Below are 60,948 nucleotides of genomic sequence, written 5' to 3' on the forward strand. Positions count from 1 at the left end.
CCGAGCTCTGGAACTTGAGATAAGAATTTTTTATTATAGTTGTGGGTTAATGTGGCACCTAAAGGTGGTTGACTTGATGTGTTATATTGCCACAAGTTATGTTTGTTGACACAACATGATTTGGTATAAATATAGGAGAGATGAGAGGCAATTCTCCTCATCCAAAAGAGAATCTCTCATAGAAGACACACCTAAGGCAGTTGCAGTAAGAGAGGAGACAAATGCATGGGATTTTTTGGGATTGTTTTAGGTCTGTCCTTGTCTCTTCTAGGGACAAAATTGCAGCAGATGCAATTGCATGATTAAGGAGTAGTTTTGATCCAGGTGGCTCCAGAGAGACACACAGGACAAAGAGGGCTCAAAAATCAAAGTTCTCGGAATGATGTCGACCCAAGACTAGAGCGTAGATCTCATTGTCCTGATCGTGGAGGTGCAAACGACACTCCAATCCGAGTCTGTATGTTGAAGTTATCGCGAAAAGAGTTTTCCTTTGTTCCTTTGAAAATAAGGCATTTTCTCCTAAAAATGGCTCTAAAAGCCTTATAAGGAAAATCGCATCAGAAGAAGTGCAAAGGGCAGACTTAAGGCTGGGCTTTTAGAACCCCCGATCAGTGATCTCTGATTAATTGGAGCCGAGGGCAGGCAATCGATGATGTCGGAGACTTAAGTCATGCGATCGGCAATCGACAACGGTCATCGGCATTGGCAATCGGCGTCAGCGGATACCAAAGGCAGAACCCCCGGGCCATAGCAATAGCGATATGCGATGCAATCTCAGCCGTTGGATCAAAAACAGATCAATGGCCAGGATTAAATCGGCGATCAGGAGATCGATGATCCCGATACCAAGGTGCGATGTGGTAGCAACATGCGATGCAATCTGGACCATCCGATCAACGAACAGATCAACGGTCCAGATCTAATCGGCTTATCAACGATCGGCGGATTGGTGGATCGGCGATCAGTGATCGGAAATCCCCTGATATGCTGGGCCATTGACAAAGTGATATGCGATTTGCTATCAGTGCAGACCTGATAGGCAAATAAAGCCCGATTTGATGAAATTTGAAGCGGTTTTTCAGATTTTTCAATGTTTTCTGTGTATTTTTAGTTTGAACGAAAAATGCCATTTTAGTGGTTTTGTTGCGCCGGCCGAGCCTTTTGCTCAAACAGCTTCTATTTCTAAACAACAGACCTCTGATTTGTAGGTGGCTTTTCCCAAACGTGTTATAAAACACGATGGGCGACAGAGAGCCGAGGGGGAGAAGGTCAAGAACCTCTGCTGGGGAGTGCTAGAGAACTTGAATGCTAAATGTTGAATGCCGAATGCTGAATGCAAAGAGTGGAGGCAAGGCAGAGTGCCTGAGAGCCTCCATGCCAGAGGGAGACAGGGCCAGAGAGCCTGTGCCAGAGAGCCCGAGAACCTGTGTTGGGGAGTGCTAGAGAGCCTGAGTGTCAGAGACCTCAATGAGGAGGTTGCCCGATGGAGAGTTGCAGCACAAGAGGGCCAAATAGACAGAGATGGTTGGATAGTGCCACAGGTTTACTCAGAGAAGCTTGAGTGCCAGAAAGCTGGAAAACGAGAGTGCCAAGAGCTGTAGAGCCACCGAGCTTGATCGAGGCAATGCGAGAAGATAGCCAAAGAACTAGAAGGTCAGGCAGAGCTACAGAGCTGTAGTGACATAGCCAAAGCGCTATAAAGCCAGATAGTCAGAGAGCTATAGAGCCCGAGGAGTCCAGAACATTCTCCCTCTTCAAATCGATGTTGTGAGATCGATGGCTGAGCAAGCTTCAGCACATTGATAGCTTCTGTTTCTGATTGCGATAAGCCAGAAAATTAACGATGCAAGGGAAGCCAAATTCTAGAATGGTAACAGCCTTTCCTGCGCATTGACAATGTGAACAACTATTCACCGTGGATTGTTTTTCTAAAGATATGAACATCCACTTCTTCAGATGGCCCGTGGTGTGAGGTATATGATTTTTTTTATATACTTCTTATTACATTATGTTGCACGGATCCTTGATTGATATTGAGGCAGGATCTTATTTATTATATGTTGTCATGATTCCTTGCTTGATTTGATGCAGAATCTTTTATATGATGTACTTGTTGTCATAACTCATCATGTTATGCTTTGAGATCCCTTGTTATATGTTGTTGGGATACTCTTTTGGTCGTCATGCATGTTTTGTTTTTGAAATCCCTTTTATGCCATATTGGTGGGATGTTCATCATGCATGTTTTTTTTGTGTCATACTAATAGGAGTCTTTTGATTGAGAGTTCCAAGTTGTGGAATATCTCTTAGTGCCACTACTGCATGAGGGCATTTTTCCTTGTATGATCGCGAAATCATCTCTTGTGTACATCACCTTTATTGAGAGCGCTTAATGCAGCAGCCTACACCATCTTGACACCGGGGCCCGAAGACGTAGTCCCTCCTCGACGAACTCCATTATCAACGTCTTATGCTTTTATGTGTTGATGATTGTCTTGTTCCTCTTCTTTTCCGCATACAGATGTATTCATTAATGTTCTTTTAAAATGAAATTTTAACACATCACGAAAGTAAAAGGTCTTGGAAGGGTCCTTCGTCACACTCGGACCTGGATCAAGTGGTATCAGAGTGGTCTTTGCATTGATGTGAATTGCAGTGTGAACAATGACAGAGGAGGAAAGAGAGATGTATGAGACCATGCTTAACATTTCCAAGAAAGTGGAAATCATGTATGAAACTCTACAGAAAGAGACAGAGGAAAAGGAGCGATTGCAGCTTCAGTTGCAAGCCACAGAAGAGGCCATGGAAGAACTGAAGCAAAACAAACATAATCTTCAAACAGAAAATGATGAATTGAAGATGCACCTACATGAAGAGAAAGAGGAAAAACAAAGTTTGCTATGACAGTTGCAAGCAAAGGACGAGGCCTTGGAAAAGCTGCAGCGAGACCCATGTGAGGTAAAAAGTAGTTCTCCATCTTCATGTATGTTTCCTGATGATGATTTCATTGTGTTTGAAAATCATACCACAGGAATTGGCTCCAAACTGTTGAAGAGAATGGGGTATGAAGGAAAAGTCTTGGGCGTTAATGGCCAAGGCATTGTCAACCCCATCAAAGTAGAGGAATTACCCCGTCAGGCAGGACTTGGGTATGTCAGGAAAGAAGTTGGGGAATATGCTGAGACAGTTAGCAAACCACCAACAATGGATGATGAGCAACCCTCATCAGTTCTTTCCAAATCAAAAGAGAAGGTAAAAGATGTTGATTTCCTTTCGATTTCATCTTCTCATAGTATGATGTCTGTTGGAGATTTGGAGATCCCCATTATAGGGACAAACATGAGGCACCTTACAAGGATGAGGCATGAGGAGAAAGAAGAACTTGGTGCTAATAACCAAGGCATAACTCCACCTTTGGAGGTTGTGCACGAACATCCATTTGTAGGCTCGAGATACACTAAAGGAGAGTGCTCGAAGGTTTTAGATTCATCCAAGACATCGTCGAGAAAATAGAATGATGGGAAAACATCTCCATCGTCCCATGGCAATACCCATTGCAGGGAGAGAGCTGAGGCAAGCTCTCATCACCATACTGACATCAAAGACAGCAAAGGAAGGTATAGCCATTTTCAATCTTCGAATGTTCATTTTGATTATGATCATGTTGTTAATAACACACCAAGATCAAGGCATCATAAAATACATACCTTTTTTGGTTTACCTAACCATACCTTTTCAAGTGTTGGAAAAGAATGGTAGCACTCATGAGGCATGAAAGACCCTCTCAACAGCATGAAAAGAAACAGGTTAAGTAGATATGGAGGAAGAAAACCTACTGCAGTCATTGCGACAGAAATGGCCATCAAAGGGCCACTTGTTGGAGGCTCCATCTAGAGCAACGCCCTAAAGACAAAGCGTCGGTGCATGAAACAGGAAGAGCAGTCGTTCGACAAGCAAAACCACCTCAAGGAGGTGACCCATTCACATTAATAAGTGAAAAATGGTTTTTTTGACATGTTGTCATTTCATGGTGATTCTTTTGAAAATCATTTTTTGCATTTTAAAGTGTAAACATGATGATGTGTTCCCATCACTTGGTTAACAACAATGATGTTTGGTCATGTTTTGAGTCGTATTTTGAGTTGCATGTTAAAACTTTAAAAGCGATGTTATGTTTCCATCACTTGTCGAAACAATAGTGTTTGGCCTTATGTATGTAAATCATGTGTTGCAGTGATGATGTGTTTTCCATCACTTTTTGAAGCAACCATGATATGTTGGCCTTGTTGTCATAGCTAGAGTATTACGTCCATCTTGTTGTAAACTTGACCACCGAGTATGTGTTATAAACTCGTGGCAAGTTTGGGTATTTAGTTGGTCATGTCATTCAAAGCATGTAATTTGCAAAACAATGTACTACAGGATGCAGAGGTAGCAGGTGTCGATTCGTCGCTTAAGGCTCCGAAGAACAAAGGTTAAGGAGATAGAAGCGAGACCTTTTCAGGACACTCGTGATGCAAACAGGGTACAGAGAGAGTGCAGATTATTTTTCATGCTTTTGGAGGACCAAAAGATCCTCGGTGGGGAGGATTGATCTAGGTGGCTCCAGAGAGACACACGGGACAAAGAGGGCTCAAAAATCAAAGTGCTCAGAATGATGTTGACTCGGGACCAGAGCATAGATCTTGTTGTCCTAATCGTGGAGGTGCGAATGGCACTCCAATCCGAGTCCAGATGCTGAAGTTATTACGACAAGAGTTTGCCTTTGTTCCTTTGAAAATAAGGCATTTTCTCCTAAAAATGGCTCTAAAAGCCTTATAAGGAAAATCGCATCGGAAGAAGTGCAAAGGGTAGACTTAAGGTTGGGTTTTTAGAACCCCCGATCAGCGATCTCTAATTAATCGGAGTCAAAGGCAGGTAATCGGCGATGTCGGAGACTTAAGTCATGCGATCTGCGATCAAATCGATGATTGGCGTCGGCGATCAGTGTCGACGGATGCCAAAGGCAGAACCCCTAGGCCACAACGATAGCGATATGTGATGAAATCTCAGTCGTCGGATTAGAAACCAATCAACGACTAGGATTAAATCAGCGATCAGGAGATCGGAAATCCCGATACCAAAGGGCGATGCGATAGCAACATGCAATGTAATCTGGACCGTCTGATCAAGGAATAGATCAATGATCCAGATATAATCTGCTTATCAGTGATCGGCGAATCGGCGGATCGGCGATCGGCGATCCCTTGATATGCAGGGCCATTGACGGAGCGATATGCAATTTGCGATCAGCACGGACCCGATAGGCAAATAAAGCCCGATTTGATGAAATTTGAAATCTGGCTTTTTGGATTTTTCAATGTTTTCTATGTATCTTTAGTTTGAACAAAAAAAATTCCATTTTAGTGGTTTTGTTGCACCGATCGAGCCTTCTGTTCAAATGGCTTCTATTTCTAAACAACAGACCTCCGATTTGTAAGTGGCTTTGTCCCAAACATGTTATAAAACATGATGGGCAACAGAGAGCCGAGGGGGAGAAGGCCGAGAACCTGTGCTAGGGAGTGCTAGAGAGCCTGAATGCTGAATGCTGAATGCAGAGAGCCGAGGCGAGGCAGAGTGCCCGAGAGTCTGCGTGCCAGAGGGAGACAGGGCCAAAGAGCCTGTGCCAGAGAGCCTGAGAACCTATGCTGGGGAGTGCTAGAGAGCCTAAGTGTCAGAGACCTCAATGAGGAGGTTGCACTCGATGGAGAGTTGCCGCACAAGAGGGACAGATAGACAGAGATGGTTGGAAAATGCCACAAGTTTACTAAAAGAAGCCTGAGTGCCAGAGAGCTGGAAAACGATAGCGCCAAGAGCCGTAGAGGCATAGAGTTTGATCGAGGCAGCGTGAGAAGATAGCCAAAGAACCAGAAGGTCAGGCAGAGCCGCAGAGCTGCAGTGACATAGCCAAAGTGTTATAAAGCTAGATAGCCATAGAGCTACAGAGCCCGAGGAGTCCAGAACAATCTCCCTCTTCAAATCAATGCTGTGAGATCGATGGCCGAGCAAGCTTCAGCACATTGATAGCTTCTGTTTCTGATTGCGATAATCTAGAAAATTAACGATGCAAGGGAAGCCAAAGTCCAAAATGGTAACGGCCCTGCCTGTGCATCGACAATGTGAACAACTATTCACCGTGGATTGTTTTTCTAAAGATATGAACATCCACTTCTTCAGATGGCCCATGGTGTGAGGTATATGATTTGTTTATATACTTCTTCTTATTACATTATGTTGCACGGATCCTTGATTGATATTGAGGCAGGATCTTATTTATTATATGTTGTCATGATTCCTTGCTTGATTTGATGCGGAATCTTCTATATGATGTACTTTTTGTCATAACTCATCATGTTATGCTTTGATATCCCTTGTTGTATGTTGTTGGGATACTCTTGTTGTCGTCATGCATGTTTTTTTTTTGAAATCCCTTTTATGTCATATTGGCGGGATGTTCATCAAGCATGTTTTTTTGTGTCATACTGATAGGAGTCTTTTGATTGAGAGTTCCAAGTTGTGGAATATCTCTTAGAGCCACTCCTATGTGCAGCCATTTTTCCTTGTATGATCGTGACATCATCTCTTGTGTACATCACCTTTATTGACAACACTTAATGCAGTAGCCTACACCATCTTGACACCGGGGCTCGGAGATGTAGTCCCTCTTGGACGAACTCCGTTACCATCATCTTATGCTTTTATGTCTTGATGATTGTCTTGTTCCTCTTCTCTTCCGCATACAGATGTATTCATTAATGTTCTTTTAAAATGAAATTTTAACACATCACGAAATTAAAAGGTCTTGGAAGGGTCCTTCGTCACACCCGGACCTGGATCAATTTTTGATGGTGTTTTTGGCATGATTTGGTTGGATTCTCTCTTCTATATGGAGGCCGCAACCATGGGAGGCTAATTATGGAGGGTCATAGTTCTATATTTCCCTAGTCAAGGGCCAAAAGGTTGAGGAAAAATGTTGGGCCTATCTCCTTGAAATGGGGTATGCGTAGGGCTTGTTTGGGGCTAGAATTAGCCCAGATCAATAGGGAATTGTGGACATAACTTGGAAGAAGGAATTTGCAATTGTAGAGGAGGTTTGGGTGGAGAAAAGAAGTGTTGTTGCAATTTGTCAACAACCCTAACTAGAGCCCCAGATTGAAACAATGACACCAACCCGTAGAACATGTAGAGGTATGATGTGTTTATGTTGAGTTAGGTGCTAGTGGATGTCAAGTATAGGTTGGACAGTTGTGGACATCCTAAGGAGCATATTACATCAACAGCAACTTATGTTAAGAGAAGTAGCTGAAGGTTGCAGAAAAAGGTATGTTTTTCCTCTTGAGTTGATGTGATTTGTAGGTGGATGGGTGTCCTAAAAAAGGATAGTTTGAGGAGTCTGTTAGCAGCCAAGAGGAAGGGTGATCATAGTGTGAGGATTCCCTAACCAATTTGCAGATGCTACAGAAATGATTGGTCACTCATGGTCTATTGGACGACAGCGTGAGAGTGGACCAAGCGTGGATAGTGGATTGGGAATTTATGGTCTGTTGGAGGGTAGCGTGATAGTGCCCAAGTTGGACCCTAGTGTGCACCATATTCATGAACTTATGTGGTTGCTAGAGTGACAGTTGTTGAGTTCAAGGCTCTAATCAACAAAGGGCATTTTGAGTAGCCCTAGACTTGTGTGTGGAGAAGGACATCTACAGCAGAAGATGGGGAGTCCTCCTAACATGTTTTCATTGTTGGAAAAGGACTTGTAGCAGTGATAGGTGGAAGCCCTTCATGCCCTATGTTAGTATTCATTGGAGCACTGTAAGAAGACTATAGTGGGTTGAAGTACCTAAGTAGTTAAGGAGGAGCAGTGGAAAGATGAGAGTTGTTCACAAAGAGTTGTGAACAACTCAACGAGTGTCTCGATGTGTTCATGTGTTGATGGACGAACGGTCAATAAGAGAGTAGTCGAGGTTCATTAGCCAGATGGACTTGGATCATTGATAGCAGCAGTGTTGTAGATCAGGAGTCGAAGGACCGGGCAGGCATAGGGTATGACCAAGAGGAGTTGTGATTGCATGCTACATTAGCCAAATAGTCAAAGTATCTTTTTGAGGGTAGATTGGTTGTTGATGGATTGACACGAAGCCCCAGTTTTGTATTCTTGTACTAGTGGATATCATGTACTAGTGGATATTTGAGGGCCATTATCCCTGGTATGGGAGCCATAGACTATTGTATTATTCATTTTGATTAATATAATGAAGTTGGGTTGAAAATTGTAAAACATTTTCTATTTTTTGTGCACTAGTAGATTCACTGTTGTTTATATTCCATTGTGAAAACTAGAATTGTTGTGATACTTGGTTTGGTAGCATCAATGATTTAAGATTATACCCTAGCCACCAGTATCGTGGAAATTCAACATGGTATCAGAGCATGTTTGAGTTACTTTGAGGGACAATGAATCAGAGTGTGCACAGTGAAGCAACTCAGAGGGAGTTGTGGTTGTCTAGATCATGGAGCAAAGGGTTCATCTAAAGACATGGAGATGTGATCTTAACTAGCCTAGCAGTGAGATTAGTTGGGAGTTCTAGTGGATTGGTGGAGAGTCTGGGGAACATAGTTTGTTGTAGTACATATTGTTGATCATAGACTTCCTATGACTTCTCATAGATGGTTGAGATAGTGTGAGGATTGATTTGGCATGGGCGAGATTAGTATGATAGAGATTGCTTCATGTGATGGACTACAGATTGGTAGGCTAGAGTCTTCATTGAATCGTGATGTTGCAAATCTAAGCTTGGAGGGATTTGCACGTGTTATATTGGATCCAGGAGGATGAGTGCTTGCAGGACTGAGCCAGTGGATATCTTGTAGGCTCAGAGGGAGTCTAGCTTCAAAGGGAGCATCCCTATGGAGATTTGGGATCTTTAGGGCTTGAGGGTTGTGGAGCAGTTGGCACACAAGTATGGTTTGTGGGTGTGAAACCCAAGCATATGGGATTTGCACCCGAGCATATGGGTGTGATTCCATGAGGATTTTTCGACATGTGATGATTTGAGGTGATAGAGGACTTCAAGATTAACTAGGAGCATCGAAAATAACTCAAATCCAAGTTCTAAAACTTGCTATATGAATCTTTTGTTGTAGTTGTGGATTAATGTGGCACCTAAAGGAGGTCAACTTGATGTGTTAGATTGACACAAGTTATGTTTGTTGACACCACATGATTTGGTATAAATATAGGAGAGATGAGAGGCATTTCTCCTCATCTAAAAGAGCATCTCTGATAAAAGACACACCTGAGGCAGCCGTACAAGAGAGGAGACAAGTGCATGGGAGTTTTTGGGACTATTTTAGGTTTGTCCATGTCTCTTCTAGGGATCAAATTGCGGTAGAGGCAGCAGCACGCTTAAGGAGTAGTTTTGATGTAGTTTTTGGCATGATTTAGGTGGATTCTCTCTTCTATATGGAGGTCGCAACCCTGGGAGGCTAATTTTTGTGGGTCGCGTGCCTAGATTTACCTAATCAAGGGGTCAAAAGGCTGAGAGGCGAAATGTTGGGCCTATCTCCTTGAAACACGGTATGCGTAGGGCTTGTTTGGGACTAGAATTAGGCAACATCAGCAAGGAATTGTGGATAGAAGTTGGAAGAAGGAGGTCCCAGTTGTAGAAGAGGTTTGAGTGGAGAAAAGTAGTGTAGTTGTAGTTTTTCAACAGCCCTAACCAAAGCACTAGACTTGCAGTAGTGACACAAGCCCTTAGAACATGCAGAGGTATGATGTGTATATGTTGAGTTAGGTGCTAGTGGATGTCAAGTCCAGGTTGGAAAGTTATGGACATCCTAAGGAGAAGATTACATCAGTAACAACTTATGCCAAGAGAAGCAATAGAAGGTTGTAGAACAAGGTATGTTTGTCCTCTTCAGTTGATGTGATTTGCAAGTGGATGGGTGTCCTAGAAGAGGACAGTTTGAGGAGTCTATTAGTAGAAAAGAGGAAGGGTGATCCTAGTGTGAGGATGCCCTAACCAGAGTGTAGATGCTACAGCAAGGGTTGGCCACTCGTGGTCTATTGGAGGGCACCATGGGAGTGGACCAAGTGTGGACAGTGGATTGGGCATCTATGGTATGTTGGAGGGTAGGGCGATAGTGCTCAAGTTGGAGCCCAGTGTGCACCATCTTCATGGAATTAGGTGGTTGCTAGAGTGGAATTTGTTGAGCTCAAGGGTCTGATCAACCAGAAGCAGTTTAAGTAGCCCTAGACTTGTGTGTGGAAAACATCTACAACAGAAGATGGGAAATCATCCTAACCCATGTTCATTGTTGAAGAAGGACTTCTAGTAGCGATAGGTGGTATCCATATGTGCCCTATGTTAGTCTTCATTGGAGTAGCATAGGAAGACTATAGTGGGTTGAAGTCCCTAAGTAGCTAAGGATCAACAGTGGGCAAATGAGAGTTGTTCACAAATAGAGTTGTGACCAACTCAATAGGAGTCTCGATGTGTTGATGCATTGATGGAAAAATGGTCAACGAAAGAATAGCTAAGGTTCAAAGGCCAAATGGACTTCGATTGTTGATAGAGGTAATGTTGTAAATCGGAAGCCAAAGGATGAGATAGGTACAGGGTACTACCAAGAGGAGTTGTGATTGCATGCTACATTAGCCAGATGGCCAGAGTATCTTGTTGAGAGTAGATTGGTTATCGATGGATTGAGACCAAGCCCCAGTTTTGTATTCTTCTACTAGTGGATATTTGAGGGCCATTATCCCTAGTATGGGAGCCCTAGATTATTGTATTATTCAGTTTGATCAATATAATGAAGCTGGGTTGAAAATTGTAAAAGTTGTCTATATTTGTGCACTAGTAGATTTACTGTTGTGTATATTCCATTATGCAAAGTAGACTTGTTGTGATACTTGGCTTGGTAGCGTCAGTGATTTAAGATTCTATCCTAGAAACCAATATCATAGAAAATCAATAATGCATCCACTTAATATCATAGAAGATAGAAAAATAAGTATTTTCCATGATGAAGACATCAAATGAAATTGCAACTAGTAAAAACTATGTGTACAAAATAACAAAATAAAAGAATCAATGGCACTTGAATCAAAATATATAAAGCATCACAATGAAAAGATAGAATTACTAATTTATAAATTGGGTCTCACTACAGTAAGGAATAGCTTAGAATACTAGCATAAAATATCAAGAAAGGAGCAATAATCTTAACAAAAATTATGACCTCAATAAAACATTTGATAAAGTTTTATTTGACAAAGACAAGGAAATCAATTGTCTTAAGAGTCACATTCAAATTCTACCTAATGAAATAAAAAAAAATAATAATAATAATAATAAAAAAATTAAAATTAAAATTAAAAAAAAATTGAAGATAAAGGACATACGTGTTGTTGTGTAGACAATCCCTTCTATAGACAAAAATGATCTCTCTAGTCCTATAAGAGTATCTAGCAATAAACTACACAGACACATGCAGACTTTCGTAGTTTATATCAGAAAATACAAAGTAGGATAGATGACCTACCTCGCTCTGATGCTAAACACCCATTTATGGCATCCTCGATCTTCTCACTTCCAAGTTCAACTCTCTTTATGTCATTGTGAATGAGTACTTGCAATGAAGATCAAACAAAGACAATACAAGCATACATAGCATAATTCATTCTAACATAAACTATATGACACATCAAGGAATATCATACTAAATGAGTAATGCTTTACACACTTATGTAAAGTAAACATATGATGTATTTATTAATTGAAAATGAGGGAAGCATACAACCATATGAGCTTTGATGTTGGAAGCCTCCTTTGGATGAGTTTCCAAGTCCAAGCCAAGACCATCAAGCACTCCTTCTCCTTAGCAAGATGGGCAGCATTTAGGCATAGTTTTAGCATAGGAATGCAACCAATCAATGACCAACCAGTTTTTGATAGAAGGGATTTCATTTATAGTGAAGGAGAGGGAGTTAAGGATCCATAAAAGGAGAGAGAGGTTCCACATATTAAGGGGAATATCCCTATAGGTAGTATCAAGGACTCAAAATGGGAGAACTCAACCATATCCTTATTCACCTGTAACCAACTTGTTGTTCTTGAGGCTTCTAGTAAGAGAAGTTTCTCCTCCACTTTAGCAAAAACTACCAAAAGAGGTTTAACAAGGGTTTTCCTATCAAAATCCGCACTGGCAGCGCTAGGTCAGTATGCTACAACATGCCACTAGCACGGGTCACCAGTGGTGCAAAAAGCATTGATCTTGAAAACTAGGTTTTTAGACAAGTTTCTTCAGGACTCTCTCAAGGAAACTTTTCTTCTCTTATTTAGGGATGCTTCTATATATGTTTCATGGTGAATACACTGACAGCTTTCGTCATTTTTATGCTTCAAGATACGGGATGGGAAGTATGAAAAAATATTGTGTAACAGATGCCCCCTAAAGCATGAAGGCAGAACAGGGAGTGATGGGTGAAATGCTTTATAAGTCAAGGCAAGGACCCAGAGAAACACCTCCTGGAAACCTACAAATCAAGCATGATTCAATATATCTGACATCTTTGATGTAAATACGCCTAATAATACATCCTTGAATAGGAATCTAACAATACATGAATCCACGACATGGACACAGCCATATGTATGGATCCACGGTATGGACACAACCATCCAAATGGAAGGGATCATATGTATGGACCCACTGCATGGACACAACCATCCATATAGAAGGAATCATGTGTGCAATCATGAATAGCTAATAACTCCACGCAACCTGGATTTATCAAACGAAACCCAGGGTATTCATCTTTGTCCCAATCTAACTAAAGCATGAATCCTACGATGTGAATAGATGTTTCGGAGTCAAACATGATAGAAAACCACTTGATTACTAGTCAATGATGTGAACTGTTAACAGGCATGAGAGAAACCACCAATAATGACAATGATTCTCAAGGTACACCAACACAATCCACGAGTGTCAACAATGAAGCTGAAGTCGAATACCCATAGAATCATTCAATCAAAGGCTAGTGATGTGAACCTATCATCGAATGTGAAGAACTTGCCATTGATTAATGCAAGCTCCAAGGTACTAAAAGGGAGTTTCTAGATCATCCTCCTAGATAATGAGTTGGATTCGACAGGAAGTGATCCATCGAAGGAGGGACATAATTTTTCCCACATCATTGACATGAAACAAAGGATGTGGCAGAGTAGGTTGTTATCGCTTTTAATGGCAACCGTAGCATAAGTGCTTCAAGATATATAGAAATCTTCCTAGAGACAACCTCTAGGTTGATTGTAGACCAGTGCCTAGGACATCTTAAAGAGAGGAGTGCATGGAAGATTATCTATGGGGGATTTCAGTTGCACTCCAATTGTCACGTAGTTAAAAGGACAATAAAGGGGGCTTCATTCAATATGCCTTCATGAAGGTGAACTGAAGCCAACACATGGATCTGAATGCTCAGGGGGTAAATCAGGCCAACCTCAAAGAGAAATGCCTTATTCTAGTGGCCGACACACAACAACAAGCAGTCTTAATATCAGTGTTGTAGTAACATGGAGAGGAGGAAAGAAAGGAGGGAATTTGGTGCATAGGGTTGCCAACAGAATCCTAAGAAACAATGTTCCAGCATAAATAAGGAAGAGGGAGGACATGAAAGAGCGAAAGGAGTGGAGCGCTAGTTGGGGTTTCAGGCCATATGCTCATGGGCACATTTGTACCCAAAAGCTTAATAAAATATGTGCACATTACAGGTACTTAAGTAAATTTGTAGCTAACACAGGTATTGTTGCTACTTGGTAACAAATATACAATCATGAACAAGGGAGAAATTGACAGCTTCATCACACTATTTTAGAGACAGAAAAACATATATGGAATGAGATTACAAAGGGGAAAACATATTGCGAATTAATCTTCTTGGAATCACCAGGGAGTTTCATTAATACTTGAAGGGTCCAACTAACGAGTCCATTTACATTCGACAAAATATCACTCAAGTCCCTCATGAACAAGCTTCATAGAACCAAAGTGGAACCATAGAATTTGGACCTCTCGGGTGCAAAATTATGAAACTTGTATCAAGTGTTTCACCCCCTATTTATACAGAGAAGGGGGGCTTTGAATCAACAATTTTACAAAAATATCTTCGCCTGAGCTCCAACTGTCTCACAAACTAGCTGTCTCGACGTGCAAGGCTCTGCTGCCCCAAAATGATTTCATCGGGATTTGATTCCCTTCTTTAAAATACATAGAAATTACAGGAATAAAAGAAAAAAGGAAAAACTAAAAGATGATGGAGGAAGTGTCCCTTTGTTATTCCTATGAAGGCCCTCAATCAGGCTGCGTCTCTGCCATGATATGCCTTTAATGTTGTTCGGTCAAATCCCGTCGCTTTCATCTTAACTGCCCGACTTGACCACTCTCAGGAGTTGGTAGCAATCGACTGTGTTTACTTGTCACAGAGTAGAAATAGAGATCAACCTGGCAGTCCTTCGTTGTGCATCTGAGTGGAACTCCATGTTGAACCATTAATTCTTCCTGAGCTCCCATGCCTTCATTTACTATGTATTATGTTTGATGACCATTTTGGATATATGCTAAAAAATACCCTCGTCGTACCACTGAGTGGAAGCGAAATAGACATTTTAATGTTCATTGATCTGGGTCGTTGATCTAGGTTGTTGATCCAGGCCTGCAAGATTCCCACATACCACAATAAATTTCTTCCCCTACCAATTGCAATATTGCAAATTCTCTGTCGATATCGCATATCGCAAATTCCCTGTCGATTATCATATAAGTCCCTTCTCTGCTCGTCAATTGAGATATCGCAAATCCTTCGTCGATATCGCAAAAGTTCTTCGCCTATTTCCACATCCAAGTCCTGTCACCACTCCTTTTCACCGATTTCAATAACCCCCCCTCCCATCGATTTCGATATCGCAATCAAGGATCGCACAAATCATAAATCCCTCCTTCATCAATATCGTAGGTTCATCCTGCGGATTGTGATAGTTCTCTCCCCGCCGATTGCGATAAGTCCTCCCCCGCATCTAACAATACATGAATCCACAGCATGGATGCAGCCATCCAAATAGAAGGGATCATGTGTATGGATCCATGGCATTGACACAGCCATCCGAATGGAAGGGATCATATGTATGGACCCATGGCATGGACGAAGCCATCCATATAGAAGGAATCATGTGTGCAATCATGAATATCTCTTAACTCCACACAACCTGGATTTATTAAACGAAACCCAAGGTCTTCATCTCTGTCTCGATCTAACTAAAGTATGAATCCTACCATGTGAATAGATGTGTGGGAGTCAAACATGATAGAAAACCACCTGATTATCGGTCAATGATGTGAACCGTTAACAAGCACGAGAGAAACCACCAATAATGACAATGGTTCTCAAGGTACAAAAGCAAAATCCACAAGTGTGAATAATGAAGCTAAAGACGAATGCCCGTAGAATCATTTGATCGAAGGCCAGTGATGTGAACCTATCGTCGAATGCAAAGAACTTGCCATTGAGACATGCAAGCTCCAAGGTACTGAAAGGGAGTTTCTAGATCATCCTCCTGTATAATGAGTTGGATTCGATAAGAAGTGATCCATCGAAGGAGGGCGATAATGTTTCCCACATCATCGACACGAAACAAATAATGTGGCAGAGTAGGTAAGAGTGATTCAGGATTGTTGCAGAAAGGTCAAACAGTGTACAAGAGGTTAAAATTGCAGATGGGACTTCTCTTGAACATATTAGCAACATGACTCCGGAGTTTGGCAACATTTGAATCAATGTAGGATCAGAGGTCATGATGACAAGAGGATATAATCGGATGAGAGGCAAGTGGATTTCCAAAACCAAAGAAGGCAAGTGATGAAGTGAGGATAACCCAAACCCGACACAAGCGACAGATAAGTGTCATGTTCAAGAGAGACATGTTATCATTATACAAAATACATGACATGTTTACTTCCATTTTTCCCCACTATTTCTAGCGAGTACCTTATTATTTTTCATCGCAATCTTGAAGAGGATATCATATGCTTGTCGTATAAGTTCATCCTTCGGATGAATCCATCCTAGTAAGTTTAACGAGCCCTAGGAAGGAGTAACTCGGTCTCGTCATGGTGACAAGTCCTGCGTCGTTTAAGTTTTACGAGTCTGACGGAGGGGTAACTCGACATCTTTTTCATGTTTAGAGAGTTTGAAAAAGAGGAAAAAAGGAAACTCCAGAGGTCCCTTTTTGTAGATAGTCTCTTGAATCCGAAAAGGTAGAAAACAATATTCAAGAGAACCTCTTAGCCACGTGTGACCAAGGTATTCCTTTTTCATACAATAGTCTATCTCAATCCAGAAAAGGGTTAAACTTATACTGAGTAGACGTCATTTCATTTACTTTAACGAGTTCGAAACGACAAGTACTTGACTATCTTTTCATATTTCGAGAGACAAAAAAGAGGTAAAAGAAGACTCCAAGGGGTTTCCTTTTTCGTTTATTTTTTACGAGTCTAAAAAAGTGATCAATAAAACTCACTAGTTCAATCAAAATCAATCATATTCAACATTTATCCATGACATGTCGCTGCACAAGTAAACACACGTTACCCGTTACAAGAAAAATATTAAAATATAAGTAAAAATGTGCCCTAAATGGTAAAAATATCTTTAAAATTTTATATAAACTCATAAAGTATAAAAAAATTTACCATTTGTCATTTAGCAATTTGGAGAGCACTTTTTACCCCAAATTTCCACAATCTTCAGGCGAGGAGTGTGACCAATCCAGGACATTGTTCGATAATATGTTTGATGCAAGTAAGAGATATGTCCTGCCTCTGCATTTTGATTATGTTTTAAGTGATTTCATCCTTAGAGTAGGTAGTAAGGAGGGCTCAAAAAAATTATATCGAGGGTGATCAACGCAAGTTTTACCCATCGAACCCGCATTGCTCTCCCTGAGCTCAACGGTACCATCAAGCTGGAAGCGCGGAAAAAATTGGAAATAGACGCACTGGCACTGTGGCATAAAAAAATTCAAAACCTCCAATATGAATGATTGGTTTTCAAATTTTCTTCCATAGAAGCTAATAAAAACTTTGTTGATGGATGTTTCACAAGTGTTTCACTGAAAAATGGTGATTGAATGGAAGGAAAGAGGTCATGAAGCAAAAGACCATAAAGCAGCCGAAGATCCAAATTGCATAGGGGCCCTTCGGGCATGTGAACTACTGAAATTATTTTGTATCCCTAGGATTAGGACCCAAATGGAATTACTGTAACATTTAGTTTGATGGTGGGATGTAGATTGCCAAATGTTTATCATAGGAGACCAAGAACTCGAGATAGATATTGCAGACATCTATTTCATTACAGGTTTTTCCAAAAGAGGACAATGAATTTAGTTGTCTGGTTCTCATACTAGGTTAGAGATTACAGATATGTTGATAGCAATACATTGCCCAGGCTCTCGAAAAACAAAGAGTGGAAAAATAGATATAAAAACTATCACAAATCTCCCGCTGAGAACGATTCTTCATACCATGGATTGAATAGGTGGAGCTCTGGCCCTGCATGAAGCAACTAAGTCTCACTTCCAGTATGCAATAAACTGTCTTGGTCCTATAGTATTTAACTAGTGCGAAGGTTTGTTGGTAAACATGAAAGACCAACTCACTAAATGCAAGATAGGGAGATTGAAACAATTCAGCTATGGATCGATCTTGGTGACATTCTTCCTAGAACATGTACCATTATTCAGCTATTAGTGGATAGAGATGGAGGCTCCAAGACCCACCACGACTGTTGAGGTGGTGTGAGTTGATGCCTCGTCATGGAGGTGGTCAACAGATATATTTCCCCCAGCATTCTTTGGATGGTTGTGACAGCAACTCATCATGGTAGATGATTGGGCTTATGTCGGTACATATTTCCGGGGAGATCCCAACCTCCCACTTCCACCTGGCACACAGTGGACTGATTCAGGTAAAAAACTATATATATATATCTATATATATCTATATATATATATATATATATATATATATATCCAAGTTTTCTGATGTTTTTGTTTTATGTGAACTGAGATTTGAGACTTATGATTTTTGTAGATGTTGGACTAGAGAGACCTCCAGGGGTTTCTCCGATAGCTAGAAGGGTGGCTCGGAAGATCGAGGATGCACCCTATGAGGAGGGATTTGATCCGATAATAGAGATGGAATGCAACCTAGAAGCCTTGACAAGAGGCATTCCAAAGTATGCGTCTATTAATGAGGTGCCACTGCAATACCAGAGGCATACCATAGGAGTATCAGCTAGAACCAAGTTATCAGAGTTGTTTCATGCTACCATGAACACCATGTCAGCAGATAGCCATATCTCTAGTTTTCATTTTCTGCACTTATGTAGGCTCGAGAAGCCATGTGTCTTAGAACACATATTTTAATTTTTTGATGTTACTGACATTTTGAAAACTCTATATATATATATATATATGCATGTTTCACCTGTTTTATATATTGTTCCTACGATGTGATGATTTTCTTTTTACATGCGTCACAGATGAATATATAATACATGATTTGCCAATGTTTTTGTTAATGTATTTAGATGTCTTGGAATATGTTGATAGATAATGTAATCAAAATTTCTTTCCAAGGACGAACACATAAGTACATCCTTAAAATATTAGGGTTTCTGACAGAATAATGCTCGTTTAACTTTAATACAATAAGTTTCCAGTCAAGTTTAACAATTGATGCCATAATACCAAGAGCAATAGCTTCCAATAATAGTTTGACAACTGCACTATATTTGGCAATATTGTTAGTTGTACGAGCTAGACATATGCCCTATAAACTCACTAACTCACCATTGGGAGCATAGAGTGCCCATGCAGTGGAAGAGAGATTCTGTGTCCTACGGCAAGCACCATCAGTGAAATCGATATGAGGAAGAAGGTTTGTCGACATTTGCAAACCAAGTGGAACACACGGTAAGCAGGGAAAACATGTTCGCAAAAATGCAAACATTCATACCAAAAATTGCACACTAATGAAACACACACTAATGTACAAGGTATCTATGCAAAATCTAGGCATAATAGTTTTTGAGGTAGAGCCTATTACGGGGCTCAGACAATTGATTGCCATCATAGTCAACCAACTTGTACGCGCCCTTTTGTAATACATGTTTAACGATATAGGTTACATGCCACATAGGTTCGAATTTCTTGGCCCCTAATTGTTCATTAGTTTGATCATATAATAGGACTAAATCACCTTTTGCATATGCAAGAGGGGTCACAGTTTTGTCATAGAGCTTTAACTCATTTTTTCTGAGTCTCAGTTACCAATGCGGAAATTCAACGAGTCTCATCCAGAGGTTCTAAGGTGAAGTACCAGGGAGTAATTTGACACCTAGTTTTAAAGATGGGATTTCACATTCGATAGGTATGGTGGCTTCCAGACCATAAACCAGTTGAAAAGGTGTGAATCTGGTCCCCATTTTGGCAACAGTTCGATATGCCCATAATGTCGCAAAAATCATGAGATGTCAGTTATTTTTATGCATCCCAATGGTTCGTTGAAGCATTGGGACCAAAACTTTGTTAATATCTACAACTTGGCCATTAGCCTGTGGATAATACGGAGTTGAGCTATCATGGCGTAAGCCCAACAGAGCAGTGAGTTCTATCATTATGTGATTTCAGAAATGGGAGCCATAGTCGGTGACTATGGCTTACGGTACACCGAACCGAGCTATGACGTGGTTGAATAAAAAAAAAGCAGCAGTGTCACCGTCAACATTGTAGGTAGGCATCGCCTCGACCCGTATTGTGAAATAATCTATAGCTACAATGATGTATCCATTTCCCCCAGCCGAGTGAGGGTTACAAGTCATAAAATCAATGCCCCATTTAGAAAATGGGCCAACGGTGATAACTGGGTGTAAAGGAGCAGGTGGGGTTTGTTGCTTCCAGTTGTAAATCTGGCAAGCATGGCAATTTTGGACCGCAAGAATGCAATATTTGAAAATAGAGGGTCAAAAATAACCGGCGCGGAGGATCTTTTGAGTGGTGGCATATGCTGACATTTGACTGTCACAATCTCTAGAGTGGCAATCATTCAAAGTTTTCTCAACTTCTTCATGCATCAGACATCATCGATGGACTGAATCCACACCAAGGTGGTCTAAGGTATCCCCAAAAATGCGATAGGGTTGGGACTGGTACCGGATTCGACGCCACTCAGAGCAAGATAACTCTGATCAAAAGGTCTCAGTTTGGAGATATATGATGATATCTCCATACCATGGATCATGGGTGCTAATAAGGAAGAGAGATTCATCAGGAATCATCTCATCAGATACAACAGTTGTGTTTGCAGAGGGAAGGTCACAAATTAATTCAGCAAAAACAAGTGATTTCTTCGACTTAGCTTTAGTGAACTCTAAGTCAAACTCCTGCAGGATGACAATCCATTTGGAGTATTTTCCCCCAAGAAACTAATGAGACAGAATATAGGTCATGGGGTTGCAATCAGATATCACTACAATTTTGCGTAAGAGAATATAGTGACGAAAACATTGGACAACATGAACTACTGCCAATGCCAACTTTTCTACATGAGCATATCAAGTCTCAGCATCAAAAAGGTTATGACTCAAGTAGTATATAACATGCTCATTTATATTGTCATCATCCTGAACCAACATCATAACAATGGTATTGTCATCGGCGGCCAAGTACAGGAGATAATCGCGATGGTAATTTGAAGGATGCAACAAAGGTGCGTTAATGAGTGAGGCCTTTAAAGCATCAAGAACTTCGGAGCAATGTCATCTCAAATGAATGGGACTCCTTTCTTCAGAAGGTGAGTAAAACCCTTGGCAAGCTCGGCATAATTTGGGATGAAACGACGAAGAAAGTTTTCCTTTCCCTGTAAACTCTAAAGTTGATGTAAGGAAGATGGAGGTGGAAAATTGACAATGGCCTCCACCTTGAGAGGATCAATGTGGATGCCTTCTTTGGAGACTATGAAGCCTAAGAGATAACCAGATTCAATGCAAAAGACACACTTATGAGGATTCAATCAGATATTGTAGTGTCGATAGTGAAGAAAAATCGTGTGAAGGTGAGCTGGATGGTCTTGACGTTTAAGCGAATGCGTGGGTAAATCATTGAGATATGGCTGAACGATATTTTTAATATCATGGAAAGCATAAGACATGGCCCGTTGGAAGGTTGCACTAGCATTTTTCAAGCCAAAAGGAAGCTTTTTGTAGGAGAAAGTCCCCCAAGGACAGATAAAGGTAGTCTTGTGTTGATTAGCAGGAAGGATATTAATCTGATTATATCCATAGAATCCATCCATAAAGGAGAAAATTTCACTCCCAGCACATTAATCGATAATCTGGTCGATAAAGGAAGTAGAGTAATTATCCTTAGGACAGGCTCGATTGATATCTCGATAGTCAACATAGACTCGTATGGTTCCTTGTTTCTTAGTTACTGGAACGATGTTGGAAACCCAATCTATCAATGGGATAGGATAAATAAAGCTAGCTTTCTGAAATGTTTCAACTTCGCCCTTAATGGCAATGATGGGCCTCTACATTAGACACAAATTAAGGCCCATGCCTCTAAATTAAACATAAATTAAGGCCCATCTAACCATCCTTCAGCACATTAAACCTCTCTTTTGCATTAGATAATGTATTTTTAACTTTAATATGTTCATTAGGAAGGTTTATGGATAATTACATATTTGTGCCTAATATTATTTATTTTTGTGGAATATTGTGTGAATATTGGGCAGATTATGAAGATTTTGGGGAGGAGGTAATCTAGGGACCTTCTCCCTACTATAGGAGGATCAATATTAGATAATAAATCAACAAGATATTCTGGAATTATGGCACAGATTGTGGAACTCCAATGATTGAGAAAATCTAGGAATGTGTTCCTTGCCATTTAATGCAGATTCCTAGTATTGGAAACCAGATCCACTAATCAAGGTATTTTGGTGGGGAAAGCTTCCTCCTTTCATGGGGATGATTCCTAATTATTTTTTATAAGTACCAAGTCGAATTTTCCTCTAGGGGTTGATTTTTATTAGTATTCTTGTAGAGAGAACTCGTATGTTTGCAGCTCCATTGTCATTTCTTGCAGGGATGTAATTATATTGATGGAAATAATGAAGATTGGTGTCATGTTCAGCTTCTAAACCTTGGTCTCCTTCATAGAAATCTTCTTTTCCTTGGGCTTGGCCATCCTGTTGTGCTCTACAACAACCCCCCATTTCATATCATTTTTATTCACAAAACTATCATATAAAATGGGTCCCTTTTAGTTTTGATTGGTATCAATTTTGTATTATTCAAAAAGGTTCGAAAACAAAATGAAAACTTTACAAAAAAACCTTTTTGACAAACCAATTTTGGTCTTATAATATAAATAATCAATCTTTTATCATTGCGATAAAGCAATCGCAAGATCGCATATCGCAATGACAAAGGAGGCATAACTTAAAGACCCATTGGTTTTCTCCGATGCAATGACATGCAGTAGGCTATCGGATATCGGCAATCATAAGTTCCCATAATTAAAGTGCCTTTTGATCCGATGCGATGCGATATCGCTATCGGCGATCGGCGATATACCATGCATGCTTCTAAAGTGCCCATACTCCCAATGCGATGCGATGCGATATCGCTATCGGCAATCGGGGATTTCAAAAGGTGTCAATATAAAGATTTAAGTTTTCCCCGACACCCGATTGCGATAAAGCCAAAAGCGCAAACTTCAAAAAGCCGTTAAAGCAGAGGTATTACGATTAATTCGTATTTAAGGCCTTATTTTTTAAACAGTGATTCACCTGCGCTCAACCGCCAAAACGTCCAAGGCACGCTTAAACAAATCATGCGGCCGATAAGAGATATGATGAGCATTCAAAGGATTGGTAGGTTTTAATGGCCATTTAATGAAATAGTAAGCTTAAAAAATCATCTCATAGATTGTATCCGCGGCAACTTTAAAGTTAATCCCTCATCATGCATTGATCAATATATCTCACTCGTATTTGGTTTTCGCTACCAATTCTCTGTGTTATGCTTATTTCCACTACTGTGCAGAATTCTTCCGAAGTAATAGATTCAAGAAGAATGGGGAAGAAGTCTAAGAAAACCACAGTCGCTTCCACTGCAACAGCCACAGGACAAGCCGTCGTTGATCCAGCAAATAAAAAGAAAGCATTAATATCTGATACTACATGTTCAGGACTTGCCAAGACCACTTGGCAAAGTACCTATAATTTGATCGAAGCTGAAGAACCAAAGGTGACAGCAGTACAAGCTACAGCGGGTTCCAGTAGAAAATCTGATGGTACTTTGAAAGACTTGGCCGACTCTTTCCTTCATCGGATAGCGGCTCGGGAAAAAATTCTCCCATATACTGATGTAGTAAAGTGGGCAATTGAGGAAATCCCAATCACAGACAGAACTTTCTGCACCAGAGATGGGAGAATCTTTGGTTCATTCAAGGCTGATGATTTGAGGCAAATGTATCATTTTCCTGAGCCAGAGAAGAAGTACAACAAGGCATTTCTGGAGAAATTCCAAAATGAGAACGAAACTAAATCCGAACCCATTCGGGAATGGAGGCAAAATCCGGTGAAACACAAGCATGAAACTTCCGGTAAGTACTCTGTTGATTCTCTATGTTCTCCGTATTGTTATGCTGGGATAATGATGTGTAGATTGTGGGGGTTGCACGATTCCGCTAATTTCACTATAGAAATGGTTCCCTTGATGGAAGTGGCATGTAATAGTGAGATAATGGATTGGGCAACCATACTATCAGATAAGCTAGCGACCACAGTTCTTAGTTTTAGAACTAAAACTTCCGTCTCAGAAAGGATTATTCCCCCATTCTACTACAGTGCTTATATACTAGATACCCTATGTTTTAATTCTGAGTTTCCTGTACTCAGCTGGAGGTGGACTCCACAAGACCCCACGCCTATTCACATATACCATCAGAAATTGTGGAAGACTTCCTATAAGCACCATTTGTACCAAGTCTGCAACGGCTTCATGTTACCCATTCATTATTCTATTTTTAATAAACCTGCTCCCAAAATTTCTTACCAAGCAGGGATTGATTTAACATCAATAGGAAGATGGTTCGGAGAGGAGAAATTTACTTATGTAAGAATTTTCGGCAGCCAAGCCGAACCTCATGTTCTTCCTTTGTACATACCTTATAAACTGCTGGCAAGGGAGATAGCCTATCAGATTATTGCCGAAGGAGTTACACAAACTCTCAAGTAAAATAAGAAGCAGGTCTGGCCCTCCTTTCCTCTGAGATGTGGTGTCTACACTTTGCATGATTTCAAATATGTAGAAAAATAAGCTACGAAGATGAAATCATTAACTCTAGCGACTCTCCCTAACAGGCGATTTGATCCCAACAAAGTCGCCTATAATGCTCTTGAACAGGCCAAATTGACAAAGTTTGATCATATAGAAGATAAATTTGATGAACTGTTCTCCTCGGCTGAATCAATGTATCAAGTTAGATCACTGGCCATAATGGAATACAAAGATGAAGGGTTAGTTGAAGTCAACAGACTTAGAGAACAGAGGTTGCAAACTCTGCCTCTAGATCTGTTAGCAACAACCCCAGCAACAAGACCAAGTGAGCCTGAACAGCAACATTCAAAGGAACCGCTGGTTACAACAAAAGAACAGGAGAAGGTGCGAGAGGAAACCCAGACTAAAGAGCAGAAACAGAGCAACATAGAGGTGAATGTGGATACTCAAATTGATCCCAAATTGCTCCAGGAATGGCAGCAATTTGATTCAATTATCAGTAGTCTTGAATGTTCAAAGGACACTGAAACTTCGAAAGCGACAGATACACGGGAAACCACTTCACAACAGGTTCCAAGTGGAACCAGCGGCCTACCCAGTTCAAAGGAAGTAGAAATAATCCCAAAGGACCCTCCGATCAAATTATTTTGCAGATAGAAGAAATTCCTCCCTTGGATGTCTTCTATAGCCCAAGGCACAAAGCTGTGGTAAAACGACAGAGGAAGAGAAGAAGGACTGATCAACCTTCCCTTTTCCCAGAACAAACGGTCACAGGAAATGTGGTTTGGAAGGAGGAATTTGACCCCTCTGATGACCTAACGAAACTATCACAATATGCTGGAGCCTATTCGGCAGCAACAATAGACAAGGCATCAGAGGTGAGTCTTTTATTAAAAACAAAAGACCAGGAAATCTTTTTATTTCAAGCACAGCTAACAGAAGCACAGCAGAAAGCGGAGCAGGCAGAATAGCAATTGTTAACAAAACAACAAATAAATAATCAATTAACTCAACAATTGCGGGAATAGAAACAGAGGATTGATCACAGCGCAATCCAGAAGCAGAAAGAGTTGTCTGAAGCCTTGGCACAACTGAGGGCAGCAAATGAACAAATGCTGAAGTCTAAAGATGAGCAGATTGCTCAACTATCAGCACAGCTTGAGAAGACAAAGGGCGTTCCACAGATAGCCGAATTCAAATTAGAAGCATTACAGATAAATAATGCATTAATAACACAAATCAAGCTTCTATGTCAACAAATCGCCCAGTCGGAACCACCATGCGAATTGACGGCATCAATAAGTAAACAAACAGAAAAGGCTAGAACAGAATTGGATCAAGCTGAAGAAACATTAACTGAATTTCTTGACTGGCAAGATACCGATCAGGGACAAGCGGCAAATTTACCAAGAATTTTAGAGTCACATAAAGAAATATTGTTTACAGAATGGCAGTCCTAGTTAATGAAAGCAGAGAGGGCAATTTCAAGATGCAAATCAACCACAAGTAATTTGGTTGAATTGGTTAATAATACTCTCTACTTGTCAAACATGATTTCCCAATGCACTCCAGGTAAATTGACAGCGGTGAAAACATTGGAGCAGTCATGTTATCCAGATCTAGAGGAAAAGAGGAGATTAATTGCTGGAATTAACAGTTTAACATGGGACACCTATTGGTTCTTCTTGGTAAAACCACACAGTCAAAGAGCAGCCCTCAAATGCCTTACAGATGCAATCGGGTATATTATCCCCGATATTCAGGATGCCACCTATGCCGCCCAGCTTAACTCTCGCCTTAACAGACCGCTCAAAGTGGAGCCAATGCTTGCGATAAGTCAGCTCAAGTTTAAAGGCAAACAGCCTACTTGATGATTCATGCCGCCGACTACCAGGTTGCTGAAAAGGAGATATTCAAGATCATTAGATACCAATTAAGTAGGATTTCAGTTTCATAGATAGTTAGTTTAATTCAGTATTTATAGACCCTTTCATGTTTTTAGAAAGGGTCGTAAAGTTTTGTACTTGACTTAAAACCTGAAGTTGCACTACTGTACTTCAGGCATATTCTTTTATAAAACTGGACCAATCATTCTGATTTTGGCAAAGAAGCTTTTATGCAAATGTGCACTATTGTCTTTGTTTGAAAGTATTTCTGCGTTAGAGGAAGAATTTCAAATAGCAATTGATATTGGAGAGTGACTCGCAGCTCATATGGTACTATTATCTATGTCTGAATCCATTCTTTTTATATGAATTGTTATTTGATCGCCTTTGCTATTATCGAATATATGTATGTGTTTTAACAACATTTCTTTATTCCCTCCACTATTGGATGTTTATGGTAATGCTTTTCTTTTGATCATATATGTATTGATGATATAAATGATGAGTGTAGCAATATTGCGTTAATCACCTTGTTTAACTATTTAAGCAAAGTAATCCTTGAATGAGTAAATGTCCATGTTTATTAGATGGAGTCATCTACATGCCTGTTAATAAACATAGATCATCAAGCGCTACACTTCAAAGTACAATAGTTCCCGGGATTAGTAGTAATTCTTTTTATTTCGCTGATAAATTAAGTTATTCGCCTATCATTAGATTAGTCAATCAATCATTCATTCATTCTGTTTATTCATTGCTGGGAAACTGGTCCCATTATCCCCAGTCGGAGCCACCATTCCAAATGGAAAAGGAGCTGTATTATGGTCCGGACTGGGTGGTTATCCCCCAATGTTGATACAACGATTTTCGGGGCATCAACATTTTGGCGCTAGAAGGAGGGCCTCAACTGTGAATGGCAAGCAAACCTAAATCTGCAGGCCATTCTAAGAGTAATTCTTCCTCCGCATCACCTCATACTTCCCAATTGCATGCTGGTTCTCCAGTATCCAAACAAGAAGAAGAGGAATCAACTACCACTGCTCAAACCCATCATACTCCATAACAGCTAAGTCTTGAATCCCCTGAAGTTCAGTCTCTGATCCACAAACTTCAGAGCTTCTCGATTTCACCACAGAAATCTGAGGTATCGCAAAGCAGTGCGACTTCGCTGTTCAATTTACCTCACCCTCTCACCAGACTTCAGAGTGGAAAGCTCGGTATTGAACCTACTGAGTTCCCTTTACCCAAAAGGAAAAAAGCGAAGAAAAACACTAAAGGATCTGATAGTGAAACACTTTCATCCACATCCTCCATCTCATCTTCCCCAGCGCGAAGTCAACCATCCACTCCCCCATTACATATTGTTGTTCATCAGGGATTAGGAACTTCAACATCCCAACCTGCTCACTCCACAACATCAATTCCTTCCCAGACATCTGGAATTTCAATAGTAGTATCATCTACTACTAGTGTTATGATGGCAGATCCATGGACTAGGCCTGGTGCAGTCAACATGCCTGCACCATTGCATGCATTACCTGATGCTCCTGAAAAATGGCTACCCAAGTTTAATCCAGATGATGGAACACAAGCTGAGGAACATATTAATAACTTCATGTTGGCACTTAACTTGAAGGGAGTAACAGAGCAAGATGTTGTCGTTAGGCTTTTCCTTTATACTTTGCAAGGATCAGCAGGATCCTGGTATTTTTCTTTACCTTTTGGTTCCATTACCAGTTGGACGACTTGCCAAGAACAGTTTCTTACTAAGTATGGAGATGATAGGTCGTTGGCTACACTAATAAATGATCTCTCCAATCTTAGGATAGAGCATAGGGAACCAATTAAAGAATTTAATGCACGATTCAATAAACTCTTGAATAAAATCCCAACGGCCTCCAAACCAAGTGAGCAAATCCGAAGCGAGTGGCATATAACTGCCCTACCTGACAATATAGCTATTTTTGTAGACAGGGCTGGAAAACCAACTTTAGCTGAAAACATGAAAGAAGCAATTGCTGTGCAGAAACGTATTAATGCTCTAGAGAAGAAAGTTGCTCTTGAAGATAGAAAAACCAAAAAAGTTTCTTTTAAAGATGATTCAAAGAAGAAAACCCCTAAAGATCCATATGACATGGAAGGTCTTCAAAAGGTCCTCAAGACTATGTCTAATGAAATGGTTGAAATCAAAAAACAAGTAGCCGAAACCTCAACCAAAAGACCCTTTAGAAATTATAATAAAACTGAATCAAAACCACCAAATGTTATATCAAATGCAGATTCAGATCTTGAAGAAGGAGAAGAAGAAACATCTACACCAACTGATGAAGAAGAGGAAGTTGTTGAATGTCATGGAATGTGGGATTTTATATTACCTAACTCCGATACAGAAAACGAAGAAGAAGCGTTTCCTGTCACTACCAGGAGTAAAGGTACCTCCGAACCTGTTCAGACAACTTCGAAGAAAAGAAGTGCAGGTGCTGCTACAACAAAGGAAAAGGTACCCCCGAAGAAGCCACCTGTAACAATTCCACAAAACCAACCTTCAACCTCAAATACTCCTTCAACATCTAAAACTTTGGTAGTATCCGATTCAATGGATTACAATATTGTTGATGACATGAAAAAGACTAAGGCAAACATTACCATGTTTGAACTTAGTAAATTGAAACATCAGCAAAAATTGCTTCTCAAAGAATTAAATGATGTTCCTACTTCACCTCTTCCCAGTGCTAAAGCTGCAAATGATTCAGGACAACCACCTCCTAGTATGGTTGAAGCTACTAATGCGGTTCTGATTGGAGATAGATCAAATTCTCATACTCCACCTTTCCTTCTAACCTATGAAATCTACAATAGAAACCTGCACAACTGCTTGATTGACTCAGGGGCATCTTCTAACATAATGCCAGCTTCAGTTTGTTCCAAACTGAACATTGAACCCCAGAAGTCTGCCATTCATATTGTACAGTTGGACAAGACTAAAGTACAGGTTTTGGGAGAAATCAACTCCGTAACTATCAGGCTATCTACTGATCCCAGAGTTGTACAAAGGATTGATATCTTGATCACCGATATACCTGAATTTTATGGTTTGATCTTGAGTAGGGATTGGTCTGAAAAACTACATGGGTATATTTCTACCGATTGGTCACATATGTGGCTTCCCTATAACGGTAAGCCAAATCAAATAAGAATCGATCGGGAAAAGCATATGACCCATACAGTTACTGAATTTGAACAAGAAAACCAACCAATAGCATTTAATAACAACATTTTGGGGAATTATTCATCAGAGTCATTCTTTGGCAACTTCGCTGCCCAACCATCCCCTTTCTCAGTAAACCATTTTACATCTCAGATCGAAAATTATTCACAAATAGATAGGTCAAGATGTTTCAATGATACTGAGAAAACTGTAAATAAAATTGTTAATACTTCTTTATTTTGGTCGTTATATTTCAATGGTTCCAAATCTAGTGAGGGCTCAGGAGCAGGATGTATTTTGGTTAGTCCACAAGGAGAAAAAACAATGCTGTCCTGTAGGTTAGAGTTTGAATGCACAAATAATACAGCAGAGTATGAAGCCTTAGTCCAAGGACTATATAAAGCGATTGGCCTCAAGGTCCAATATTTGAAAGTGTTTGGAGATTCTGAAATTGTTATCAAACAGGTAAGGAATACAATTCATTGTCTTTCCACCCATCTCAAACATTATCAATCACTAGTACAAGAACTCACCTCCCACTTTTCGGCATTCAATATTTCTTCTATTCCCGGGTCTCAAAATTCGGTAGCCGACCTGCTAGCCAATGTTGCTTCCAAGCTCCTACCTTCCGAAGACTATAGCCCAGATAGATTTTCAGTAGAATTGCTTTTTAGGCCATCAATTCCCGACAATGTAACTAATTGGAGAGTATTCAACCATGATGAAGACATTTTACAGTTTTTAACTTCCGAAAAGTCCTATGATGATCAAATCATCGAGGAAAACGAGCATGACCATCAAATGAGAGGTAAACCCGAGGAGAATTCAATCCCTAAGCCTGTGGTGAAGCTTGAGGATCTTTATGATATTAAAGACAGGTTTAAACCTGTGACTAATACAAAGCTCCAAAGTTCTACCTTAAGGTTTGAATTGATAAACCTTGGCACTGAGCAAACTCCTCAAAACATTAATTTAGGATTAGGACTTTCCTTGGAAGAAAAGGAAGCATTCATTAAACTGTTACGGAAGAATAAACATGTTTTTGCTTGGAAATATGATGATTTAAAAACATATGATACATCCATCATCCAGCATACCATTCCAATGCTTCCCGAACAGAAACCAATTCAGCAGAAGTTGAGAAAAATACATCCGAACTTAAAGAGTCAAATAAAATCTGAACTTAATAAACTCTTGAAAGCTAAGATTATTTTTCTCGTTCGGCACTCAAACTGGGTCTCCAATATGGTGCCAGTCAGAAAGAAAAATGGCGACATTAGGATTTTTATAGATTTCATAAATTTGAACAAGGCGAGCTTAAAAGATAATTTCCCATTACCTACTATGGAGCAGATACTCCAATCAGTAGCAGGCTCTGAGTTAATGTCCTTTCTAGATGGTTTCTCAGGATATAACCAAGTTTTGGTCCATCCTGATGACCAACTCAAAACCACATTCAGAACAAAATGGGGAACATATGCGTATCAGAAAATGCCTTTCGGACTTATTAATGCAGGAGCGACGTTCCAAAGAATGATGGATATAGCTTTTAAAGGGTTGATTAACAGAACAGTAGTCGTCTACCTAGACGATATTACTGTATTTTCTAAGGAGAAGTCCAATCATTTGCATGATTTAAATCAAATCTTTCAACGCTGCAAAAAATATGGTATTTCACTTAACCCTAAAAAATCTTTCTTCGCTCTTGACCAAGGAAAGCTCTTAGGCTTTATTGTGTCTAAAGATGGCATTTATATTGATCTCAATAGGATCAAAGAAATCTCTGAAATGCCTTTCCCTCATAATAAAAAATCCATGCAGTCATTTTTAGGCCAAATCAATTTTGTCAAAAGATTTGTTCCAGACTTTTCTCAAATCATTTTGCCACTTCAAACTATGATTAAGAAAAATTCAGTCTTTAAGTGGGGATCAGCAGAAAAGGAAACGTTTGATGTAGTCAAACAATCAATAATTAATGCCCCCGCCTTAAATACCCCCAATTTTTCTAATCATTTCACACTGTATACTATCGCATCCGATTTATCTTATGCAGCAGTACTTACACAGATCAACGATCACAATTTGGAAGCACCGATTTCATTCTATAGTTCAAATCTTCAGGGTGCTGAATTGAATTACTCCGAGGTAGAAAAACAAGCCTTTGTTGTATATAAAGCTGTCAAACATTACAGACCCTTCCTTTTAAAAGCCCATACAAAAGTTATAGTTCCTTTCCCTGCAGTAAGGCAACTATTAATCCAAAGAGAACTAGGTGAAAAAAGGGCAAACTGGGTTACAGCACTTCAAGAATATGATTTAGAAATTAAACCAGCAAAGATTGTTAGAGGCCAAGGTTTTTGCAGGTTATTGGCAGGAGCATCCAACATTCCAGAATCAGGTGATACAGATCAAACCGAAGAAATCAACCAGATAAGTATTACTGATTCGGAATCACAATATGCTGACTTAATCTTTTATTTGAAAAATGGGTATGCACCTCCTAACCTGTCTTACAAAAACAAAAGGGCCATTAGATTAAAAGCAAAAAAATTCACAATTATTGATGATGTGCTTTTTAGGCAAAATTATGATTCAATCTTATTAAGATGCCTAGAAAAACCTGAAGCACAAAAGGTCTTGCAAGAATTACATGATGGACCAGCAGGAGGACATTTTGGAGTTGATACAACAGCCCATAAAATCATTCATGCTGGATATTACTGGCCCACTCTGTTTAGAGATGCTCATGAATATGTAAGGAAATGCCGAAATTGTCAAACTTCTAGTGGAAGGCAAAGAAAACCAGCTTTCCCTTTGCAACCAGTCAACATTGAACAGCCATTTGAGAAATGGGGATTGGATATCATTGGGGAAATTACTCCTCATTCTTCCAAACAGCATAAGTATATCCTTACTACCACTGATTATTTTACTAAATGGGTTGAAGCAATTCCTTTGAAGACAACAAATTCTGAGGCAATCATTGAATTCATAGATCAATTCATCATTACCAGGTTTGGTGTCCCAAATGCTCTTGTTTTTGATAATGCATCTTACTTTTCAGGAAATGCTATGTTTGATTTCACTATTAAAAGGGGATTTAAATTGAAATATTCTGCTAATTACTATCCTTAGGGTAATGGTTTAGCAGAGTCTACAAATAAAAATATGATTAAAATTATTAAGCGAACTATCGAACAGAATCATAAAACATGGCACAAATCCTTAATATTTGCACTATGGGCTGATAGGATAACGCAGAAGGCTTCCATAGGATCTTCTCCGTTCAATCTCGTGTATGGAAAAGAAGCAGTGCTACCAACAAATATTGTCCTTCCTTCTCTAGCCCTAGTTTAGTTTATTGAGGAAAGCCCTTCTTCTTCTATTCAACTTAGACATGACCGAATTCTAAAATTAGAAGAGGAAAGAGAAAAAGCCAAGGTTATTCATGCAAAACATCAGCAAATCATCAAGTCATCCTTTGATTCAGTCTCATCCGGTTCAAAACAATTTCAAGTCGGTGATTTAGTTCTGAAATGGGACAAAGCCCATGAAGACAAGGGAAAACACACCAAGTTCCAGAAGATGTGGCTTGGGCCATTTCAGATCTATGAGAAGATAGGCTATTCGACCTTCATATTACAAGATTTATCAGGTTTGAGAGATTCTCTCCCTGTTAATGGCCTTATCTTAAAGAAATTCTTCAATTGAGAAGGTAACCCCTTCTCCTTTTTAATAGAATTTTGTAGTTTATAGGACCATTAGAAAATAAAGTTGTAAGGTATCTTCCATTGACCTTTGCTGTACTTAAAAGTTGCTCAACAGAAGTAGTGATGATATTTACTTTTAAAATAATAGAAGTCTTAGATAAGAGGAACAATTTCTAGGAAACTAGGTATAATTGCATTCCGAAACCACACTTCAATTTTTGTGAACTCTTCTCAAAGTTTAGAAGTATTGTAAATCATTTTCTGTTTTCAAATTGGTCACAAAAAGGTTATCAATATCAAAACAGAAACTAATCCAATTTCAGCATCTTCAACTCTTACCCTGTCATCCATTTACTCTTAAGGAGAAAATTGTCCATCCCATTCACCAAAGTTTATGGTTATTCAGAGTGTAATTCTAAAATATTTGATATAAAAGATAAGAGGTCTTATTACAAGCCTGCTTACCATGATCATAGGGAAATAGTTTAACCGATATTACCATTACTGCATACCAAAACAGGGTAATGGCTTAGAATTATAAGACAAGGGGTCTCATCACGAGCCAGCTTGTTCGGTTAAATTACTACCAGTGAATGGCATTGTCAAACAGCTGGCCACCAAACCAGGACAATGGCTTTTTATCTTAGCAATAACAGAAAAAGGAAAGGAAATACAAAATATGAAAACATGTTTTGAATTCATTCTGTTAATCACACTCTTAAATGGATGGGATAATGGACAATAATATGGTTAAAAGGTATCCCTGTCGAAACTATGAACGTTTGCTGGCAGCAGAGGCTCTACCTATGACAGACGAGTTAACTATAAAAGCTGATTTGGAAAGGTTTTCTGTTTTATCATTATAAACCAATAGAGGCCTATTTAAAACTTAGAATGTATCTAATTTTAAATAAGAGAGGAAATTAGCAAAGATAGTTTCATTTTACTCGGAATGCATATATACCTAGTTATATTAGAATTTTCCCCTTTGATTAGAACTCTATTTTGAAAAAGTTTAAGTATTTCCATACTTTTCAGAGATAACTGTTTCTTCCAGCGAATCGCCAATTGTTGTGCTCTACAACAACCCCACATTTCATATCATTTTTATTCACAAAACTATCATATGAAATGGGTCCCTTTTAGTTTTGATTGGTATCAATTTTGTATTATTCAAAAAAATTCGAAAACAAAATGAAAACTTTACAAAAAAACCTTTTTGACAAACCAATTTTGGTCTTATAATATAAATAATCAATCTTTTATCATTGCGATAAAGCAATTGCAAGATCGCATATCGCAATGACAAAGGAGGCATAACTTAAAGACCCATTGGTTTTCTCCGATGCGATGACATGCAGTAGGCTATCGGATATCGGCAATCATAAGTTCCCATAATTAAAGTGCCTTTCGATCCGATGCGATGCGATAAACTCTCGTTCACTCCGATGCGATGCGATATCGCTATCGGCGATCGGCGATATACCATGCATGCTTCTAAAGTGCCCATACTCCCAATGCGATGCGATGCGATATTGCTATCGGCGATCGGGGATTTCAAAAGGTGTCAATATAAAGATTTAAGTTTTCCCCGACACCCGATTACGATAAAGCCAAAAGCGCAAACTTCAAAAAGCCGTTAAAGCAGAGGTATTACGATTAATTCGTATTTAAGGCCTTATCTTTCAAACAGTGATTCACCTGCGCTCAACCGCCAAAACGTCCAAGGCACGCTTAAACAAATCATGCGGCCGATAAGAGATATGATGAGCATTCAAAGGATTGGCAGGTTTTAATGGCCATTTAATGAAATAGTAAGCTTAAAATATCCTCTCATAGATTGTATCCGCGGCCACTTTAAAGTTAATCCCTCATCATGCATTGATCAATATATCTCACTCGTATTTGGTTTTCGCTACCAATTCTCTGTGTTACGCTTATTTCCACTACTGTGCAGAATTCTTCCGAAGTAATAGATTCAAGCAGAATGGGGAAGAAGTCTAAGAAAACCACAGTCGCTTCCACTGCACCAGCCACAGGTCAAGCCATCGCTGATCTAGCAAATAAAAAGAAAGGATTAATATCTGATACTACATGTTCAGGACTTGCCAAGACCACTTGGCAAAGTACCTATAATTTGATCGAAGCCGAAGAACCAAAGGTGACGGAAATACAAGCTACAGCGGGTTCCAGTAGAAAATCTGATGGTACTTTCAAAGACTTGGCCGACTCTTTCCTTCATCGGATAGCGGCTCGGGAACAAATTCTCCCATATATGGATGTAGTAAAGTGGACAATTGAGGAAATCCCAATCACAGACAAAACTTTCTGCACCAGAGATGGGAGAATCTTTGGTTCATTCAAGGCTGATGATTTGAGGCAAATGTATCATTTGCCTGAGCCAGAGAAGAAGTACAACAAGGCATTTCTGGAGAAATTCCGAAATGAGAACGAAACTAAATCCGAACCCATTCGGGAATGGAGGCAAAATCCGGCGAAACACAGGCATGAAACTTTCGGTAAGTACTCTATTGATTCTCTATGTTCTCCGTATTGTTATGCTGGGATAATGATGTGTGGATTGTGGGGGTTGCACGATTCCGCTAATTTCACTATAGAAATGGTTCCCTTGACGGAAGCGGCATGTAATAGTGAGATAATGGATTGGGCAACCATACTGTCAGATAAGCTAGCGACCACAGTTCTTAGTTTTAGAACTAAAACTTCCGTCTCAGAAAGGATTATTCCCCCATTCTACTACAGTGCTTATATACTAGATACCCTGTGTTTTAATTCTGAGTTTCCTGTACTCGGCTGGAGGTGGACTCCACAAGACCCCACGCCTATTCACATATACCATCAGAAATTGTGGAAGACTTCCTATAAGCACCATTTGTACCAAGTCTGCAATGGCTTCATGTTACCCATTCATTATTCTATTTTTAATAAACCTGCTCCCAAAATTTCTCACCAAGCAGGGATTGATTTAACATCAATAGGAAGATGGTTCGGAGAGGAGAAATTTACTTATGTAAGAATTTTCAGCAGCCAAGCCGAACCTCATGTTCTTCCTTTGTACATACCTGATAAACTGCTGGCAAGGGAGATAGCCTATCAGATTATTGTCGAAGGAGTTACACAAACTCTCAAGAAAAATAAGAAGCAGGTCTAGCCCTCCTTTCCTCTGAGATGTGTTGTCTACACTTTGCATGATTTCAAACATGCAGCAAAAGAAGCTACGAAGATGAAATCATTAACTCTAGCGACTCTCCCTAACAGGCGATTTGATCCCAACAAAGTCGCCTATAATGCTCTTGAACAGGCCAAATTGACAAAGTTTGATCATATAGAAGATAAATTTGATGACCTGTTCTCCTCGGCTGAATCAATGTATCAAGTTAGATCGCTGGCCATAATGGAATGCAAAGATGAAGGGTTACTTGAATTCAACAGACTTAGAGAACAGAGGTTGCAAACTCTGCCTCTAGATCTGTTAGCAACAACCCCAGCAACAAGACCAAGTGAGCCTGAACAGCAACATTCAAAGGAACCGCCGGTTACAACAAAAGAACAGGAGAAGGTGCGAGAGGAAACCCAGACTAAAGAGCAGAAACAGAGCAACATAGAGGTGAATGTGGATACTCAAATTGATCCCAAATTGCTCCAGGAATGGCAGCAATTTGATTCAATTATCAGTAGTCTTGAATGTTCAAAGGACACCGAAACTTCGAAAGCGGCAGATACACAGGAAACCACTTCACAACAGGTTCCAAGTGGAACCAACGGCCTACCCAGTTCAAAGGAAGTAGAAATAATCCCAAAGGACCCCTCCGATCAAATTATTTTGCAGATAGAAGAAATTCCTCCCTTGGATGTCTTCTATAGCCCAAGGCACAAAGCTGTGGTAAAACGACAGAGGAAGAGAAGAAGGACTGATCAACCTTCCCTTTTCCCAGAACAAATGGTCACGGGCAATGTGGTTTGGAAGGAGGAATTTGACCCCTCTGATGACCTAACGAAACTATCACAATATGCTAGAGCCTATTCGGCAGCAACAATAGACAAGGCATCAGAGGTGAGTCTTTTATTAAAAACAAAAGACCAGGAAATCTTTTTATTGCAAGCACAGTTAACAGAAGCACAGCAGAAAGCCTAGCAGGCAGAACAGCAATTGTTAACACAACAACAAATAAATAATCAATTAACTCAACAATTGCGGGAAGAGAAACAGAGGATTGATCACAGCGCAATCCAGAAGCAGAAAGAGTTGTCTGAAGCCTTGGCACAACTGAGGGCAGCAAATGAACAAATGCTGAAGTCAAAAGATGAGCAGATTGCTCAACTATCAGCACAACTTGAGAAGACAAAGGGTGTTCCACAGATAGCCGAATTCAAATTAGAAGCATTACAGATAAATAATGCATTAATAACACAAATCAAGCTTCTATGTCAACAAATCGCCCAGGCAGAACCACTATGCGAATTGACGGCATCAATAAGTAAACAAACAGAAAAGGCTAGAACAGAATTGGATCAAGCTGAAGAAACATTAACTAAATTTCTTGACTGGCAAGATACCGATCAGGGACAAGTGGCAAATTTACCAAGAATTTTAGAGTCACATAAAGAAATATTGGTTACAGAATGGCAGTCCCAGTTAATGAAAGCAGAGAGGGCAATTTCAAGATGCAAATCAGCCACAAGTAATTTGGTTGAATTGGTTAATAATACTCTCTACTTGTCAAACATGATTTCCCAATGCACTCCAGGTAAATTGACAGCGGTGAAAACATTGGAGCAGTCATGTTATCTAGATCTAGAGGAAAAGGGGATATTAATTGCTGGAATTAACAGTTTAACATGGGACACCTATTGGTTCTTCTTGGTAAAACCACACAGTCAAAGAGCCGCCCTCAAATGCCTTACAGATGCAATCGGGTATATTATCCCCGATATTCAGGATGCCACCTATGCCGCCCAGCTTAACTCTCGCCTCAACAGACCACCCGAAGTGGAGCCAATGCTTGCGATAAGTCAGCTCAAGTTTAAAGGCAAACAGCCTACTTGATGATTCATGCCACCGACTGCCAGGTTGCTGAAAAGGAGATATTCAAGATCATTAGATACCAATTAAGTAGGATTTTAGTTTCATAGATAGTTAGTTTAATTCAGTATTTATAGACCCTTTCATGTTTTTAGAAAGGGTCGTAAAGTTTTGTACTTGACTTAAAACCTGAAGTTGCACTACTGTACTTCAGGCATATTCTTTTATAAAACTGGACCAATCATTCTGATTTTGGCAAAGAAGCTTTTATGCAAATGTGCACTACTGTCTTTGTTTGAAAGTATTTCTGCGTTAGAGGAAGAATTTGAAATAGCGATTGATATTGGAGAGTGACTCGCAGCTCATATGGTACTATTATCTATGTCTGAATCCATTCTTTTTATATGAATTGTTATTTGATCGCCTTTGCTATTATCGAATATATGTATGTGTTTTAACAGCATTTCTTTATTCCCTCCACTATTGGATGTTTATGGTAATGCTTTTCTTTTGATCATATATGATTGATGATATAAATGAATGAGTGTAGCAATATTGCGTTAATCACCTTGTTTAACTATTTAAGCAAAGTAATCCTTGAATGAGTAAATGTCCATGTTTATTAGATGGAGTCATCTACATGCCTGTTAATAGACATAGATCATCAAGCGCTACACTTCAAATTACAATAGTTCCCGGGATTAGTAGTAATTCTTTTTATTTCGCTGATAAATTAAGTTATTCGCCTATCATTAGATTAGTCAATCAATCATTCATTCATTCCGTTTATTCATTGCTGGGAAACTGGTCCCATTATCCCCAGTCGATTCCAAACGGAAAAGGAGTTGTATTAAGGTCCGGACCGGGTGGTTATCCCCCAATGTTGATACAACGATTTTCGGGGCATCAACACATCCCAAGAGCCTCAAAGCCCTTTTTTATCATTTTATTTTCTTCTTTTCACTTCTTATTCACATGCATCTCTTGTTCTTGTTTCTTTCTATTTCTGCATTTAGTATTAATGATTTCTTGTTGTAGGATTGGGTTAAATGGTTGATATAAGTTATTTTGTAGGATCACAAGCATCATTTTATCCTTGGAACATCTTTGGAAGGTCATAGTAATCATTGAGCTACTTGGATTAGTTTGCTTATTCCCAAATCTAGATTTATGGAACTCCTTTGTGGCAAATAACAGTAAATTTCTGTTATTTTTTAGAGCATGCTAACGAGCTTCAATCGAGTTGGTTCCACTTGAATTATATCAAAAAAACATTATAGATAATAACAAAATTTACCCCATTTCATTTGCACTCGATTAGGTTAGGAATTTGATAGATTTACTAGCTCACTAGTTCTCGAATTTCTAAGTTTTAGACTAGTAATTTTCTGTCATTTTTTAGCATGGGTTAACAGAGATATTTTTGAGTGATTTCACTTGTAATGGAGACCTAAGAAATCCTAGTCAATAAGAAAATGTGTCCCATCAAATTTGGATTTGACTTGGTTGGTCATTCGATGAATTATAACTCCCTATAGCAAATTTGTTGTTTCCTGTAGTAGCCTTCCAACATGCATATACTTGCCCAGATTCGCTCACGAAGTTCGGTTATGTTCCTTAGGTTTGAATAAATACCCCTAGGCTCTAAATAAATGATTAGGGAAGACTAAACACCACTTAGGACTCGCCTCTTTACCCATGCAAAACATTTCAGCGATTTGGGCTAATGGACAGATTTATGGATTGGATAATACAATGACGATTTTCTTGATTGCCACATCTAATGAACTATGTTAATGGATCTAAACTCTTTGAAATGTAATGGTTAACATTTATTTCATGATCTTTACTTTGTGAAATTAGAATAGATTTCTTTCCTTGTTCTTTTGTTCTTGCAATAAGTTAAGGTTTCCATTTCAAGCATTTCATTTTCTACAATTAGTTTAGGATTTGATTTCATTGCATGCACTCTATTGCATCATGACAGCAAAGGAAGGACACATTATATGTTGCACATATCTTTCAAATATTTCTTAAGTTTGTACGAACCCCAGGTTGATAATTAAATTTGGTAGCTTTGGGAGTTGCAGCGTTCTTGTTACAATACCGAGACTCATCACTTTTTGGCATCATTGCCAGGGAGGTGTCAAAGTATGCATTGTTTTCTTCCCTAGTCAATTGATTTATTTTACTTTCTGCAAAAACAAGAAATTTCATTAGGCATATTTTATTTCAAGAATAGAAAATTGCATTTCATAGCATTCTTATTAAACAAAACAAAACAAAAAAAAACTTCTCCAACACCAACCCCTCCATTTGATCATGTTGTGCAGTAAGAGCCACATCACCATCCACTTTTGCAAGTAGAAGAAGAGGTGGTGACAGAGAAGGTAGAAGAAATGAATGGAGATGATGACAATGAAGAATATCTTCTTGGATTTCTCATTCAAGATATTGATGGTAGTGTGCACATGAAGAACATCCCTCTATCTTTTCTTCAAAATTTTATGGTCTAAGGTCAGAGGATCCGAAAACCTTTCTCTTTGAATTTGAAATCATTTATAGATCTTATGGTTACTTGTTAAACACTCAAAAATTGAGATTTTTTCTGGCAACATTGAAATATAGAGCTCTTAAATGGTTCATGAGTTTAGGGACTAATTCAATAGGAACATGGAGTAAGATGCAAAAGATATTTCTAGAAAAATATAAAGATCGTGATCTTAAAGAAGAAATATTTAGAATGAATCAAAAATAAGATGAGAGTCTAGAGGATATAATAGAGAGGTTCATGTATAATGTTAAGAGGGCAAACCTACATCATTTAGGATCCGACACACTAAAAACCGTCTTACTTGGAACAATTAGGGATGAGTGGATCAATCTCCTTAATCTCATGAGTAGAGGTGATGTATACCAGTTATACTTTGAAGAAATTTGTGAAACATGCAAACACATATCAAGAGGAAGGGCAAGAATAAGTAAATCATCATCAAGATCGATAAGTCAAGCTAAACTTGGATATTTGTTTGATGACTTTAAAACATAAATTCTTACAATCTAACCAAACAAGTAGAAATGTTAAGAATGCAAGATGAAGAAAAAGAATATGTTGATATTTGTGTTTTCCATGCAGAATCACATGATGTTAAATATTTTCCATCATTACCAAGGTTGAAGGAAGTTTACCAAGAGGACATTGAAGCAAGTTAATCACCAAGGTTGCTACGTTATGTAGCTCCAAGAAGACCATGGCAACCTATTCAACTTGATATGATGCAAGAGCCTAATTCACAATTTCAAGCTTATGCACATCCATCTCAAAGTAATTGGAATACACCCTTTCCTTGGCAACCTTAGCCATCTCAACCCCAAAACCAATCTTGGCAATAAGGTTGGCAAGGAACTTATGGGAGCCATCCACAATATCCTTAATGTTTTCCTCAATATCCTCCATACCCAACTCCATGTTATCCCTACCATTCACCTCCACCACAACCACAACCCCAACCACATCCATCTCAAATATCCACTCCCACTCAACTACATGTACCTCCATTTCCAAACCCACACATTGAAGTAGCTCAGCCCACTTACAGTGTTGAGGTACAACACTTCCAAACATCTCCTCTTGAGCTAAATGGTACTCACCATAGCTCAGGAAGAGTATTGCAAAAAAGATATTCCCTTGATATCATTGAAGGACCACATCCAAAAGAAAAAGATTCAAATGAGAATACCAAAGGATCATGGGCTGCATTTCATGAAGAGCAAACATCAAAATCAGAGATTGAGAAAGCTCCCTCATGGTTACCATCAAATCTTCAATGTATTCAAGAGAACAATCAGCAAAAAGAGGAAGATTTAAAGGTCATGGAAGAAGAAGACATCCAAGATTATCCAAATCAAAAAGTGGACCACGGGCATCACAACTATATTCAAATATAGTTCCAGACAGTCATTAAGTTGCAACAACACTCTCTTCTTCAATTGTGCTTGATATCATCAAAGTCAAATCATTTGATCTCTCAAATTCAAATACGTGCCAAAGCATACATTTCAAGCCTACACATCAGTTTTTCTGTCATCTTGATGTGCACATGGCTCCATTGGAAGTATTCTTATACTAGAAAGTGATTTTTTTTTCAAGTTAGTATGGTGAAAAAAAAAATGAAAAAGAAGAGAAAAAAAAATCTCATGTGAAAACATCCTTTGAGGCACCTGAGATTGGCTCATTAATTGAAAACCTCCTTTGAGGCACCTAGGCAGACCTACTAGTTAAAAACCTCATGGAGGTAGCTAGTAGGCCTAGAAGAAAAAAATAAATCAAAAATCAAAAATCTTTGTTCCATGGATCTCTCTGATGACTATAGGTGCTCTCTAACATCTGCAAGCAACAAAAAAAAGAAAAAAAAATGGTCAAAATTCTAGTCAAAGGAAGTCAAACTTGGGCTTTCTCCTCCTTTTCTCAGATGCTCCAGAAGGGTCAAGGTCATGTTAATCCATCACCATCATCTATTTCCACCATCCACCCATCATTCTCAAGCTTTCCCCATTCAGTCTCCTTGATGTCCTAAAATACTACAGGAATGCTCTGTTTTACTACAAGAAACAGAAATACATAGAGCAGAAATTTATTTTTGTCATATCTTGAAAACCATGCATCCATCTTCCATGTTTCAGGTGGAGATGCATATGGATGATGATAACATGCTCAAGCGATTTCAGCAAAATCTAGTGCACATTTTTCAAGAAATTAGTCTCCATCACCTACAGTCATTTTTGAATTTTCTCGGTATTCATGCATCCATTTAAAAATTGTTTCATGGAGAGATGCATATGGATGATGGTAACATGCCCAAGCGATTTCAGCAAATTCTAGTGCATGGTTTCCAAGAAATCGAACTCTAACAACTTCATCCATTTTTAATTTTTCTCGAGATTCGTGCATCCATTTGCTAAAAGAAATTATGAGGAGGTGCATAAGGATGATGGAAACATGCTCAGAAAACTTCAGGTCAATCCATCCAACCATTTGGGAGATATGGACAAAACAAGTCAAATCTATTGTTTCATGTAGTTCTACTATAGGATGCCCTGTTTTACTACAGGAAACAGGCTGAATGCTTAGGAGATGGTAGAAAAAGTAGAATGAAGTGTGGTAAATGTGTCTAATGGTGAAATAAGGTATAGGGAAGGTGAACATCACCCATGGACAATCCCAGCACTCCAAGAAGGTCGGATTTGACTAAGATAGCTTGCGCATGGTAACTGGAAGACAAAGGTTTAAAATCACAAAGCTATGAAGACCTGTGCAGAAGAAAACAAAGGAAATTATCACCTCTAGAGGATCATGGATTGATCATGAACTCAGTAGCAACATGCATGTCTCTCCAACAACCATCAGGTAGGTACAGGTATGCAATATTCTTGACCTCTTCTCTTGAGAATATTATAGTTAGAAATTTGTTGTCAATGCATGACAAATGAGGTTTTATAAGCTAAGGATGGGTCAGCAGTCTCAGTCGTTTTCAACTAGTTAATTACAACTCAATCCTTCACTCATGCAATGTGGAAAAGCCAAAATAAGGATGATGATTTCGAGGAATGGGGACAACAGTTAAAAGAAGAAATTTGTGCAAAGGCCAAGTCACCAAAGCACTCCAAGCCCTCCATCCACTTCATATCCACTATCTATGCATCATTCATCCATCCCATTTCATAAGAAGAAAAATTAATATTTTTCAAGAACAAACCCTACACTCTGTCTCACCCTAAAATTTCTTGAAAAATCAAACAAAGCATCCTCTCCATTTTCACAAACTTACACTACTCCCTCTGAGCCCTAGCATCATCCTCCAACCCCTCTACATCATTTCTCATCACTCCCATATAGTTAGAAGACCCTGAAGGAAGAAGGAATGACTACTACAGGAAGGCAGAATGTTGCTACAAGAAAGAAGAAAGGAAAAAATTGTGCTAAAACCCAAAATGGCAATGCCTAAGAGAGACATAATCAAAACAGAGAACTCCAAGGCCATTAGGAAATCATATAGGCCACAAAAGAGAAGAAGAATGTAAAAAAAGGAAATAAGGCATTCACCATCAAAACAGAACTCAAACTACAGTGATGAAAAGAGGCTTTCCAAGAGGTCTCTAATCTCTTTCTAGCTTTTGTCCAAGGTCTAAAAGATGTTATAGAAATGGGAGAAAGGCATGGAAGTCAAGTTGAGGGCCTACCCTAGGCTCAAACTATCATTCTGCTCAAGACAGGTTTAAACAGGGTTTTTTGTAGTACTACAGGAACTGCTATAGGGTTTCCTTTAGTACTACAAGAACCGCTACAGAGTTTCCTATAGTTTTTACAGGAATTACTACAGGATGTCATAGTTCTCATCCAAAGGCATTTTGAAAGTTTCATAGGTATCCAAATGGTGGAAAAAAGTAGTAGAAGGTTGGAAAAGGATGTGGAATACCCTGCCAAACTGAAAAATATTCAAGAACCCATCTTGAATAAGGGGAAGAAGGCAAGCTAATGGTTTCAAGAAACACTGTAATTTTTTCTATGCACAAACAGTTTTGGAAAAATGAGTGAAAATGGAATGAAGGTTTCAAGGGAGAGGATATGAATGAAATGGATCTACAAGCGTACAGAGTTCCTTGAAAATAGGAAAGTTATGTTTGTTTTTGCTTGGAAGATAGTTAAACAATCATGAAAAGAACAACTACATTTTTGTGATTGTCCTTATATAACTTACAGCCAAGATTTTTAAGAGAAAGGACTGAGGTATGCACAAGAGAGAGGCCACTAAGGCCATGAATGAAGCACAATGAGGTCACTAAGTTGCTCATAGGATGAGCAACACTTTCAGCAGAGGGGTATGATGAGCCTCTAAATTAGACATAAATTAAGGCCCATACCTCTAAATTATACATAAATTAAGGCACATCTGACCATCCTTTAGCACACTAAACCTCTCTTTCTGCATTAAATAATGTATTTTTAACTTTAATATGTTCATTAAGAAGGTTTATGGATACTTGCATATGTGTGCCTAATATTATTTATTTTTGTGGAATATTGTGAGAATATTGGGTAGATTATGAGAATTTGGAGGAGGAGATAACCTAGGGACCATCTCCCTGCTATAGGAGGATCAATATTAAATAAAAAATCAACAAGATATTATGGAATTATGGCACAGATTGTGGAGCTCCAATGATTGAGAAAATTTGGGAATGTGTTCCCTGCCATTTAATGCAGATTCCCAATATTGGGAACTAAATCCACTAATCAAGGTATTTTGATGGGGAAAGCTTCCTTATTTCATGGGGAATGATTCTTAATCATTTTTTATAAGTACCAAGTCAAATTTGCCTCTAAGGGTTGGTTTTTATTAGTATTATTGTGGAGAGAACTCGTATTTTTGCAGCTCCATTGTCATTTCTTGCAGAGATGTAATTGTATTGATGAAAATAATGAAGATTGGTGTCATGTTCAACTTCTAAACCTTGGTCTCCTTCATAGGACTCTAAGTTTCCTTGGGCTTGGTTATCCCAGGAGCCTCAGAGCCCTTTTGTATCATTTTCTTTTCTTCTTTTCACTTCTTATTCACATGCATCTCTTGTTCTTGTTTCTTTCTATTTCTGCATTTAGTATTAATGATTTCTTGTTGTAGGATTGGGTTAAATGGTTGATGTAAATTATTTTACAGAATGACAAGCATCATTTCATCCTTGGAAAAGCTTTGGAAGGTCATAGTAATCATTGATCTACTTGGATTAGTTTGTTTATTCCCAAATCTAGATTTCTGGAACTCCTTTGTGGCAAATAACATTAAATTTATGCTATTTTTTAGAGCATGATAACGAGCTTCAATCAAGTTGGTTTCACGATCACAAAAAATTATATATAATAAAAAAATTTACCCCATTGCATTTTCACTTGATTAGGTTAGGCATTTGATATATTTACTAGCTCACTAGTTATCGAATTTCTAGATTTTAGACTAGTAATCTTTTGCCATTTTTTAGCATGGGTTAATAGAGGTATTTTTGAGTGATTCCACTTGGAATGGAGACCTAAGACATCCTAGTCAATAAAAAAAAAATTCCCCATCCAATTTGGATTTGACTTGGTTGGTCATTTGATGAATTATAACTCCCTATAGAAAATATGTTGTTTCATGTAGTAATACTACAGGAACCCCTATAGCAGCCTTCCAGTTTCTTGTAGTAGCCTTCCAAGCATATACTTGCCCAAATTCACTCAAGAAGCTTGGTAATTGTCCCTTAAGGTTGAATCAATACCCCTAGGCTCTAAATCAATGATTAGGGAAGACAAAAGACCACTTAGGACTCGCCTCTTTATCTAGGAAAAATATTTCATCGATTTGGGCTAATGGACATATTATGGATTGGATAATACAATGATGATTTTCTTGATTGCCACATCCAATGAACTCTGTTAATGGATCTAAACAATTTGAAATGTAATGGTTGACATTTAGTTCATGATATTTACTTTATGCAATTAGAATAGGTTTCTTTCCTTGTTCTTTATTTCTTGCAATAGGTTAATGTTTCCATTTCAAGCATTTCATTTTCTACAATTAGTTCAGGATTTGATTTCATTGCATGCACTCCATTACATCATGATAGCAAAGGAAGGACGCATTGTATGTTGCAGATATATTGCTGATACTTCTTAAGTTTTTACGGACCCCGGGTTGATAATTAAAGTTGGTAGCCTTAGGGAGTGTCAACATTCTTTTTGCAATATCGAGTCTCATCAAGAAATTGTCTTCCTTGGGGCATTGGATGAAGACGTTGTCGCACAGGTTTTGCGTCCAGATAGGTAGGAATCTCATGTACCACAATACTGGGATCGATGCCAGGCATCTCTTCGTAAGACCAAGCGAAGAAATCACGAAATTATTTGAGCAGGGTTGTATAAATCGTAATCTCATCAAGAAAATAAGAAGCCCCTATGTGAATGTTTTTGACAATCCTAGATTTAACTAAGATGTAGATGGGCATGGTTGCCAAAATGTTCACTAAATTGCCTTCAGACAACACCTTGTGAACCAAGATAGGTGTCTTAAATTGAGTAGTTTTTTCAGGGGAAAGTAAAGTACCTAGACAAGTAGGAATTGTTCCAGGGCTAGCAAGAAAAGAGGAACAATGATGAATATCATTCCAAGGGGCTTCTTCAAGAGACATGACTTCAGTGATGCTTTCATAAGTAAGTAGCATCTCACCCAAAGGATCTTTAGAATCAGAAGAACCAAGCCAACAAGTTTGTAAATACGAATTTAGGGCAAATCTCAATCGATCATGAGTTGTAGATGCAGTCGCGGAAGCCAAAAGGACATATTGCTAAGCTTGCTCAATTGGGCTAAGCACCATGGCGTTGCCAAAATTATCGATCTGGTCAGGACTAGGGATGATCCATGGGTCATAATTAGACGAGATCATGTTAATTGAGGCATAATTGAAGGGAGGAGGGAGGGAAACTTTTCCCATTAAGGCAGGGTCCTTGAAAAGACCTGCTCCGACACTTTCATAAGAAATGTTGGTTTTCCCAACATAAGGAACATTATCTATTGAAGAATCAGAACAAAATAAAGCCAGTTGACCAACAATGACAATTTTCCCTTGGTGAGGAAAACAAAGTACACGAAAAAGAGATGAGACCACACAAAACATTGCATGAGTCCAGCTCCGACCAAGTAAAAGGTTGTAATTGAGATTAGTGTCAAAAAGCTCGACTTCTAAATTGACCGTCTTTCCCTCCAATTGAATGGGTAAGGAGTTGAGAATGTTGAAATTTCTGAGTCTATATGTTAGAAATTTAATCTGTATTCATCGGTTTTATTTCTTCTTCTTGTTAAATTCAAACAAGTTATTTAAAACGTATAAATAACGAAATAAACACAATACAGTCTCAACATCTACAGATCATCAGTTGAAAGAAAAAAAACACACAAGTGGCACCGTTATTTTTGGAAAAATGCCCCTAGAAAAACCTAATGCTAGAAAACTGATGCAACTATTTTGAGGGTTTATTATTATGCAGTATTTCCTTGAGTACAACTAGGTGCCAAACTGGCTCACCCGATAGAGAAAAATAACTGGCAGCAATACCTCTCTATTCAAAAACATGTATTCAGAAAACTTGTCCCATGAAACCCTCTCCAGGGACATTGAAGCTCTGCACTGGACCTTCTGGCCTCTACATCGGCTTCAAACCCCTCTGCGTCAGTCCTCTGAGGCACTGCGCAACCTCTAGGACCCTTTGCATCACTCTAGTTGCTCTCTCTGTTGGGATCTATGTGGCCTGCTCTGGTTACTGCTTCTCGTTCTCTGCCTCTACGTTGGTCTCTCAGCATTGTCTCTGCCTCTCTGTCCAGTACTCACTGCGCCTCGCTGCTGATCACTGATTCAAATTTTCTTAGCAACCTCGCTCTAGAAAATCAAATGACTGATCACTCAGGTGTATCTTTCAACTGACCCTCAAGCCTCCTCTTATACTTTTCTTGTTGGTCCTTCAATGGCCGAGATTAAATCTTTAATCAACGACTAAGATTAGATTTGGCTTGATCCATGACTTTTGGAACCTTCTAACCCAGTTTTATATTAATACCCATTAATATTTTTATTTTTCCTAAGTTTAGACTTAGGAACTCCATTAAAAATATTAGTTATTTTAATATCTCTTAAACTGAGTACAATCTGTCCAAACCATTTCTGGGTCTAGTAGTACTCCATACTAAGCATCACTCTGATTATAAGGCACCAGTACCTGTGTTGATGCTAGGCCTCCCACCCAACATCTTCTGCACTATTGCATCCTATATTGCTGCCCATGGCTCTGCCACTGCCACTGTTGCATTCGTACAGCAACTCCCTCTACATCTGTGTTGATGTTGGTCCATCCTCCCAATAATGCATCTGCATTGCATTGCCCTCTCATCATGCTGCATCGTGCTACTACAAACCGCTACTACACTGCAACTCAGTTACTGAGAAGTAAGTAACTAATCCACCCAACTTCTAACATCCCTGCCAGGCTAGAAACACTCCCAACGCTGAAGCTCCCTCTGTCGCTAACAAGTGCTCCCTCTATTGACGTCTGCACTACTGCAACAACTCCCTGCATCTCACACCATTTCAAACCTCTCTGTGCCATCCTACACCATTGCAACACTCTCATGCCTCTCACACTGTTGTAGCCTGCTAGCCTCATGCTGCCCAGGGACTCCTGCACTGTAGCACTCTCTGTCGCTTCATCTGCATCTATCTCTACCAACATTTTCCAGTCCTGCTACTCTCTCTTCAGGGCTCCCGTAGCAAGGTATAATCCAAGAGGTTGGGTACCTCAAGAATCCTGCCCCTCATCGCCTGTAGTCCTCTTAACTACACCTTGATGTCTCCCCACCTCTTCTACAGAGGTACATGAGCACTCATGGCACAATCATCATCCTCCTCGACTTCCTTCTCCACCTTTGTTGGCGTTGCCTTAGAGTCAGATGCCTCTCCCTTGTTCTTATTCCTCAGGCACTAGTTCGCATAATGACCCAATTCCCCATAGTGGAAGCACTTAACCTTGGAGAGCTCATTCTTCTTCCTCTTCTCCTGCTTTCCCGTAGATGCCAAAGCTGCATCCTCTTCCTCTTCCTTCTTGATCCAGACTCTTTTGTTGCCACTTCCTGCCTTGCTCAACAGCCTGATCTCCTCTTTATGAAGAACCGCCCATAATTCTTCCTAATCTAGAATATCTTCCCTCCCCAGTATGCTCTAGACAAATGTCTCCCACTCCTTGGAGACTGTGTTAAGTGTAGTCCTTACCATCATATGTTCATCCGGTGTGGCCCCTATGGAAGATAGTTGGTCCCAGATCTCCTTTAACTGACAGAGAAAGAGATCTATCTGCTCCCCCTTCTGCATCTAGTATGATCGTAGCTAATTCTTGAGTAACATCTTCCTCTGCACAAAATTATGTTGGTACAACTTCTTCAAGGTGTCCCACATTTCCTTTGTCGTCTCCTTCTTAGAAATATGTTGTACGACATGATCCTTGACCCCATCAAGGATGATGCATTTTGTCTTGGCCATTGCCTCCTCGTACTTCTCATTAGCTACCGAGTCAACTGGGATAGCCATTGTTCTCAAGGCAAAGCCCTTGATGCGATGTCTATCTAGAATGGACAGGATCCTGGCCTTCCAGACCACAAAGTTGGACACCCTGTCCAACCTGTCCTGATCCCTCAGCCCATTCATGGCCATCTCGCTGCTCTACTGTCGACTCCTCCAAGTCTCTCTACTTCCCTTTGGAAGTTCTCCTTTCGACTCCTATTGAGTCTCTTTACTTCCTTTCTGGAAGTTCTCTATTGGACTCCCTCTGAGTCCTGATTTCCCTTTTGGAAATCCTCCTGCGAGACATCAAGTTGCACCTCTCTAATCTTCTGTGCACTTGCAACACTGATCCAGATTCCTTGGCTAGAAATTTGCCTCAGTAGCAACTCCCTCTACCTTGGTTTTTCCCTATTAGGTATTGTTCTGACCACAGTACCCTGCTAGCTTCGCGCCCATAAATTGTCCACAACTTCCTATGCCCCAGCAACTGAAGGATTGAGCCTCTAGGCTCTACGCAAGCCCGGCACTAACGAATCAGCTACCTCAGCCAACTGCGTCAATCCTCCTGATCTCTGCGTGAGCCTCTCTCTGCCCTCCTCAACCTTTGTGTTGGCCTCTCTCTATCCCGGACTGATGACACAATACCTCTACGTCAACCCTTCCTCTGTTGCTTCTGCAAGGATCAGCTTCTGTCACTCAAGACAACTTATTCTACTGCAAATGCTTTGCTTAGTTGATGACTTCAGCTTTCACGTGATTTGCAAGCATGCTCTGATGCCATGTTGAAATTTCTAAGTCTATCTATTAGAAATTTAATTTGTATTCTTCTGGTTTATTTATTCTACTTGTTGAATTCGAACAAGTTATTTAAAACATATAAATAATGAAATAAAAACAATACAGTCTCAACATCTACAGATCATCAACTGAAAGAAAACAAACACACAAGTGACACCATTATTTTTGGACAAATGTCCCCGGAAAAACCCAATGTGGGAAAACAGTGCAGTTATTCTGAGGGTTTATTATTATGCAGTATTTCCTCGAGTATAACTAGGTGCTAAACTGGCTCACCCGACAAAGAAAAATAATTGGAAGCAATACCTCTCTATTCGGAAACAGGTATTTAGAAAACCTGTCCCACAAAACCCTCTCCAGTGAATCTAAAGCTCTGTGTTGTCCCTTCTAGCCTCTGTGTCAGCCCTCTGAGGCACTGCGCAGCCTCTGGGACCCTTTGTGTCACTCCAACTGCTCTTTGCATGGATGACGCAGTCCCTTTGGGCTCTACGTTGTCTCTGTTGGGCTCTATGTGGCCTGCTCTAGCTGTTGCTTCTTGTTATAGGGATTAATGCACGAGTGTTTGGTGATGGAGATACCCTCAAGGATCTTCCCGAGATCCTTGGCAGATTGTCAGATTAGTTGTAGCTAGCACGGAGATACATGCATATCTATGTTAATCAAATGGGAATCAAAGAAGGAAGAAGGACTTATTACCTTAAGTCTTGGTGTGGTGTTGCTGGAGAGCGCAAAGTAGTGGAGTGGAAGACTCCTCAGCTAGCTTCAATATCAAAACCTACACATAGATAAGACAAGGCGTAATATCACAGCATATAACTTTGACAATCAATGTACTAACATATAAAGATATATGATACATGTATTTAAGCCACTCATAATAACGACATTGCATGAACATGTAAACTAATTACAATACCAACGACGTGGAGTAGACAACATAATTGCAATTCTATATTAATGTAGAAAAGGGTGATTACAACCATCGATTGTATCAGCCTTCCCTTACTCCTCCAGCTCCTCTCTCTCTCTCCCTTCTTAACCTCTTGCAGTGCCTTTGTCGGATGCTAGCTTTGATAGTCAAATAGGAAATCCTTTCAAATGTTTCAACCTTTTCCATAATGGCCCTAGCCTCACATATATAGCGTGAAAGGATAAGCCTTGCCAAATCCCTCATGAGTTCCTTTAGGAAAAAGCAAAGATGTTTCCATGCTTTTGTGCTCTTTCCTGTTTGTAGACTCTGTTAAGAGTAGTAATTCCTCCAAACAGGTTGAATCTTTGTTGTTTCCCTGCTTTTATGAGTTGACATAGGAGTGAATCTCGGGATATTTCTCGTTCAACTTTTTCCTTTGACCCATGGAAACTCATTTAGGTTGACTAACACCCTTCCCGAGGTAACAAATAGAGTTACCCTAGGCACTAATGCACCTGATGCATTGCTAGGAAGATTTATAAAGTAGGTTGCTAGTTCCTAGACAGCGTTAGCTTGACAAATGGGCCTGTGAACTTGGTCAGTCCTTCAGTCATCCTGCTCTTCTCCTCTGAGCTGATGAGGAGGTCATTTTCCTGTGTAACAGATGCCCCCTAAAGTGTGAGATCAAAGGCAGAGATGATGGTTGAAATACTTTATATATAACTGTTGTTTTCTTTGGAAAAAAGAGAGAGGATCAGAGCTTCGGGAATATGAGAAACCTGATACAACACATATATATAAAACAACTAAAATCATGTCCTGAGTCGGGCATTCCCACGCTCAGTAGCTATGTCAGAGTGATTTCTCAACAAAGAGATATGACGATCGTGGCCGCTGATAAGCACAATGTGGAACCTGTGTCATAATAATATCATTCTGATGAGCTGTCTCCAAAAAACAATAAACGCAACTTGGGAGAGGAAACAAGGCTGAGTGATGTAAGCCTCTACCCAAGGTCTTGATTTTTACTTCATCGTAACAGCATAGTTCAATACATGTGAATAAATGCATTGAGGTCGAACATGTACGAAATCGTCTGATTACCAGTCAATAATGGAGACCGTTAACAAATGCAAGGATGGCCACCAATAATGATGATGGTCTCCAAGATGCACAGTACAATCTAGCAAGTGTGAATAATGTTTTTGTCGTCAAACACTCATAGAATTGTTTAACCAAAAGCCAATAATAAAAAAAAACCCTAACCAAACACAAGGTAACCTGCCACTGATGTCTGCAAGTTCCAAGGCACTGAAGTGTTTATGGGTTTTCTTCCTAAATAGAGTGTTGAATTCGATAGCAAGAGACCTGTTGAAAGGTAGGAAATAATGCATCCTACATCAGTCGACATGAAACGGGACAAGAATGAATGCTTTTGGAAGAATAGTTTGACCATTGGGTCAAATCGACAGAGGGCATGATGGAATAATATGCTTGATGGTTTGATGGAGGAAACAAAAGATAAAGGTTTTCCCTTGAACAATAGAAGGCACATATATTTTATGATTGGTTTGTTGTACAGAGAAGCACGAGCAAACTTGACCGGTGGTAGGCTTGATCCCCGATCCACCTTAGAGATGGTCCGAGCTTATTGTATTCCTGAGAGCGGACTTGTGAGCAACAGGGTCCCTATAGAGCGGATTAGATCCAGGTCTATGAGGGTTATATTATGGATGATTATGTGCTTGGTAGGGTCTAAAAGTCCCCATGTTGTGACAAAGGCCCAACTATTGCTTGCCATTGATTGTGTCCAGCCGCAGATCTTCAACTAGTGTGAGGTGGTGCTTCGTCAGCTGAAGGCGGAGTTGACTGCATGTAAGACTCTGACCCAACAGAGTTTTGGGTACGGTACTCTCATTGTATCCTTTATACTTGAGAGGGTGCCAGTTATGTGACCACAGATGAGTTTAGGTCCACTTGATCCGAGAGAGCCTAGGCAGAGGCGATGGGCATCTCTCGATCCTCGTACTGGAGGAGGACCATCCGGAATTTTTTCGAAGAAGATTTCTTCGAATGGCTCAGTGGTCAGATTCAATAAGGTCAATTCTCCTTCACTATGGTGTATCAAATCATGCAAGTCTTTGGGATTTTCTAAGCATTGCAGTATTATTATGCTTTTCTGCAGTTCAAGATCATGGCATAGAAGCACTCCATTCATTTTCTGCAATTCTGAAGTGTAGCCCGCAATCACCATTTGGTTTTGGCTTCATGAAAGATGGGTTCAACAAATCTGTACTGTGGACAATATGTTCATCCCAGAATTTGACAGATAGTGATCCACACCACACTCAGCAAGTGAACTGGATAAAAAAAAAATATCTTTTAACCATAGGCCAAATGTTTCAAGCAACATATCGCTCCTGTGGGACCTACATTGCATGTTTGACCATACTTGTCACAGTATACGTGGTCAATCCTAATTACATAGCATTTGGCTACCTCATCTTTCTTTTGGTTTGGATCATAGGCCGACAACTGCTGGAAAAGACAAGGAAGCGTTTGTGGCTACCTTTACTGATTTATGCCATGTTGGTCTTTATCTTCACCTATGTTTTGAGCAGCTTCCCAAGTTTACAGATGTGGCTCTCTAGAAGGATATTGCTTTATCCATATACAGGGTCGAAGCCTGGAGCTTCTTTGTTTGAGAATATTTGGGAATCTCTTGCAATTTTGATTGTAATGCAGTTGTATAGATATGAAAGATGATCATCTCGTCGACTTCCCAGCTTTTCATACATATGACCGAAATGGCCTATTAGTTCGTCTGGGATCAGGATCAGGAGAACATTTGTCCTCCTCACTAAAACGTTACATCCAAGAGCTTTTGAAGGTGAATATGCAGAGTGCATATGTACCCGAATGGGCCGCGGAAGAGAAAATAAAACGCAGAGAAATGGTTGCTCCTGAAGCGCGATATATTTTTGTGCGGAGTATTCAAAGTGCTGACAATGAAAATCTTTGCAATATAAATAATAAAGAAGAGGTGCATGAGTGTCGGTGGACAGGTGATGGAGACCCTGCGGTTGCTTTTGTGCATTATCGATTCATTGTTGAGGAAGAAATTCCTGTAGTCTATGTTTATAAACTTCAGTTACAGAAATGTGTGCAAGGAAGAGGGCTTGGCAAATTTTTGATGCTTATCACACGCAAGAACCAGATGAAGGCAGTGATGCTTACTGTTCAGAAAAGAAATATATCTGCAATGAATTTCTACACTAGCAAACTAAGATACATAATTTCCAGCATATCACCATCACGAGTAGATCCATTGATCGGAGCAGAGAAGAATTTGGCGCACATCCTTGACACCTGGCCCTTCACTTCAGCTAAAAATAAACAAAGACATCTGTTACCAGAAGAATAGGATTCGTATTCTTATCTATGACCTCAGTTAGTCACACAATGGGGTCTGCGCTCCAATTTTTAGTCTTTTTGGTTAGAGAATTTCAAGGAGAAAGTTGTTATTTGTTCTATTTATGTAACTTCAGGTGAAACAGCGCCCAGGTTTTTGGGTTGATCTGTTTTCTCCTACAACAGTCTTATTTAATGTATTAAAAATCATTTGTAAAGGAGAGAGAAAAAAAGAGAGAGTTCTGAGAGCTGGTGGAGAACAGAGTGCTTCTATTGTATAGATTTTGACAGAGATTTTAATTAAAAAATGCAGCTCTGACCCCTGAGATTCCTGTGGTATGAAATTTAGCATAAGTTTTCCTTCTGTTTCATATGTAGCCTGTTATGTTTTCATTTCATGTCATGATCATTTCCGAATGAACAAATGAAGTGTTAAGGTAGAATTCATAATTTATATGCTCTGCCTTTAAGTTTGTTCATATTCAATGTTTTCTTCTGTTTGACAAGGATTCATCTTCTATGCCCTTGTCAGCTCCTCAGCAGTCTTGCCATTTCCATTTAATCTCAATTTGATGTTAAAAATTCTTGCCTACCTTGCCTCAAGAGATAATCTGTGTTGTTGATTATATTTCTTTGTTCAAGCTATTTCTTTGCCCATGCAGCCCAGAAAAACCCCATCATTTTCTTAAAAACCCCTTTTTATCAGTTTACTAGCCTAAAATCAGTGTTCTTTATTGGTCATCTCAGCCCTTTGAAAACCTTTTGCCAAGATAGACCCGGAGAGAGCCCTCTCCTGTCCTCGTAGGGCTAGCTACGAGGATAAGTGGTTTGATGTTGCCTTGGATTTTGCCTTTTTCAGCCTGAGGTGAAATTTCAAGCGCTAACATATTGGCGACCATACTGGGAAGAACATTCGACTTGTTGATTGTCTTGTCCCAGTACAGGAAATCAAATTGCAGATATGATGCTGATGGTGGACAGCAGTCAGACACATATGCAGGCTGAACCATTCACCTGGCGACTCCAATTCAATCCAGACATTCAAATGCTTGCTGATCCATTCATGCAATGGTAGGGTATGTGGCAAACCCTGCCCTGTGTGAAGCTGTAGAAGAAATAAGAAATGAGTTAGCAGATTCTGAATTTGATGAAGCTTTTTTCAGTACCTTGCTTCATTGGTTGAAATCTCCAAAGTTCCCTTATTTCAAAACTAAATTTTGTGAGTTAATTGTTGAAAGAATCGAAAAGGAGATTCAATGTTTAGATGAGCAAATCCAGTCATATGATTTCCAAGACCCTAAAAAGTTTTTGGAAATCCTTCCTCCTTCGCAACAAGAACTCATAGAATTGCCTACAGATGTTTACATTGACAGTGTGCAGCTGGAAGTGTGTATTGCAGAGTTGGGGCAGCCAACAGAGTTCGGCTTCCGCGATCCAATGGCAACTTACATGGACACGTTTTTCAGTTTGATTGATGGATTAGGCTGTTTTCTACGTGACCAGGCTCATTACGTGTAGGAAGGGCTGCCAGTAATTACATCTGTGTCCTCGCGGAAGCATTCTCAAGCGGCATCATTTTCAAGTTTACTTGAATGGTTAATCTGGCATTTTAGTATTACCTGATCTATTGTTTGTACAGCAGATTAGGGTAGATTTTGTAAATAAATAAGCAGCCAAAAGGCAGCATTTTGTTCCAGTTTCATTACAGTTTTAGTGTGAAGTTTGCCGAGTCTGTTTTTCAATCATTTCAGTCAAGTTTCAGTCCATAAATATGTCAAAGTCTGTGTTAGTTGTTGGAATAATGACTCCATTGCCCAATGGATGGAGGCACTGTCTGCTCTCCCAAAGTTCTGCGGTTCTTGGCACCTCCAAAAAGCGGCAGCTGCCATCCCAAGTGGAGCCGATGTTAGACTCCGTCTTGTCAGTCAATGAGAGATTGATTCTTCTTCAGCAAGTTTGTATCTGGTCAAGTGTGATATAACACTTTTCCAGAACAGAGCATCGGCTAGGTGAAAAGCAAAGTAAGGCAAGGAAATTTTGCAGTGGCATATGTCTGTTCCTAGTTCTGATGTGTGTCCTTTGGGCTCCTATGTTGATGTACAGTAGTGGCAATCCAACTAACATTGCAAATCCAATTAAAGATGTAAGCGCCCAGATTGATATCAAAACAGGAGGCGGTAGATTGACACTCTACCAAAACAGTCTTTGTCGTTGTCTTTCTTGGGAGGATATCTTAGCAGCAGGGAATAACCTGGATCCTGATGGTTATCTGAAAACATATAACTCCGAAGATATTCAATTGATTTGCTGTCAAGCTGATGCAAACACATATTGGTCGGTTCCACCTTCAACGGTTAAGAGTCTCATGAAATTTGTCTATGAGGAATTTGAGTTCACAAGGGAAAGACCAAAAGGAAAGGAGGTTGTAAAATACAATCCAACTAAATCAGTTAACTCTTCAGGCTTACTAGATGTTTTGAATGGGACAAGTAATGCAGTCAACGTGTTTGACATTTATCCAAGATATCTCCGTGTAACTGGCTCCGGAGAAGTGCACATGCTGGAGCAAACAGAAGACATGAACCAATTTCAACGGCAGCTGAGTACATCGGTCTCTATAAAGTGTCAAGGGACATGGGATGGCCAGAAATTATTTCTGGAGTTTCCCCTCTGATTTTCTATATTTTGCTTTGCAGTGCCCTACATGATTTGGAGAAAGTGGAATCTGTAAGGTTTTCTCTTGTAAGGACTTCAAGAGTAACTTGCAATGAGTACCTGTTGTCGCAGTCAAGCAATAATATGACACAGCATCTTCTGCCTCCTCAGCAATTAATTTCATCTCCTGAATCAATATCCATTCCTATGTGGAATGAGGAGGTGGCAAAGGGTGTCATTTTCCAGCATATTGTCATCAATTTCTTCACATATGGTTTTCCCGTGTCTCTTCTTGCTCTTGCATTAACATATGCATTCAACGCAACTTTTAATGTGTGGAGGAAGGAGAGTAAAAAAGGATACTAAAATTTGGGACGCAATTGGGCTTTTCCATTACTCTATTCCAGGGCTATTCATTTTTGCCCAGTTTTTTCTTGGTACTCTTGTGGCAGTGGTTATCTATGTGAGTAATTGCATTTGGAGCCTGAAAAATGACAACTTGAGATCATGCAAAGATGAACATAAGATGGAAGGGCAACAGAAAGAAAAAAGGTTTTGATTTTTGCTGTAGTTGCATGGTGTTTCCGCAAGAGCTCACGTTCAATTTCTTTGTTGCTTATATTCCTTTTGGGAGTGAAACCTGGGCTACTCCATGCCTTTTATATGGTGTTTTTCTTGATATATTTGATGAGGTCAACAGTGGGCAGACAAACACGGAAGCTTCTAGTTCTCCTTTGTGAATTACATTTTTCATTTCTGTACCTACTCCAGCTAGATCTATTTTCGGAGGTTCTGGACAGCAAAGGGGATTCAATAAGGTCAATTCTCCTTCACTGCGGTGTATCAAATCATGCAAGTCTTTGGGATTTTCTAAGCATTGCAGTATTATTATGCTTTTCTGCAGTTCAAGATCATGGCATAGAAGCACTCCATTCATTTTCTGCAATTCTGAAGTGTAGCCCGCAATCACCATTTGGTTTTGGCTTCATGAAAGATGGGTTCAACAAATCTGTACTGTGGACAATATGTTCATCCCAGAATTTGACAGATAGTGATCCACACCACACTCAGCAAGTGAACTGGATAAAAAAAAAAATATCTTTTAACCATAGGCCAAATGTTTCAAGCAACATATCGCTCCTGTGGGACCTACATTGCATGTTTGACCATACTTGTCACAGTATACGTGGTCAATCCTAATTACATAGCATTTGGCTACCTCATCTTTCTTTTGGTTTGGATCATAGGCCGACAACTGCTGGAAAAGACAAGGAAGCGTTTGTGGCTACCTTTACTGATTTATGCCATGCTGGTCTTTATCTTCACCTATGTTTTGAGCAGCTTCCCAAGTTTGCAGATGTGGCTCTCTAGAAGGATATTGCTTTATCCATATACAGGGTCGAAGCCTGGAGCTTCTTTGTTTGAGAATATTTGGGAATCTCTTGCAATTTTGATTGTAATGCAGTTGTATAGATATGAAAGATGATCATCTCGTCGACTTCCCAGCTTTTCATACATATGACCGAAATGGCCTATTAGTTCGTCTGGGATCAGGATCAGGAGAACATTTGTCCTCCTCACTAAAACGTTACATCCAAGAGCTTTTGAAGGTGAATATGCAGAGTGCATATGTACCCGAATGGGCCGCGGAAGAGAAAATAAAACGCAGAGAAATGGTTGCTCCTGAAGCGCGATATATTTTTGTGCGGAGTATTCAAAGTGCTGACAATGAACATCTTTGCAATATAAATAATAAGGAAGAGGTGCATGAGTGTCAGTGGACAGGTGATGGAGACCCTGCGGTTGCTTTTGTGCATTATCGATTCATTGTTGAGGAAGAAATTCCTGTAGTCTATGTTTATAAACTTCAGTTACAGAAATGTGTGCAAGGAAGAGGGCTTGGCAAATTTTTGATGCTTATCGCACGCAAGAACCAGATGAAGGCAGTGATGCTTACTGTTCAGAAAAGAAATATATCTGCAATGAATTTCTACACTAGCAAACTAAGATACATAATTTCCAGCATATCACCATCACGAGTAGATCCACTGATCGGAGCAGAGAAGAATTTGGCGCACATCCTTGACACCTGGCCCTTCACTTCAGCCAAAAATAAACAAAGACATCTGTTACCAGAAGAATAGGATTCGTATTCTTATCTATGACCTCAGTTAGTCACACAATGGGGTCTGCGCTCCAATTTTTAGTCTTTTTGGTTAGAGAATTTCGAGGAGAAAGTTGTTCTTTGTTCTATTTATGTAACTTCAGGTGAAACAGCGCCCAGGTTTTTGGGTTGATCTGTTTTCTCCTACAACAGTCTTATTTAATGTATTAAAAATCATTTGTAAAGGAGAGAGAAAAAAAGAGAGAGTTCTAAGAGCTGGTGGAGAACAGAGTGCTTCTATTGTACAGATTTTGACAGAGATTTTAATTAAAAAATGCAGCTCTGACCCCTGAGATTCCTGTGGTATGAAATTTAGCATAAGTTTTCCTTCTGTTTCATATGTAGCCTGTTATGTTTTCATTTCATGTCATGATCATTTCCGAATGAACAAATGAAGTGTTAAGGTAGAATTAATAATTTATATGCTCTGCCTTTAAGTTTGTTCATATTCAATGTTTTCTTCTGTTTGACAAGGATTCATCTTCTATGCCCTTGTTAGCTCCTCAGCAGTCTTGCCATTTCCATTTAATCTCAATTTGATGTTAAAAATTCTTGCCTACCTTGCCTCAGGAGATA

General features: G+C 39.5%; 1 protein-coding gene across 1 annotated transcript; it reads left to right on the plus strand.

The window, feature by feature from the left end:
* The first annotated feature begins 17,973 nt into the window (after window positions 1-17,973).
* Window positions 17,974-55,566, plus strand: LOC149218825 (uncharacterized). Its single transcript, XM_089386642.1, has 3 exons — window positions 17,974-18,061; window positions 18,187-18,331; window positions 54,888-55,566. Exons 1-3 carry the CDS (start codon window positions 17,974-17,976, stop codon window positions 55,564-55,566), a joined length of 912 nt encoding a protein of 303 aa, XP_089242768.1.
* The last annotated feature ends 5,382 nt before the right edge of the window (window positions 55,567-60,948 follow it).

This window comes from Pinus tabuliformis, chromosome Q (assembly GCF_031772625.1).
Source record: "Pinus tabuliformis cultivar Carrire ecotype Pingquan chromosome Q, CPIR1, whole genome shotgun sequence".
NCBI lineage: Eukaryota > Viridiplantae > Streptophyta > Pinopsida > Pinales > Pinaceae > Pinus > Pinus tabuliformis.

Bases quoted from the DNA above. Each gene is read 5' to 3' on its own strand.
- LOC149218825 (XM_089386642.1), top strand. From the start codon at position 17,974: ATGGTAGATGATTGGGCTTATGTCGGTACATATTTCCGGGGAGATCCC. The intron at 18,062-18,186 runs GTAAAAAACTAT...TGATTTTTGTAG, and splicing joins CACACAGTGGACTGATTCAG to ATGTTGGACTAGAGAGACCT. The intron at 18,332-54,887 runs GTATGCGTCTAT...ATTGTAATGCAG, and splicing joins TTGACAAGAGGCATTCCAAA to TTGTATAGATATGAAAGATG.